Source organism: Perca flavescens, chromosome 4 (genome assembly GCF_004354835.1).
Source record: "Perca flavescens isolate YP-PL-M2 chromosome 4, PFLA_1.0, whole genome shotgun sequence".
Taxonomy (NCBI): domain Eukaryota; kingdom Metazoa; phylum Chordata; class Actinopteri; order Perciformes; family Percidae; genus Perca; species Perca flavescens.
Window position 1 is genome coordinate 8,895,547 of NC_041334.1, and position 72,089 is coordinate 8,967,635.

The window sequence follows — 72,089 nt, forward strand, 5'->3', positions numbered from 1 at the left end:
CATGGAGCTTCTCAACTCCGAAAACTTTGAAGCAAATTGTCAATTTGGCATCAATTTACACAATACTGCCTATATTCGAAATCTAAACAGTTCATTTCTCACCTAAAACATTGTCAGAAGTGAATTTAGTGATGAATAAGATGGCGAAAAGTTTTAAAATTGTCCCGTTGTTGGTCTGTCTGTATCGGAAACACGACCCTCGTTGACCTAGGTCCCTATACTAAAAAAAGGGAAAAAGGAAAAGACCCTGCCCTGAAGTAGGAGCTGAAGTAGTTACAGGAACTGCAATCAGAGGAACTTAAAAATCCCCAAATTGGTCCAGTCGGAACACGAGAAAAAAAAGGGTTCTAGGAATGTTATGTTCTAGGAACTGCAAAAATCTCTCCGGTCGGAAAGCGGCTAAAGGAAGTCCCCCGGCAGTCTAAAACTATAACAGCATATTTAAGAGCTGGTCCAAGGCAAACTCACAGTGATGATGATCTCACTCTATAAGGGTAGGTAGATGAATCTGACCACTATAAGTAAGTGTCTGAAATCTTAATTTATTAGTAAACTTTATAGTGTGTATCATAGGGAGTAGTGAATGAATGATTGAAAAAAGTGAACAAGGGAGTGTAAAGGTTCTTGGGGAAAGTTATACCTCCAGACATTAGGTACATTATTACAGTTGTTTTCTAACCTGGGGTTTGTTTCCAATCTTTGACCAGACCCTGATCTCAGAAACATTGTCACAAACAATAAAAGCAATGCAAAAATTAAAGTTGTAATACAACTGTAGGAGCTGGTACTCCTGAGCACAGGAACATTTCCCTTCATATTTTTTCATATTATTAAGTAAGAGAACATCATGGACAAATGCTTCCAGCTTCTCAAACGTGAGTTTGAAAACAAAGAATTGGAAGATAACACCTTGAATTTGTAGTGACTTTTTTAAACAAAAACAATCAATTATTATAAATTGCAGCCCTAACCCAAACTCAGAGTGCTTTAATATTCATAATGTCAGTCCCATGTAGAACCATGAGTGATTCCTTAACTAGAAAACAACCCTTCAGAGGATCAAGTGGTGCTTAAACCTTTTGCAGATCCACCTGTTTGCACTGAGCACACCAACCTCGACTCCTAATACTTGACATAACTTCAGATTATAACGTCTGAACTAAGCATGTTCTGTTTAGCTTTTGGGAGTCACATGAAGAGTTGTGCTAAAAGATAAGAATCAGGAGTCAGTAGCTCTGAATGCTCTTAATGTTTTCTCACAATTTCTTTGCTGTTCAAACTAAGTTTCCGCTTCTTGGGTTTCATCTGTTTTCATAATCTGTATCACTTAAGATGGAGTGCTTTTGCACGGCCGCTGCCGCGCTGTTTTTCCACCATTTAGCCAGAACAGAAATGCTGAAGACTATTCTAAATAAGAAGCAAAATATGGACAAGGACACATTCAGAATGGGTTATGGAGGGCTTTAATAAGAAAAAAAGTCTATTTTCACACAGTTGTCATAGAATGTCTGTAGTGAACAGACACGTGCACACACAGACATCAAAAGGGGCTTGAGCACCTGCCCTTTTTCTTCCTACAGAGAAAGTGCCTTTTTTTTAATAAATACAGCCTATATATATATATATATATATATATATAATACAACAAAATGTAACAAATGTATTTCTTTAATTAAAAAATCAAAACATCAGATCGGGAGATTAGACTTTGTCGATCCTTCTCTTTCTCTCTCTCTCTTTCTCTCTCTGTCTTTCTTTCTCTCTCTCACTCTATCTCTCACTCTTTCTCTCTCTGCGATGCGTGTCCTCGCGCCGCACACACACACACACACACACACACACACACACACACACACACACACACAGACAGACAGACAGACACACACACACACACACACACACACACACACACACACACACACACAGAGGCAGATAGACAGGCAGCAGTCCCTTCCAGCTCCTACCCCAGAATGTTTTTCTTGGCTTGTGTGGATGGAGTGGTGATGAACAAAAGACTAAGCAGCCAGTGTCTTGAGTTTACAGCTAATTAGCCAAAAGACAAAACAAATATGGTTAACTTGTGTCTGTTGCTCACATGCATGAGCTAGCTAATGTAATACTGTAAGTTAGCTAAGGTTTAGCTGAGGCATCATGGCCCTACAGACTAATGTAGCTACTTTAGTTAATGGAGAGACTCCAGGTGAACAGCTGCAGTCAAATCTGTGTCTCATAACGTCATCACAATCGCCACATTGATATGCAAATTATTAACTAATTAAAATGCGCTAATTTGCACACATTTGACAAGTCACTGCAGGTGAACAGGATAAAGAAAATAACTGAAACATATCAGCACTAAACTTTCCCAGTTAAATGGCAGGTTTAAATATGTAGATTAATTTAGAAGAAATCTACAGATGCAGCCTAAAGGGAATTACTGTAATTGTTGGAATTGTTGGGGCTTTGTAAATTATAGAGTGTGGTCTAGACCTACTCTATCTGTAAAGTGTCTCGAGATAACTCTTGTTATGATTTGATACTATAAATAAAATTGAATTGAATTAAAACAAATACCATATACATTTTTATTTTGGACGTTTGATTTAAATTTGAGTAAAAGAAGACATGGAAGCAAAATAGACCAAAATCTCTAAATTGACGACAATGTGTAAAAAGTGTCCCGCAGTATACAGTGAACTTTATCATTTGGATCCTAGGCTCCTCATCTAATAATAACAGTGTTTTTATTATTGGTGCAGGGTTTTTTCCTGTAAAATTAATACAACAGCAGCAACAGCCTTTTTCAGTTTAGTGTGAAGTTTATTGTTGAGATTTTTCAAAAGGATTTTTTGAAGTCCTATTTGTTCCAATAACACCAGACGAATTAAAATGATTTAATTGCCATTTACAAAATAAACAACACTATGTCCCTCTCCTTGGTGCAGTCACTTATTCTAAATATATACTTGAAACTAGTAGCATAGAGAACGTTGTGTCAGAGTTTCCTTTTGCTGTTTGTGATTAACCTGGTGAATACTAAAATGTCTCTGTGTGAACTGATTATTTATTAAATCTGTTAAACTATTGCTTAAAGGAAATAAGAGTTGTGTTAATATATGTCATGTTTTGTATAAATTTCAAATAAATAATTATGCATGAACTAGTAATGTCTGTGCACATCCCCAATAGTGAAGGATCTGTCCAAACAGCTCTTGGGAAGCGATGAAGAGGAAGAGAGCATGACGACAAACCGCCATGACTTTGTATTTTGTTGAAAGTGTTGGGAAGAAATCCCCAGCGTTTTAGGAAATATGTGTAAGAGGTACAAGATTTGGTCGTGTTCTGAAGGGGAATCTTTCACAAAAACAAATGAATCCTTCAGCTATGCACCATGGGTAACATACTGTAAGTCTTGAAGTTGTTACCAAAGATAGATGGCTGCCTTTGTCATGTCTTACTTTTAAAAAAGCTCTACCAAGTGGGATTGACTTTCAAGTTGGATTTTGAAAGGGAAGGGGTTTTGTGCTGTAATTGCTATATAATGAGGGTTTCACTGACCTCCTGCCTCCTGACTGGCCATGTTTTTTTATTTACTTGTCTAGCAAAAGGCAACGACTCCTTTAAACAGATGGAAAAAATATGTCTCTCCAGCTCCTGCAGGAATTTGATTTCTCCCAACAGCTGTCTTGCTTTATACAAGCATGAAGTCAGGGAATCGCCCATCTCAAATCAATCACGGCCTGCTGACGTTTCCAACTGGAGGGGCGGTGGGCTGAGAGGGGAGCATCATGATGGGCTGATGTGCTCTTGTTTATGTCCTCTAATGCCTTCTCCCATTAGCTGCACGACTAAGAGCTGTGATCTGAGCCACAGGAAATCACCTGACACCTGCAGGAAGAAACAACTCCATTAGTTCTAAAAATGGCTCTGAGTGCATTGTGATGACGATGGTCCGGTTTGCTAATTCACATGTCTTTATATTGACTTAATTTTCATGTAAAAAAAAATATCTCTTTTAAAAACATATTTTTCTTAAAGGTCTGAGCCACTGTCTGTTTCTAATAGCACCACCTGTGGGGCTCTCTAGTGGGGCCCCCCCGATGCAAATTGTGGTGTTTTTATTTGTCCAGGTCTTGAAATATCCTCATTAAAAAGCTGCATAAAAAATGAACAGCAATGAAACAGAGTCCATGTTATTCTGGACAACCCATAGAAGAGACTGTGAGCAGTTTTCATTGGAACTACTTTTGACTGAAAAAATTGTTCCCCTAAGACAAGTCAGAAAAAAAATTGTTGTTGCCAGATAGCATGAGCGTGAGTTATCGTGTAAAAGTGCCACCTGTAAGCTTAGAGCGTTTTACAATGCTGTGAGCAGCACAAAACTACTGTACCACAAATACTATTCTATTTACCTCCGTTGTATTGGGGTGGATATCCCAGAATCTGAACATATTAAACCAAACTATCTATGGTATATAGCTACTGGGGGTACTTTCTTTGCCCCTGTAATTACCAAATCTTGTGGTGACCTCAGAATAACAACAACTTCCCTGTAATGACATACTGGCACTCTCATTTTGTTGAGAAGTTGCCTCTTTAGTTTGTTTAATGGGCTCAGCTATACTAAATGTAAGAGCACATGTATTTTCTGTCATGGAGTACGTCATTAGAAATGAAAAAAAGAAGAAGTGCAGAGACTGTTGAACACCAAATGTATACAAACATTTGAAAAGCATTAATCTTGTGGATCATAATGGTCACCATGATAATCATAAGAATGACAGTCTGGATCAACGGAAGTACATTCCCAGGATAAGCTAGATGTCTGGCGTTGCCCATTCACAGCAAGAGCAACCTCCCAACTAGCAAGTCAAATGTTCTGAAGAAAACGTGGATGGTGCAACATGGCCTGCTTGGTTCTTTCAGGTGAATGATTGTAAAAATGTATAAAGAATATGTTTAGGGCATTGCTGTAGACGAAATACACACAGAGATACACAGGTAGGAGCCAATGAGGTTTAACCATGTATCCAGCTAATTTAAATAGCTCACGTTACTGTATTGTGTCAACAGTTATTAACTTAATTTAATATTGTATGGGACGTTTTCTTTTGCAAGGTACATCCGGAGCTTAGCGCCACCCAAGACCATTGTGATTGGCTGGTTTTTTTCTCCTATCCCAGAACGCATCTGTGGTGTAGCCAGAGCTTACTGCACAGCGCTGTGGAGATAGAGCTGACCATGCAAGGCTACAACAATGACAGTATTAACAGTGCTATCACTTTTACCTCTCAGCCAAACTTTGCATATGTGATTGAGCAGGTCTAATACCCAGAGGTGTATTATTTGGAGAAAAACAAAAAACATAAATAAATGATATATATGATATATATGGCAGCTAGAATGTTCATTATGGTCAATGTGAATTATAAACGGTGACTCTGAAGTCTGAGTACACATAGACCATCGTATTTATTTAAAGAGCAGCCTTGGGTGAGTGCCCACTCACTGGCACAAGTTGTTGTAGAGAGTGAAACAGGGAGGACTTTATTCTCTCTGCGGTTCACTTCATGTCCCCCTCAGAGTGCTGAGAGTTCAGCCTCATAGTATATGCTATTTAGAAAGCTGCTAATGTGACTGCATGTCATTGCCAGGATAATTGATTATCATGCAAAATGGAGAATTAGAGTGGAAATAAATCATCAGATAATTTTTTATTTACACCATGACTGGTGAATTGGTCATGTTGAAAAGAGAAGCATTGGTGGAATCTAATTGGTTGGCAGCTTGATACTTTCAGGTTGCTCTAGTCTTAAATATTTAAAGTTCAGCTCTCACCCACATTACAAACAAATATACATTCTCACTTGTGGTATTTAGACATGCACATATTTCCTCTTTACATCCCAAAACAATTTCCACTGGAACTACTTCCTACTTAATATATAGTCCCTCTTGACACTGTTCACAGTGAGGTCTGGATAATCCAGAGCAATGAGGACAATGTTTTCTTACAAGAGATGATGTTGTCATGTCATTTTGTATAGTGTTTTTGTGTTTTGCCAGAGTACCCCCAGTGCAAAACACCCCATCCCTCATACATATATATATATATATATACTTATTATCATACAAGGCAAAATAAGATCTTAAGTTCAAGTAATAACGCAAGACCTTATAGCTGCCATCATTTTTTGTCCATCTGGGAGAAGCAGAACAAGCAAAACACACAAAACTGAACTACTATCACCTAATAATTTTGATGTGGGTGAACATGTGAGAAAGCAGTTGCTCGTTTAAACACAGAACAGCATTGGCATTTATTTTGGAATTGTGGTTGTGTCCCTGTTGAATATAAGTCCAATATTCTCTCACTTTCAGCTCTGTTTTGGTCTCCACCTACTCCTGAGGGAACTATCTGGCTCTTTAGCTCTAAATGCTACACTTTCTTCATCAGCTATAGTCTTTATCTGTGTCTGTTTGCTGTTTGCTGCTGGCAGGTAGTGTACGGTATCAGAGCTTTGTCAATTAAACAACTGCCAGCTGATAGTGAACCACAACAGTAAGGGTTTTTTGGCGTTTTTTTCCAATGCCTATTTATTCAAAGTTTGTGTCGCCTTTTTTAAAAAAACTTCATAGTCAATAACCCTAATCTATATGACATCATACCTAATTTTTGAGTTTAAAAAAAGAGCAGGAATTTTGAGTTAAGATCAGAGGATGTGGATCACAGTTTATGTGAAAGTTTAGTCAGGATACTGTTTTAAAACCATTGACATTATTTTTCAAATGCTATACAATTGAATAAAACACCCAAAATTCAATGTAGGTAAACATTAATTTTACCTGCGAAGAAAGTTACATGCATGCATCCAAGTTATTTTTGGACAATTTGGTTGTAAGAAACCCATATTTCTGAAAATTGGTCAAATTTGACCCGAGGACAACACCAGGGTTATTTCCATTCACCTCATCTTAAAATCTGAATATATTAAACCAAAACTATCTACATGGCTCAATACAATGAAAGGAAAGTGATATAATTTGGACATATTTTGGGACTTACTTATAATCAACTTATCATCATGTTGTTTCATATTAGCACATCATGCCCTGATGCCACACAGTAGTATCTGTAATACTGGTAGGCTTGTAATCACACACTCATTTTGTTGAGCAGCTGTCTCTTCGTGTCATGTTGGCTGTTCCTGACTAGATATATCTCCTCATTTGTTTACCATTAAAGCCCCCTGCCTGTATTTCCATCAGAAGCACACCGGACAATATTAACATACAATATCAATATCATTCAGTCGGAATGATAAAAAAAAAAAAAGCATGTTGTCAAGGAACGTCCAGTGAAAACAAAGAGAAGAATGGCAGAGCTAATGTGGAGCTGGGCCTGCACAGAGTTGGGTTTCAGTCTAATTGGGATCATACGCCGCATGTGCAGTTTTGGCACATATGTTAGATTAATCAGGGGCTCTTTAATCGTAGAGAAATTCTCCTGTGTGCAGCTTGGCGGACGCCCCCGCCCCCACCGCCCACCCCCAGACCCCCAGCCTGGGCTCTGTCTAAGCACAGACCTTTTGACTCCATAAACACCCGTTCTCCAAAATTGGGGTCAACCTCTCGTTGCTCGCACCAGAGCGCTATCATGCCGCCACAAAGGGTCCCCTTAATGATTAAATTGTGTAGAGTATGGATGTTCAGAATCTGCAGATTCCTGTCGGCTGACGCTTCCTCCTGATTGTAATTTATGTCGGAAGTCATTGCTGTCCAACACTCGGCCCGCTCAAAGCCCAGGAGAGAGGATGTGCACGTGGATAAAAGCCTGCATCAACAGCCTGCTGCAGCTTTAATTTGCACTGTGAAGCAAAGGCCACATCACGCATACGTACTTACAAACTGACAATAGTAATAGTAATAAAAAATGAAAAAAAAAATGAAAAAAAAATGCGATCATGTTTTTCTTTCTTGTTGCCGGGACTCCTTTGCCAACCAATGCTGTGTTGTTTAGGTTAACCCGTCATTAATCTGCATATGGTTAAGCCTAGACATACATTTGACATTTTCTTTGGAGGATGATGATGGTGGTGCTGGTGGTGTGTGTGTGGGATGGGGGGGGGGGGAGACTTGCAGACGTCCATGTGGATCTTTAGGTGAAACTGAGAACTGTTATACAAGACCACTACGTAAAAAAGAGGTGCACTTTGTTAAAATGCCTGCTAATCATCCGAAATACCTTCCTTTTTTCTCTCAATCTGGATTCCATCACTGGTAAAGAGCAGCCAGTTAAAATCAATATAGAGTTTAAGCATCATTGCACTTCTAATATAAATATTATTAACTCCAATTTTTTTTCAATCTATGCAATAATTCAAAATATGCCGCTTTTTTTTATTATAATGACAATTTCACACTTTATATACATTATAACCAAGAAAAATGGTTTTGTCTTCATATAATAATGACTTACTAAAATATGTGCTTAATCTTAACTTAAAGTAATGTTATATTACTGGAGAAAACCAAGACAATTAGTCTTTATGATGGATATGAGACAAAATACAAACTTGCCGACTAAAACTATGGAAGTTTGTTTGAAACCTGATTCAGTCTGAAATTCAGACCTTAACATTCTGTATTTCAGACACGTTTGCTTTGAAGTCAATGATCTGAGCGCTCTTGCTCTGTTCTTGTGTTTACAGCACTTTCATGTGGATGACATGAGCTGATGTTTGCCACATTATGACCCAGCTGATTGTCGATCCCCACAACCTAGAAGCATTCAAGGACGACACCTTCACCTCAAGCTCATCAGCTGGTGGAAAACAGACAGGACCGAGTGCAGAAAAAAAGACACAGTCTTTTTTTGTGTTTTCACACAGCAGAGACAATCAAGATTGAACCAACTCTACAAAATGAAGTTGAATTGTTTTGGGATATTTTTAAATTTTTCAAATATGACACCTTTTATTTTTTAGAGGTGTCATATTTGGTGATTAAGGCATGCATTTAATGCCTTTTAAAAGAACATTCTCTGCCACCAAAACTGATGTTTTTTTTGTTTGTTTTTTAAATCACGTCAGCTATAAGTGTCTTTTGATTTGGCATTATCGTTTTGGTTTACAAAGTGAAACATTTGCATTACTGCTATATTTACATTGATAGGTTTCAAAGCAGCGCAGTTGGGTGGACAAATATTGGTCATCTGAGAGTCATCATTATTGGCTGATGAGATCATGGTTATTTTAATTTGAATATTTTTGTCATTATATATATATATATATATATATATATATATATATATATATATATATATATATATACACACTATCTCACAAAAGTGAGTACACCCCTCACATTTTAGTAAATATTTCATTATATCTTTTAATGGGACAACACTGAAGAAATTCCACTTTGCTACAATGTAAAGTATTAAGTGTACAGCTTGCATAACCGCTGGCAACAAAATTGAGTACACCCCTATGTTAAATTCCCATAGAGGCAGGCAGATTTTTAGTTTTAAAGGCCAGTTATTTAGTGGATCCAGGATACTATGCATCCTGATAAAGTTCCCTTAGCCTTTGAAATTAAAATAACCCCCCATCATCACATACCCTTCACCATACCTAGAGATTGGCATGGGGTACTTTCCATAAAATCATCTCTCCATGCAAATCAAACCAGCTATTAGGCTAACCGACATAAAACCATGCCAATCTCTAGGTATGGTGAAGGTTATGTGATGATGTGGGGCTATTTTAGTTCTATAGGCCAAGGGAACTTTATCAGGATGCATAGTATCCTGGATCCACTAAATAACTGGCCTTTAAAAATAAAAATCTGCCTGCCTCTATGGGAATTTAACATAGAGGTGTACTCACTTTTGTTGCCAGCGGTTTAGACATTAATGGCTGTATGTTGAGTTATTTTGAGGGGACAGCACATTTACACTGTTATACAAGCTGTACACTTAATACTTTACATTGTAGCAAAGTGGAATTTCTTCAGTGTTGTCCCATTTAAAGATATAATGAAATATTTACTAAATTGTGAGGGGTGTACTCACTTTTGTGAGATACTGTATATATATATATATATATATATATATATATATATATATATATATATATATATATATATATATTTGTATATGCTATATAATATATATATTTCTATAAGATATATTTTTTTTGTATATGATGTATATATATATATATATATACAGTACAGGCCAAAGGTTTGGACACACCTCATTCAAATGCGTTTCCTTTTATTTTCATGACTATTTACATTGTAGATTCTCACTGAAGGCATCAAAACTATGAATGAACACATATGGAATTATGTACTTAACAAAAAAGTGTGAAATAACTGAAAACATATTTTAGATTCTTCAAAGTAGCCCCCCTTTGCTTTTTTATTAATAAGGGAAAAAATTCCACTAATTAACCCTGACAAAGCACACCTGTGAAGTGAAAACCATTTCAGGTGACTACCTCATGAAGCTCATTGAGAGAACACCAAGGGTTTGCAGAGTTATCAAAAATGCAAAGGGTGGCTACTTTGAAGAATCTAAAATATAAGACATGTTTTCAGTTATTTCACACTTTTTTGTTAAGTACATAATTCCATATGTGTTCATTCATAGTTTTGATGCCTTCAGTGAGAATCTACAATGTAAATAGTCATGAAAATAAAGAAACACATTGAATGAGAAGGTGTGTCCAAACTTTTGGCCTGTACTGTATATATATATATATATATATATATATATATATATATATATATATATATATATATATATATATATATATATATATATATATATATATATATGTGTGTGTATATATATATTTATATTTATATGTATATTTTTTAAGATATACAATAAATATATATATTTGTATATGATGTATAATATATAATGCTAGGAGCTCCTGCCATTGCCCAGTACGTAGGTACTGGCATTACGATTGGAGTTGGTGTCGGACTAATTTAGTTAATGCAGAGGATAAGTTCCTTATATGTGTACTGTAAAACGTACATGGCAAATAAAGGATATATTAATATGAAACATGTGCGATGTGTCGTCCACAGCTGTATCTGCTGTGTTCATTTACACAATCAATATGGGGAGTTTAAGAGCTGAATGGAATGAGCTTAAGCTGCTGAGCTGCTGAGCCGTACCAACAACACATAGAGACTCCTATGCACAAAATCAATATTAACCTCATCAATAAGCACCGAGTTATAGAATTATATTCGCATGAAATGAAAAGCTGCACACTTTAGTGGTCTTATCTAAATGACGTGTGTTGTTTAAACAGTATTTTTTTTTAAGTATAAAGCCTATAGTGGGCTATATGCTTTTAATATATTTCAGAAAGTGTATTTTAGAAGAGTTACCATAACTTACGTAAAATTACAATTCAGCATTTAGCAGTCATTCTAAAACCACCTTCCCGTAGGTCTCATCGACTTTAAGGAATTATTAAAATCATGTGAAAGACATGCCCGACATGAATTAAACTAAATATCTCGACATTCTTTGGAGACGGGTTGAATCCAGATGTTAATAGGCCTAAATAGCGCGTGCACACAACGTTGAGGCGGAGCGCAGCTGTTTGTGTAGTCCTAATCGGTATCTCCGTAAACTTAAGGTAAGCTTGAATAACTCGTAAAAAATAACTAAATGAAGTCCAATAAAAATCAGATCTTTGTCTGAAGCCCCATGTGATTCCGGCACTCGCTTTAAAACCTGCATCGAAGCCTAAAACAATAAACAATAAAAAAAAAACGAAGTATGCCTACAACCACAGCCTATCTGACTAATTATATTTTATATTCAGGTAAGACTATTTCTTTCTTCTTCAGGTAAGACTATTTCTTTCTTCTTTTTTTGTTATGTGCTGATATATCAAATCAAATGCCAAATCCAATTTCGTTGGTCAGGCTATATCTTTTAAGAAAATATAGCGACTGGTAAAAAAAAAATATAAATGAGCTATAAAAAAAATTAAAAGAAAACGGAGGTTTCATGGTTCTGCTGAAGCACAAACACAGCACCATAAATATACTGTAACACTGTTAATATAATAACAATATGACATGAATGAATATTACATGCAGGATAATGGGCCTTTGGTACGAATTAGAAATCAAATCAAAGCAACGCTGTGGACATTATGCCTAAAGCCATACAGTACCATGTCTTTAAATCAAACTTTAAGCCCAGTATGGCCACACTCACATTTAAATGATTCAAAAAAGAATTTAGGGGAAACAAAATAAGTTTCTTTGCTCTGTTTTTAGTTAGTTCCTGTGAAGAGTCAGCTTCACTTTCTTCCTTTCTTTCTTTCTTTCATAAAACAACATAATGAGCAGTCGTAAGAATCAACTATCTAAATATATTATACTCACATTCCACTTCTATAGTGTTGGTTGATTGCTGCCCTGAGAAGGCAACATTGTCATTTTTAATGTGTGGGCATGCAGCAAACAATGAAGCATGTTCCTGTTGTCAAGGTAGCCTGTGTAACCATATTAGGCCCTGTGAACCTGACTGTGTGTGACTGATGAGCCTGTAAGCCGTCATCATCATCATCATCATCATCATCATCATCATCGTCATCATCATCATCGTCATGTTCACTTGTACTGTACACAGTGGCTTAAAAGCTTATCACGAGCCTGTGCCCTTTTATAATAAGCAGAGAACAGCATTAGTGAAAATATATTTAATAATTAAACATAGCATAGTTACACAAAGGGAATGCAAAACAGATGAGTGAGAGTGGATCCTTAGAATATAAAGAGTAGACCTACTGCAAAGGTTTGAGCTCCCTCCTCAACAGCAGAAAGTTCTTCAAGAGGGAATGCACGTTGGGCTACGATAAAAAAACAACAACACATTGGCTGTTGGAGCATGTCGGCGTGTACAGTTTAGACTGCTTGCGGGACCTGCGAGTCTTTGGAGCCTGCACAAGGCGGCCCAGCTTCAGGGAGCATTAGCACATCCTCTTCATGCCGTTTTTGGAATCTGGCTCCATCCAAAAGATACACACTGAGCGTCCCAGAGGCTCTGCGTAATAGAGCCAGAGTATCTGCGAGCAGTGGCCGGGTCATTCCTCCTGAGCGTTTTCATGGGAGCTCGAGCCTTCGGACTGGCGGTCAGTGTCAGCGGCAGATCGTTCCTGTTCAGAGAGCTGCTCGCTGGTGGGGATGGAGTTCTTCTTTGGGCGGCCTTTTGGTTTGGTGGGTGACTCCAGGCCTCCACCCTGCAACACCTGCAGGTTGAACATAAGCAGAAAAAAAATCTGTTCAGCTACAGACTGTAATGCAAGTTATCCTAAACAGAAGCGTGACATATGACCTCTAGGCATCGCATCAACACAGACAACAAATATAGTTTCAGATGGATTGTTTCTATTTGTTTTTGAATTCTCCATAGTTCACCAAATCTAAATTTTTTGTTATTAAGTGCCACATAATCTGCTAAAAAGGTGTGCTATTCCTGCAAATAACAATAGTGAAGTGAGTAACACAGGCCTTTCCTCTCCACTGTGTGAGAGTCCATTCTAGAGAACTACGTTTCCCATCAACGTCTGTTGAAATAATACAAAGCAAAACTATTTCCCAATATTTGTTTTTGTTGTTTGTATTGTTGTTGTCGGCCTAACCTCATATACAATGACCATCATCATCTTCATCATCCTGGCAATCATCATCATCATCATCATCATCCACATCACCATAATGAAGAATAACTTACAATTTTCTTCCACTTCATCCTTCTGTTCTGGTACCATGTTTTCACTTGCAGCTGACTGAGGCCCAAAGACTCGGCCAGATCTATTCTGTGAGGAAGAAATAAATGTACAGTCAATGATCCACATCAGTTCGAGGTTTTCACAATAATTTTATTTATTTTTGTATGTATGGGCATCAGTTGCTTCTAATAACACAGCATATTAAATTGTCATATCCAAGTCATTAAAAGTGTTAGCAACATGGGGAGTTAAACATTTAGAAATGGCGGGTCATTTCACAGTTGTTCCCAGTATTTTTAGACTCCCCTTTTTTATATTTTTGGACCAACACAATGGAAATAACACAAGCAAAGAAGACGTTTAAACATTATTAGGGAAATAATATTTACAGAAATAGTTAAAGGCAAAAAAAAATAATATATAATATAATAATAAAATCCTCTAAAGCAGACTGTTGTCAGACTATACACCCACCTATCAGGCGTAGAGAGATACTTCTGCTTCTCGAAGCGTTTCTCCAGCCCCATGAGCTGCAGCTCGGTGAACACGGTGCGGCTTCGCCGGCCCTTCTTGGTCTTGCTGCCCCCGTCGGCGCCGTGCTCCAGCTTACCGCGGAGGTGCAGGTCCAGCGGCAGGTGGTGAGACGCCGTGCCGAGCTGCAGGCCCGACGCCGCGGACAGCAGCGGGGAGCCGAGCGGGGAGCCCAGCGAGCAGGAGAGCGGAGACATGGGGAACTTGAGGAGGCTCGTCTGGTCGGCTTTTAGCACTTAAGAAGGGCCGAGAAGGATCAGAGGCAAACAAACAAACACACACACACACACACACACACACACACACACACACACACACACACACACACACACACACACACACACACACACACACACACACACACACACAGTTTTACTTTCCAATGTATTCCTTATTTCACAAACACAGTAGTCTGATCCGACTGATGTGATTAATAGTCTACTACATTCCCTGAACAAATATCAAACAATAGACTACACAGACTTCATCCATAATCTTACAACTGCAGCTGATGAAACATGTTAACGCGTTTATGATAACAATTAAATCAGATTCTATCTACACTGATATCCAACAACTTGAATGGCCTGAGGCCGCTAGAGTAAGACCTCTGTTGTCATGTCATATGCATTATGTATTGTCGTGTTCTCTTAAAAAAACAGATTCGGATTTATGATTGAGTCTTTATTTCAAAAATAAGGCCGCGGGTTGGTAATGCCACCTAATTTCATCATTAAACAAATGAAAGCATGTGATGTAGGCTACCAATTGCACACAAACTTGAATCTACATGTAAGCCTAAATAACTGAAATTATAGTTTATAATCTTAGCTATATAGGCCTCTCTCATTGCATTATTTAAAGTTTGTTTTTAGATAATAGAGTAGAAGAGCGCTAGGGCAGCTAACCCGACAGAGAATCCAAATAGTATAGGCTACGCATGCAACTTCAAAACAAATATTACATTCGCATATGTAAGCTGGTTTATGTATATTTCTGAATAGGCCTACTAAAATACGGAAGCCCTGAGAGCCAAGGAATTAAAAAAAAAGTTTTGCGGGTAAATTAGACATTTCCTACAATTAAATGTATCCCAGTTATATCCTTTCCTTCATTTCCTTTCCTAATAAGACATGCACTCGATAATGTCGGTTATGTCTGACTTTTGCTTAATTATTGCAAATCATTAGCTGTCATTCTAAATTCTGTAATTCTACAAGAAAAAGTTACAAACGTGACGAAAAGTTAAATCATCTTCCCTCGAAAGATGCACTTTTTTTTAAATCAGGACCAAAATACGCACTCGTTTTAATATTTGTAATTAAATATAGGCCTAATCCTTATTTTAAATGTAGGCCTATGTCATTATAAACACTAATAATTATAATAATAATAGAAATATATTAAATATTATCTTCAGTTCCGGAAATGTTTCCAGCGTGAAACCACTCGCATCGACTCGTTCTGTTACACATTCATGCTTTCACAGCCGTATCTCTTACCCAGCTGGTTATGGAAAGGCCGGGCGGACAGGAGAGCGTGTACCCCAAATTTAAGGAGCTCCCCGGCCGGAGTCGACGCTTTGTGCTCGGGGTGGTCAGTCAGGATCTCCTCTATCATGAAACTCCTGTAGCGATGAGTTCTGTGGTCATGTACCTCCGGAGGATAGTAATGCGCCCCCATTTCCAAAGGATGCTGCATAATGTGGCTGTGCGGTCACCGATTATCACTCCTTCAGTGGCCTAAGCCGGCTGTCATATTCGCTCTGTAATGCCTCTTTAGCCCGTATATCAAGTGGAACAAAGTTATCCTCAGGTAAAGGAAAATATCAAGTACAGGCAGCCGACTTCCTTCGCGTTTGTGCGTCCTGTGCCGGGTTTTTACGCGTTACTTCTGGCCAGATGAGTTCTTTTTGGAGAGGAAATTTGGAACCGAGAGCAGACCTTTGACCAAAAACTCCCGAACCCGGCCGTGTTCATGCCCACCACTCGCTGTGTGTGATCCGCGGAGGTCGGAGGTACTCGCCAGCCGCTGAGCGCGTCACCTTGGCAGTGAGTTGAGGAATAAGCTTTGGGTTTTATGAGTCTCGTCATAGCTCCACCTCTTCTCAGGGACCAGGGTCTGTCTGCTCGGTGCCTTCACTGTGCCGAAGTTACATGCACTTGTCCTGCGTGGATTAATATGTAAAAGGGAAGAAAATAAGGACGGACATTTTAAATGCCATGCAGGGGACTTTGTGAGTTATAAGGCATTAGTTTGGTGAAGATGATGATGGCGACGATGATGACCAAGATGAAGCCCAAGATTAGAAGGTTAAGGTAAAATGAAAACAAAAATGGTACTTTTCCAAAATAGGTCTGTGCCAAGTCATCAATACCTTTTATTATTAGTAGTATTAGTATTATTATTAATAATATGTGGAGATTGCATGCTTCATACTGAATATGCATTAGCTTGTTGCATGTAGGTTGCATTTCAGCATTTCCATACATAGTTTCACACGAGTTTGCAGGTTTTACAATAAATAGCCTGTATGTTTTGACAAGAGAAGAGGATCATTCATATTGTCTCTTTGCTTCTATTGTTGTGTCTGATTACCCAAAATATTGGCACGATGTAATATGTAATTGTTGCCAAAATGATGTGTAAATGAGGCAAAGTTATTACAGATGCACCATACCTCAGATGATGGTGTCTGCAGACTGTCGGCAGTGAAGCATGCAGCTCAAGGGAAAATATTTCATTAGAGGTCAAAAAACCCACCCCAGAGCACCATGGGATTTTCTTTTTTCCTATTTGGCTACAAAATTGTGAAATATCTCCCACAGACTATTTTTAGCATGTCTCAGGGCTGAGAAAAGCTCTGGCCTAAAATCCTCTCTTGAGCTGAAAACCTTAAAGAAACGTTGAATGCTTTTGAGTTGGTGGCCTGTTTAGACTTTTGAAATTTCATTTTGTTGAAGCTTTTTATTAAAAAATGACACAGTATACACCAGACTGCATACCCATGAACTGCTGGGAGCAAATACCTCTTCCACACACACATCAGACACACAACTGAACATGTTGGAAACAAAATAGCTTAATAATCATGGTACCCAATATGAGCATAAGATGGCATGTTGAAAGGAAAGGAATCTCAATATATGTGCAACTGAGAAGCGTATTACGGTTTCACGAGTGTAGAAAAGTGCTGTTTAAAGTAGTAGACCCATTTAGGGACATGAGTGAAAGTCTGGAGAAAAAAAATAGAAAAAGAAACAATGCTCTAGGTTTATTGGTCATACCTTATACAATAAAGGTGAGAGCAATGTGAAATAGCAATGCTATCTCACACTAACAATACTTAACACAGTCACAAACTTCAAATACCAACAAACAGGGGAATAAGGGCATTTTTTTGACATTGATCAATTTAAGTTTCAAATGGTTGTCTTAGCCCTTGATACGATAGGCTTAATCACGAATCCTCCAAAACAATGTGTATTGGGTAAGACTGCTGCACCCTCAGTGCAGGAAGGAGCGCTACCGCAGATCATTCATTCCAGCAGCAGTCAGACTCTTTAATGCAACATCATAATGTCGCACGGCTAGCTGTTTCTTCAACATGAGCCATCACTGGACAAGTTTGTGCACTATGCATATTCATTTGTTTATAACTCTATGTCACCTCCTACTGTGCAATATGCCATTTCTATTCATCCGTACCTTATTCATCTGCATATCTGTGTGTATATACAGTCTTGTATTATTACTATTATTATAACTAATTCTATTTTTTCTATTTCTTATACTTTTTTTCTCCTATGTCTACTTAATGTGTATTTGTGTTATTCTGATGTGTGTACATTTTTTTCTTTTGAGCTGCTGTAGCACAGGAATTTCCCGAATGTGGGATTAATAAAGTCTGTTTTTATCTCATCTGATCACGTCCTAGTTATATTCTTTCTAATAGATGATCTGTCTCTTCTATTGCAACCTGAAATATGCTCTTTCCATCTTACAGACCACAACACAGTCTGCCAAGTCAATCAAATATGTGGACTTCAAGTGTGAAAAACTCAACTTGTCCTTAGAAACAAGTAGTAATATGGATTTGCTCAAGGTGTTCATAGGTACATGTTGCCACAAGTGTGTTTTCATCTCCGGCTGAGTGACCTGGCTTTGTTTGAACATATCTTCCTCTGGTGGTCACTTCAAAGATTGCAAGTCCAAGAGTTTCCAGAGGAAAGACAAAAGAATAATGAATGACTACAACAGAAGTATGATTCAAATTAAATCTGGGTTTACAATGATCATGTGCAGCGTATACAAATGTGTGGTGTAGAAACTTTTAAAATTAACAATATTTGCACTTTCATAGATTCTGGATTTTTTTTAATGAGAGAGGAGTATGTGTAAATCAAAAATATGTTAACGTTAATCGAATATTTTTGTCGTAAGAATATACAAGATGCAAATTATTATTCAAACTGGTGTCTTAAAACATGTCTGGAGGTAATATTTAAGTTACCTAATGTATCTTGCTTGTCTTGTCACCTATAGGTTATTGTACTGACACCTGCAACAAACGTATAATTATAGTAATAATGTAACTTCCCCTAAAAAAAATTGGAAAAAGCTATTTTACTTGTACTGTATTATATCCCTAAAGGTATCCTCTTTGACATACAAAAAGTCTTAATGAATAATCCGAAGGGAAAATCCTGAAATCCAGGAAACTGACATTTGCCCTAGTGACAATAATAATTTCATATTAAAAAGCGTTAGAGTCAGAGTTGGGCAGTATTTTTGTTACTTATATTGGAAATACAATTCAAGATTCAAAATCCTTTATTAATCCCACAATGGGGAAATTCACACTGTCGCAGCAGCAAGGGATGAGAGGAAAAGTAGAAGACACATGTTAACACACAATAATAAATATAATTAAAGAGAATAAATATTAAAATAGTCAAATGTATTTACAGTATTATACAGTCACATGTTTTATCAGCCCTGGTGTGTGTGTGTTTTGTCCATGTGGTCTACTGGGAGCAGTGCTGATTGTAGAGTCTGACAGCAGCAGGCAGGAAAGATCTGCGTTATCTCTGTATGACGCAGTGTGGGTCCAGCAGCTTGTCACTGAAGGAGCTGTTCAGTGCTGACAGGGTGTCCTGCATGGGGTGGGAGGAGTCGTCCATCATGGAGGATAATTTAGCCACACAGCCCTGCGTCCTTACAACTGAGGTCGGTTGGTGAGGTAGTCCAGTGAGGTGAGGTGGAGGTCCGCCCCCGTCCGCTCCAACTTTTCCCTCAGAAGCATTGGCTGGATGGTGTTGAAAGCACTGGAGAAATCATAGAACATGATTCTCACAGTGATTCTAGCCTTTTCCAGCTGGGAGAGAGATTTGTGGATAAGGTTTACGATGGCATCATCCACCCCAGTGCCAGGTTGATAGGCAAACTGAAGTGGGTCCATGGATGGGCTCACCAGGTGGCGGAGATGGACCAGGACTAGCCTTTGCATAGTCTTCATCAGGAGTGATGCCAGTGCCACGGGCCTGTTGCTGTTGAGATCAATCGATTACTTTTGTCATACTTCTGTCATTAAAGGGTAACTAGCATTTTTTTTTTCAACCTGGACCCTATTTTCCTATGTTTTTTGTCCAAGTGACTGGAACAACAATCTTTGACATCGGTCCAGTATTAAGCGAGATCGCTGCAGTTGGCAGCGGAGAAACAAGCTACAATGTAGGACAATTGTCCAGCTTGTATTTACCTTCACAAAAGTGCTTGTTTTGCTGCTGACAGGCTCTGTATAATATTCTAAGTGTCTGACAACATTATGAACCTCTGACCTTCTGATAAGTGGACAACCTCCTTAACCATAGCCACCCCAGAGCAAAGTTGACAAGGATGTATGAGGTTCCAGAATAGGTGGAACGTGCACAGCGAGCATAGTTGTCAACTTTCTCACATGGCAGCTTAGCCATAAGATTCTGCACATGGAAAGCACAGGCCAGCTTGTCCTGCTGTGCTACCCAAAGATTGCAGCATGCCTAACAATACTCTTGGCAAAGTCACTGAAGCCTTTAGAGTCAACAGCACGGAGAGATAGAAGTGCTTGGATGGCACTGACTTCGTACCAAGTGATGGCACAGGAGCCAAAATGTATATTTAGCCTGGTGTTTATTTTTGTACCAAAGTTACAAACCATGCATACACCTGGACATGGGCCAAATCTTCCGAAAGCACAGTGAGTGCGTTTACATGCACACCAATATTCCACGGTCCATCAAGTCCTTCACCGCTGGTAAACTTTGAAAAAAAATCTTATTTTGCACGGTTACATGTAAACGGGAATATTAGTGGAATATTCACTTTCATAAGACAAACAGCTTAGTCGGAATATAGTCTTTTTCGGAATAAGGGCAAAAATGGAATATTGAGTGCATTTAAATGTTTTCAGTGTTCTACAAACACCGATAATGACAACCTCAGACAGAGCTGTAACTCCAATCCAATCTCTCATCACAGCTCCCTTGACACTCCAGTCAAGCATCAGAAACCCAGGTGAACATGCACATGCAACATTTTCTGATAGACTACCTGCTTCGAGCTATGGTGAACAGCACAATATGTTCTCAGTCATGGAAAAGCAAAATGAAATCACTGCATTATTAATCTAGCAACAGTGTCTCTCTTCCATGCCCAAGAAGAAGATTCAAGTTTTTAATGATGACCCACTTCAGGAGGGGGGCATGCTTTCGAGATGTGTCCACACCTACAGTCTATGATCCGCACACACAGAAAAGAGGACACATAATGAGAAAATTGTATGTATGTTTTGTCTGTCTCTGTAAAGGAAACATCAGCAAAAACTGCAGGAAGCAACTCAGCTGCAACATAAGCCATTTAAAGCATCCCAAAATGCTGAATATCCACCTAAGGAAGAATTTCAATTCAATTCAAATTTATTTATAGTATCAAATCATAACAGAGTTATCTCGAGACACTTTACAGATAGAGTAGGTCTAGACCATACTCTATAATTTCCAAAGCCCCAACAATTACAGTAATTCCCTCAAGAGCAAGCATTAGCAGTGGCTGTTGCGACAGTGGTGAGGAGAAACTCCCTTTTAGGAAGAAACCTCGGCAGACCCAGACTCTTGGTAGGCGGTGTCTGACGGGGCCGGTTGGGGGTGTGATGAACAGTGGCAATAATAGTCACATTAAAAATAATGGAACAGTGACTTCGAAGGTAGTCGTGGAAGTTCATGTCATAGCAGGGCACATCATGTCATACTGAGTAGTGCAGTCTCCTATACTGACTACTCTGTGCATATGAACATCACAGCAGGGCGTTGCGGGATGTAACGTGGCGCTGCAGAGCATGGGTGGATGCAGCGGATGCAGCAAGACGCAGCAGGACGCGGTCGGGCATTGCAGGGAATCGCAGCGCATAGCTCTGCGAAGAAGAAACATAAGGACTCCGGGGAGTAAACTCCCCAGAGCTAGGTTAGTAACAAGCAGTTCTGGGACAGGATGCATACAAAAGGAAACAAATGAAAACAGAGATGAGAGAGCAGATCAGTGTGTCATAGGAAGGAAGGAACTTCCCCGGTAGTCTAGAATTATAATAGCATAACTAAGAGAGGCAGGTTAGTTTAGAGAGAGGTACCGGATCGGGCTTGAACTCTCCCCTGACGGATCGGGCTGTACTGGCCTGCCTCTCTCTACTCTCACTATATTATTGATTATCTGATAAATTAATCTGATGACTACGAAGAGAAGCAGGTGTGCCGGGTTAGGATATTCCTAATTTTGGCAATGTTACGAAGATGAAAAAGGCTGTTCTTGAGGTTTGTTTTAGATGGGCATTAAAGGATATATCCTGATAAAAAATAACTCCTAGATTCTGACAGTAGTGCTTGAGGCCAGGGCAATACCATCCAGAGTAGCATCTTTCGATAATGAAGTTCGGAGGTGTTTAGGGCCCAGCACAATAACTTCAGTTTTGTTAGAGTTTAACATTAGAAAATTGTAGGTCATCCAGGATTTTATATCTTTAATGCATGCTTGAAGTTTAGCTAACTGACTGGTTTCGTCTGGTTTGATTGACAAATGCAGCACTAAGATCTAGTAAAACAAGTATGGAGACAAGTCCTTTGTCTGCAGCAGTTAAAACATCGTTAGTAATTTTCACCTTTCACCTGATGCTTTCTAAATCCTGATTGAAAGTCTTCAAATAAACTGTTGCTATGGAGAAAATCACATAACTGATTAGCAACCACCTTCTCAAGGATCTTGGAGAGAAAGGGAAGGTTAGATATAGGTCTATAGTTTGCTTAGACCTCAGGATCGAGGGCTGTTTTTTTCAGATTAGGTTTTATTTCAGCTACTTTAAATGACTGCGGTACATAACCTGTTAATAGAGACATATTGATCAAGTAGTCATAATAATCAATCTAGTAGTGAAGTGTTAACCACGGGTAATGCTTCTTTGAGTAGCCTCGTTGGGATGGGGTCTAAGAGACACGTAGATGGCTTAGCTGAAGATACCTTTACCATTAATTGTTGAAGGTCTATAGGATAAAAGCAGTCGAAGTATATGTCAGGTCTAGTTGTTATTTCTAGCAGTCCTGCGTTGAAAGGTGAACCGTTAGAAGTTGAGGGCAAAATTTTATCTCTAATTGTTATAATTTTATCATTAAAGAAGCTCATGAAGTCGTCACTACTCAGAGCTTTAGGAATAGATAGCTCACTATAGCTGTGACTCTCTGTCAGCCTGGCTACAGTGCTGAAAAGAAACTTTGGGTTGTTCTTGTTTTCTTCTATTAATGCTGAGTAATAGTCTGATCTGGCATGTCTGAGGGCCTTCCTATAGGTTTTCACACTGTCTTGCCAATCCACACAAGATTCTTCCAGTTTGGTGGAACGCCATTTACTTTCAAGTTTTTGCGAAATTTGCTGAAAGGTCCTCTGTTGTATTAAAGCACGGTAATGAGTTTAGTGCTGTTGGAATATCTTCCTTAAATTTAGCTATAGCACTGTCATAGGCATCTAGTGTAGAAGCTTTTATCTAATTTCGTATAATCGGATATTAAGAATTCGAAAGTTATTAAGAAGTGGTCTGATAATAAAGTATTTTGCGGGAATACTAATACATCTTCAATTTTGATGCCATATGTCAGCACAAGGTCGAGGGTGTGGGTAAAACAGTGCGTGGCCTCATGAACACCTTGACTGAAGCCAATAGAATCTAGTAGTGAGTTGAAAGCAGTACTAAGGCTGTCATTGTCAACATGGATATTAAAATCACCTACAAGAAGTACTTTGTCTGATTTAAGGACTACAGATGGTAAAAACTCTGAGAATTCAGAATATGGACCTAGTGCTCGGTAGACAACAACAAATATAATTGGCTATACTGATTTCCATGTTGGATGTTGAAGATTAAGAACAAGGCTTTCAAAAGAGTTATAATTTAGTTTAGGTTTAGGATTAATTAACAGGCTTGAATCAAATATGGCTGCAACTCCCCCTCCTCGGCCTGAGCCTCTAGGAATTTGAGTATTAATATGACTAGGAGGAGTTGCTTCATTTAGACTAATATATTCTTCATGGCCTAGCCAGGTTTCAGTAAGACAGAATAGATAAATTTGATTATCGGATATCAATTTGTTCACTAGTAATGCTTTAGAAGACAGATATCTGATATTTAATAGTCCACATTTAATTTTCCTATCCTGTTCTATCATTGCAGTGGTAGATTTAATTCCAATTAGGTTGTTCAGTATTGCCCCTCTCTTGGTTACCTTTGATTTAACTGATCTTAGTCGAGGAACAGACACCGTCTCATTTTTTGGGACAGGCTGTGGCTGACGTGAACTGGATGCTAAATTGACTATGTTTGCAGTCAACTTCTTATTACTTAGGGGCTTCACCACTTTGTATGGTCTGTTGTTGATTATAACTGGACTAGTACTAGTAGTACATGTTACCCTGCAGAAAACATTTTCAGATTCATCCACTTGTATAGTGCTATCAGGACCAATACCTGGGGGGCATGAATCTGTGATACTTTCAACAGAATATCAATACTTGCCTTTCAGTGTGGTTTTTATGTTGTCAGATAGCAGCCTGGCTCCATGTCGGTTTGGGTGGAGACGGTTTGGGTGGAGACGAAGAAGGAAATGGACAAAGAGCAAGCAAAAAAGGAAGGAACTAAAGACAGCGCTGTAGCCTCTGTTCAGACAAGTGGTCATCAATATAATTTAATGACCACCTGTATTCATTTAAGCCAAAGTATACGGACAAATCTCCTACAAATTGAACAGCAGGCGAGAAGAGAGAGAGCGAGAGAGATTGGCAGCAGCTGCGGAGTGTTTCCTGCGGTCAATAGGTTATAATGCATCCATGGTTTCATGTTATCTAAAAGATTTTCAATAAAAACAATGGTTGGAAAATCTTCTGACGTGGTGACACAGCGCTGTGTAGTGTCCGAGGTTTCATCCCTGAACACACCAGGACCGCCGATATCTGGCAGCAACAGGTCCCACTCCTGACAACATATTATTCTGGCATAGAGGGGGCACAGCACCCACGGGAACACTACCATATCCCGAGTGTGCAGCCTTGCAGCAGCTGCTTCTTCTTATTCACCCATCTCCGCCTGCTGCCTCTCTCTCTCTCTCTCTCTCTCTCTCTCTCTCTCTCTCTCTCTCTCTTCGTCCAGTATACTCTGGCTCAAATCATCGAATTATAACGACCTCATCCACATTGCACCTATAGGCCTAAAATTTCTGTAGCCTACTCCAAGAAAACAACTTTCTCCGACTCGTGTTCCACTCTCCACACCGCTGTCTTCTGACAAGAAGTTAACTCATGAGAGCGATAATGTTCTCAGAAACTTTAAATAATCTGAGCCTGTTAGTGGCAAAAACAATCACTTTTAGTGGACAAAAATCAAGGGTGCTCCATTGGATTACATTGCAGCCCGGTTCGCGGTGGCCGATCACTGCATTATAGCTAATTATTACATGGTTTGGTTGAATTCTAAGGCATTCTGCGGTCTGTTATTTCTTGATAATATTATAATATTATTTCGTTGCCAAGTATAACACACCGTTGCCATGCATAGCAGAGCGTTGCCATGGACGCAGTTCTGTTCACTCTGGAGGACAGCTATATCAATCTGCTGAAAGAAGTCCGGATAATTTATCAGCTGTGGCAAAAGGTGGGGAAATGTGGATCAACTTCTGTCCACCCAATTCAAGCAATGACAGCAGATCTGGTGAGCGCCTATCGCTACATCTTTATATACGGTCTATGATCACTACATCTTTAGACCAAATTCAAAGATTTTTGTTCACATCAGTCAATTAGACCCAAATGCATGGGGAAATCCATCCAACAGGATCATGGAAACAACGATCTCCCACGGCCGCTGGCGGGAGGTCCATTCTCTTAGGGTTAAACGACTGGAGTAGGAGAGATCACAGCTCTGTCGACATCTGCTGCTCACTCTTCCTCCGAAGAGTGAACAGTCAAGGCATAGCAATATGGTGAGGAAAAGGGAACAGCGGCACAGGGCACCCATGGCCCCTGCTGACCCCCCCCACTCCCCCACCCCTTCCCAGGCTGCATCAACAGAGACACCCCATTACAGCGCTGTGTCCATTAATGAACAATATACTCTGCATTATGTTGTTAGAAGGAGCATCTTTGACTAACATATCTAACCCCTGTTGTGGCCACCGTTCCCTTTTTGCTGCGGATCGGCGTGCACAACTAACCCTCCAGGTTAGTGGTGAGATGTCTGGTTGCATTACCTCTCCAACTGGCAGTGACCTAAGCTAAGAGGGTGTGTGAACTGACCGCCCTGTCGGTGCACCCCAATTGCTTGCTGCTCCATCGTGACCGCGGCACAAACTTAAGGAGTTTGTTCAGGTCAAGTGTTATTCAGCTGGATGCTTTTTTGTCATCCACCCGATGCGGGGGACAGGGAGGAAAAATTATCTAAGAAACGTCCTTGCACGATGGCTCTGTGAGTGCATCTCCGCAGTATATAGGCAGGTCAGAAGAGACCCTCCCACTGTGGTCCGAACACACTCTACATGCAGCGTGGCAGTCAAGAACTTCACTCTTATCTCTGTCTTGTAGTAGAACATTACAGTGAACATGTGTTTTACAGTACAGTGTGACAGTACAGTATGAATACAGTACACTATGCTTGTTACACACACAGGGAAGCTGCCTATGCGCTGTTAAAATAACAATGAAATGCTGCGCTACTGACTTGAGACCAGGTTTTTGTTGGTCAATGGCGCGATCACCTTCCGCTGCCACAAGATAGCAATACGCCAAGAATTCACCTGAACACACCTCCCTGTAAGACCAGCACGCCCATGGGCGCAGGTGCATTTCTTATTTAAACAACGTGGGCACTGGACGGGAAATCAACAACTGCATCGTTCTTAACCTAGCAAAGACACTTGCGTCAGGCATTGCGCTGCGCCGGGTACAAGATAGGGCCCCTTGACTCTGTGTGGAGATGTGTGGTAGATCAGTTGGGGATGTCACATGATTAAAGACAATATATTTAATACAAAGGGAGCAAATATCTGGCTACCATATAACTGATAAGAATTAACACAGGGTACTATAAATCTTAACATCAATAACTCAAGCATCAAGTTTACCGCGAACATAACTGTAGGAGCAAAAAAAAAAGACGGAATGGACCCTGGAGCTGGTGCTACGGACAGCCTCGGTTACAGGTACCCTTCAGTAGAGTAGTACTTCCTGCCTGAATTACTTAAATATCCGTTATTACACTATACAAGTGAGCTTGAAGGTTTTTCCATGTTGACTCACTACAATTGATAAATTGGTACCAATTTAGCCTAATTTTACGTATTCATCCTGGTTTGTGATTCTGCTCTACAAAAAAACGTAAAGTGGACATTAGCCCACAATTTAAATGTATTAATGTTGATGATACAACATGTGTGTTTGTGTAGTTGTTTTCATTTTGATATAAGCACACCTTGTCTGAAATCCAAAGAGGAGGATGAGGGGTCTGCTGCTATTCCACTCACTGGTGAGACAGTTTCTGAAACTGAGGGCCATGTGTTTCACAATGTTAAGATCTGCTTCTACTACTATATCTAACATAACTATAATGTTGATATGCATCTACCGATGAGCTACCGAGCTACCTATGACACTGATTAGCCTATTATTGCTAATTATAGACATTATAGCCTATTCATTTTAAATTAAACCCGTTTCAAATTAGGCTATTATAATAGCCTAAGTGTGTTGTATGCAAACATGATTGTTAGTGTAGTTTATCTATTTAGCCTTTACCTCAGATTACATGTATAACCAAATTATCAATTTGAAAGTGTATGTTCTGCTCTTTCAATGGGTTGTCTCAGTCCGGTTGCGAAGATATTCAAGCAGTTTAGCACCATGGATTTCGTTTTCTAGTTTGTGCTCACCTTTCTATGAAAAGAAGTCAGTTACCAATTGTTTCCCCCCATTGTGTCTTCTCTCCTTCCTTTTTTGGTAGCATGATTTGGCTTTCTTTGAGAAAGACATTTCTACAGCACAAGTTTGTGCTCCACCAGATGCTCAACTGAACTAACTAACTAAACCATTTGAGACCTTAGATAGTCTTTTTTTGTATACAAAATGTAGTCAGTCAATCAACACAGTTATTCAGCCAATACACTAACTTTTTATAGATTTGTATGGAATTAAATACAGTTAAATAATAGTATGACTATCAAATGGCTGAAGATAAATATCAATGTTACTGATACTAGGGCAACAGATTTGATACATTACAAATGTGGTGCAAAATGAATGATTTATGGTATTCAACTGAACTTGTTGAGATATGTAGAGCATGTTGTTTTGCTATGGCTCTTAAAATGAATGTGAAACAGCTTATTTGGGCATACATATATATATATATATATATATATATAATTAGACTACAGCCCTGGCTGGAGATCTCAACACCCCCAATGTTGAACCCAAAGTTACGCCCAAACATTGCAGAAATATAGTCATCAAATATTGTGTTATACAAGATAATAATGAATTATAATATATTAATAAAGTGTCCTTGAGCAAGATACAGAACCCAGAGTTGCTCCCCCAGAGTTGCTTTATTTGAGCAGCTATGTCCACTGCTCAAATATTGAAAGTCTTCTTTTTTCTTAATAAACAGCCACTAGGCTGCACCAGAGGATTTCAGAAGATATACTCTCAATAATGTTAGTAGTCGCAGACTGAGCACTGGTTATTTTAAAGATAAGGAAAAGTGGTTTTCTTTGAAAATAATTTACCTCAGCGTGGATTTCAATCATACCAATGAACACAAAAAAAACTATGTCAAGTAAACTACATACAGTATATTCCTAATGTGAATACCATTGGACAATTCTACATGATGGCCAAGAACCAAATAAAATGTAATTTAGCACAACAAGATAAGGTCATTATAAACTTTAATTATGAATTACTGGGATTTTAAAATGAATTAACACATTTGTTTTTTTTACAAAAGAACAGAAAAACAAGTAAAAAGAAATACAGATAGAGTTGTTACAGGACTGTAAATACAGGCTTTCGGCACTTTGTTGTGGAAGAAAAGTATAACTATCAGTCTGTGGCGAAATCAGAAGAATTTTAGAGGTGTCTGTAGTGTCATGACGTCATAGTCCCATGACGTCGGGGGACCATTCTACATGACAACACGTCGTCAGGTTGCTAAGTTAGCTTGTGAGCTAGCTGCACTTAGCGGACCAAATGATGTGGCTAGAGAAAAACCCGGGTTTGCTACGTGTCAGCCATAAAACAACAATGGACTCAGAGAGATGAATCGACAATGTCAGATATTGTAAAGACAGCTCCGGACTCAGACTACAGGAGAACGGTAAGCTAGGCCTTCTCTAGCCACCATGCTAGCTTCGGTTAACGTAGCTAAATGCTCGCTGTACGTTACATTAAGCTAATTAGCTAACGTGAGCTTGCAGCATCAGCACCAGACACATTAACGTTACGGTACGGTCAACGTTACACCTGCACAACACTCAAGAAGTTAACTTAATGTTAGTCTGCCTGTGCCACAATACTAACGTTACTAACGCAGTGTCAGTGAGCTTAACGTTAGGCTCATTAACATTAATAAGAGCGCCGACGTTAACAGACGAGACAGATAGATGCTTGTTCGCTGACTGTAGTGGCCTGTACATGGCTGCATGCTCATCACCAGCCTGTGCTGAAGACACCGCCAGATTCTTGGAACTTGCTGTCAGATTTACAGGTTAATCACATGAGGTGTTAAAAATCAGAATCAGCTTTAATGTCCAAGACAGCGTGGACATATACAGGGATTTTGACTCCGGCTTTTTGTTGCTCTCAAAGTAACGTTACACAGAAATGGACATGGCTAAAAACAAGGACAACAAAGCAAACATAAACATCTGACTTTAGTGTATACATTATGGGAGAAAGGGGGAGGGGAGAAATGGACTTTTCAGCATGAGCCTGTCTCTCAGCCCCTACCAATATATCACTTTTTATTTGCTGTACACAATCTAGACTGTGGTCATAACATCTACATCTTATAACTTATTCCCTGTTATGTATGGTTCTTAAAGTATATCATTTATTTTCCTGTTTGTCAAGCAATTCTATTATGTTTACATTATTGTCTTTTCATAGTTAGTATTTAATAATAATAATAATAATAACAATAATAATAATAATAATAATAATAAGCTATTGCACTGGTCAATCCCTGCACTGTTCACTTTTGCACTACCACCATTGCACACACTACCTTAGCACCTTATCATGGTCATTGCATCACATGGCCAGTCCATGCCAGACCTTTGTAATCACTTCACAAATTGTTAACTCTTTAAATTTCTGTGAGTGATTTGAGATAAATGTGTGTATGTCTGTATGTTGTGTTTTGTTGTCTAATTTATTGGATGCCTAAAATTTCATTGCAATGGCGCAATTGGGGAAAGTTGCTGAATTTCAACTCTTCTGAAGAGAATCATCCAGTGGAGATTTAGCGGCGGGTAAACAGACCTCTGGGTACTGGTGCAATTCATCTGCATGTACAGCAGTACAGAAAATTGGCAAACTGTGCCTTAAGTTACAACAACGGCAAAATGCGATTATCCTGGAAATGAACGTCATTGATCCAGATTAGGCTAAACATACGTTGGCCATGTTTCTTTATTAGCATACTCAGTGGAAATGACTCTCACATCCCACTCTCATGAGCAGCATCCCTGAACGATATGTCATAGCCTTCACGACATCTCATTTCCATCAACAACACATTCCCAGTGGACATGAGAGTTTTGGTTCCTTTTTTCCTGATTAGTGGTTGAGTGAAGAGATTTTTATGTAGTCACTTTATTAGCTCAGTTTCATATAATTGTTAATATTTGATGCACGTACGTCACATCTGTCATGAAGAACACCTGATCGTCACCAGCTTGTTATCAAGAGCTTCCTATAAACAATGCCAAGTGGTGTCAGGCTCCAGCAGGACAGACTGCTGAACGGATTGGATAGGCTTCTTTCCGGCTGTCATGTTGGAAGCACTTCAACCAGTGTCATACCAGGTTTTGGTGCCATGTTAGTTTGTAACAAGAAGTGTGGATTACAGTGTAAAAGAAGTCCCAAAACAGTTGTAGATGGAAAAAGAAAGGTTTTAACTGTACACCATCAATTATTCAAAGACTACAGAAGCCTGAAGCCTCAGGACTATACTAACAGGCATAGTGACATAAATGTGACCTTTTTATTTATTTATTACCCGAGTACCAGTGGGCTAGAAGATCAACAATAGCCACTGGTGACCGACTTTGACATTTCCCAGTGTACAAAGCACAGCAACTATAACATCTAAAAAAAGTGGCAGAATGAGGTTAAATACCTACAATAAAGTGCAAAGTGACCAGACATGTTTGAATACATGACCATCATCGCTTCCATCGTAGCACAAATTGTCCCCATCAGCAGCATAGACATCATCATCATCATCATCATCACCATCACCATCATCACCGTCAACACAAACCACATCATATCGCTAACTAAACTCCACACTTTGCCAAGTGAAGTGAGGTGTTACTACCTCCTCCCCCAGACCAAGTTTACAAATGAAATGGCTCTGGGGATGAAGGAGGGCTTGTACCTGTTACTCTTAAGGCAGTTACACACCAACCAGATGGCCAACCGTCGCCAGAAAAGCCAGTCGGACTGATCAGTCTCCCTGAGTTGGTCCAAAAAGTGCCTCAGAACACACCGAAGAGACGAGACGTAGGCTAATACGTCTCCATAACCGCAGGCGGCGCTAATCTGTATTGTTGCCCAAAAAATGAAAACCGGCAGCTGATTGGACGAACGTGTCACGTGGGTTTGTTTTCTCCGGAAATTCAAAGACAGACTGTCACGGCGGCTTGTTCAGAATACAATCTCCTATTGTACTAAAATAATTCACTGAAACATGTTTCTGAAAACATTTTAAGCGAGAAATAGGCCATGCAGTTGCTGAATCTGTCTTCATTTCAGATCAACAAAGGTCAGTTTAAAAGTTTTTCCTCAGATTTTGAGAGACTCTAGTCACGCTCTTTCCGCTTGCCATTTCCGGGTGAGTCCCGACTGCCCTGTCTCCGATTGAACATGTCAGGTCGGCCAAAATGACAGCCCCTCAGACGGACGACGGCACGGAACACACCAAACAGACTCGAGTCACCGACCTCGCCAGACTGTCCAACGGCCGATTATCAGCCCGGTGTGTAGCTGCCTTTAGAGCCAGAAGGCAAAATCTGAAATTCCAAGTAAAGGGGGTGATCGCTGTCGGACATTATGGCTTCAGCCTTCCTCCCTACTTGTCTGTTGAACAAATCAGTCAGTTAGCATACTCTGCTGTATCCCCAAGATCTTGCTCTGGATAGTGTGTTTTAGGCCTTGATGCTGAGGTTGCTGTACAAACAGATTAAAGAAAAGGTTCAAACGGACTCGATATAAGCTCTGTAAAATAGGATCATGAGGGTCTAGTGGTGCACGATATATCGGCCGCCGATATAATATCGGCCGATATGGTCATTTTTTTACACATCGGTATCGTTCCGATGTCAAAATAGGGCCGATGAATAGAGCCAATGTGAATCATTCCTGTGTATTTGACGTGTGTAGGCTTAGATGTGAGTGTGTGAGAATTTAGATTTAAATCTGACCTGTGGAGGACAGTAATACGCTTAACAGCGTCTATACTGCTGAAATCAGAAGAAGAAAAAATGTGGGCGGGGATGTTGGTTTTTGCAGACGGAATCTGCGGCGAAATGGGACACTGGAAACTTTAGTAGACCACCGGCTCTCGGTGGGCGAGGGAGAAATGAATGTGGCCGGAGTGGGCAGCAGCGGCGGCCGAAGTGGGCAGCAGCGGCGGCGATCATGGGGGGACATTCTCAGCGGTGAAACGCAAACGGGGGCTGGACCTAGCTAGGTGGAAAGCTAACGCTAGCCAGCCACCTGTTCCATCAATCCTGTTTGCAAGTGTCTGCTCATTAGACAACAAACTGGAGTACATCCAACTTAAACAAAACTCCAATCGCGAGTTCAGAGACTACTGTGTTTTTCTTGTTGTGGAAACATGTCGCCGGGTAAGAGTGGAGATTTTGTTAGCACGGACTTGTGCAGAAATTAGCTGCTTGTATCCAACTAAATGCTAACTGCTGGGGAAGTTTGTGACTAGTAAATGCCGACCGTTCTACATTTCACGCAAATTTACAACTGTGTTTATAATCTGCTACATGTAGCTATTGCACACACACGTAAAGTTCAGCTAATGCATACTAGCATTAGCGCTTGGCTGACTGTAAACACCTGTTTCGTATGTCGTTTTTATAAGTTTTAAATGTGTAACCATTACAGCCACGGTGAAATGTTGTTTCGTGTATATGGTTGAAATAACAATAAAACACATTTGGGTTGAGTTGAATGCTGCCTCACTGTCGGTCTGTAGGTGGATGTGGCTTGGGAGTAGAGTCTAAGCAGCGAAGCAAGTGCATTCTGGGATTTGGTGTCTTTCATCCATATGAGCAAAAACGCATTTTCTGTCTTATCTCGGCCTAGAAGGCACCAATTTCTATAATTTCAAGGGTTAGGCCTAACCTTTAAGTACTTGGCAGTTACTGTCCTTCCAGTTCAGACTGCAAAAGCCAGTGTCTGTTCAGTCCAGTTTTTTCTGGCTCCATTTTCACATTTTACCTCTTTCAATACTTTTGGCTTTGGCCATTTAAGGCCTACTACTGTACTTTAAATTTTTGAACTGTTGTACAATGTTCACAGAATACAGTGACTTGGTCTCAAGTGAGTTAGATGTTTATTGTGAATACTCAGGGTTGGCTTATTCATAGTGTGAATTCAGGACACACTTGTATCCTTTTAAAAATGTATTTTTATATAAATATTTAGATTTTCTTCTGAAAATCTGATGACAGTCATATTTTGCACACAGGTAAAGGTGCCCAATATCAGTGATTTCTGAAAATAAATCACAAAAGTAAAAAAAATGCCTTTTGGAAAATAGTTCCTTATTTGATTATCATAAAAAATGTGTTCTATACAGAGATATCGACATCGGTCTCAACTTGAAACTGAGATAACAAACGTTGCTGGCCCTTTATACATAGCATCTCAGTGTTATAATTCAAATTCAGCTTGTCATCAACAAAAAATCCCCAGGTAGTTATCTAGAATGTCTACCTTTGATGAGACTACTTTCAGGGGTTGATAGCTTGTTCCTAAAATCAATACTCATGTCCTTAGTTTTTATTAAAAAATCCAGCACCAGCCCGCAATATTAAAATCTTACTGAGTTTATCGATTACAATATGTCGTTGGATTGTATTAAAAGCAGACGAGAAATCCACGAATAGCAGCCTGGCGTGCGCTTTGCTGCCTTCCAAATGCTTAAAGAAAAGGTTTAGCAGAGTGCTGGTAGCATCTTCTGGGTCTGCGCTCTCTTAGTTCCCTTCTAGTTCATGTATAGGCCCTTAAATAATTGAAACCACTTGCATAACATTCCTACTTTATGTACAAAAAAACTTTAGGTGGTTTGATCGATCAGTTAATGTCCACGTATTGACCTCAAAGAATATATTGCAGATTAAAAGCCCTTGTAGCTGATACTACAGTATGTGACCTACATTGTTAATACATTGATTTGAATGATGTGCTTAACTGCTGATTCATTTTCAGAGTATTGATCAATGTTGAGTATACCTAAATGTCTACTAAATTTAAAATTGAGAGGATAAATTAACTTTTGAAGTTGACTTTGAAGTAAACTTTAATCACTGGTTTGCACATTGTTATCAGTCAGAAACGTTGAGGAATTTAGTACCCCTCTTAAAGTTCTTCAAAAGTGTATTTTGTTCAACAAAACAATAGGCCGGGACCTTTTTGAAATGTCACAGTAGGAAAAGCACAGAAGTACATAAAATGAAATGACTGATGGCTAGGCCTGTCACAATAACAAATTTTGCTGGACGATAAATGGTCCCAGAAAGGATTGCGATAAACGAAAACATTTTAAATATCCACAATAAATGAACAAAACAACCAAAAACAATAAATAAAATGGACTCTGTCTCTGTTAACAAAAATGTACTTAAATACAAACCAAACACAACCAAAAACAATAAATAAAACGGACTCTGTTAACAAAAAATGCACTGGAATAAAAACCAAACGCAATCAAAACGTTAAAGTTACCTGACAACAGCTTGTAGTTTCTTTTTAGCATCTCCCATCACTTTTTCAGTCACTATGACCACTACTACGGTCAGAAAAATTGTGCCAAAATATGAACAATAACGTCGCTGTCAACAGGCTTATCTGGTAATGTTAGCTACCGACCGTTAGCTTGAAACCATCCAGCAAATAGACGGTACCGCGGGGTGCCGTTACCTGAAACCGGTGATTTAACGTCACTGCTCATTTTACACACAGTTTAACAACAAAAGAAAACACTGAGTGAACATTAGGCTACTACGTTTTTTATGTTGGTTTTGAGTGGTATGCACCCCCACTAACCTGGAAACAGCACAGCTTTCGCTAACATTAGCTTCTTGTCTCATCTGGGGTCTGATAAACAGTAAATTAATCAACTTCAGTGTCCACAATGCTAATTTCCAATAAACTGTAGCTGTCCTATTTCACGTTGCCCGCGTGAGTGCGGATTTCATGTCGCGGCTTTCACCGCCGTTTGTCACTTTGCCTAAGATTGAGTGACAAGTGTACTCGCCCTGTTGTTTATATGGTTGCCATGACTTGGCGAGTGATGACGTCCTGTCACTGTTCCAGTTGCTCACCCTAAAAGGGGAGAGAAAGTGGATGACAGTTCGCTTGAGTTTAGTAGAGCAGACGGCTCTGTAGAGTTGTGTAATTACGACTTTATGTCTGTTCATAAACAGCTGAAGGAGCGGCGGCGTACATAGCGGAAACCCTGTTGTGCGTCTGCCTTATTTCTGATACCGTGGCGGCAGAGGAAAACAAACAAGCAAATGGGAATTATCGCGGCCGGAAAGATTATCGAGCTCATTTTTATTCATCATGCGATTTATTGATTTATTGGCTATCGCGACAGGCCTACTGATGGCCAGTTCCATTTAGTTACTTTGGTTTCAGGGTCCTACTATAATGTGAGTGCTGACTCACTGTTACACTGTCATTGCTCACTAGGACACTTGACTAGAGCAGAGCCATTGTTTTTAGTAACACCTGTGCTTTTCCTACCATGACTGTAAGTCCAAATGGTCTATTTAACATGACGTTTTTATCATTCAGGCAAGGCGTTATGGGTGGGCCTGACGGGCCTAGGCCCACCCACTTTTCAACAGGCCCACCCAAAACATTTCCTCAAAAAACATTAATCAATTAATATATTATAATTTGGTGAAGAATTATTAAAAATCGGCAAATAATCTCATAATTTGTGCTAAAATTGTCTAAATGTTTAGTTTTCAACAACAATTTAAAAAAAACGGGTCATGTCTATTTTTATGTTTCTGCGCAAGTTCAGCAGACAGTGAGGTTCGGATCGGATGTAGCTTGTAGGTATGCTAGGCTAGCTCCCAGTGATCTGAGAGTGTGAAAATCATTTCCAGTAAAGGACAAGGTTGCAACAGTCGTTGTTTAGGTACCTTAAACGTGCACGAACGGTCTGAGAGTCATCGCTGCAACCAGGAGATGAAGGAGAGCTGAGATCCACAACGCCTAGCACATCTTTGTCTCGGACACCGCAGGATGCTGACGCGGCTAGGGCTAGCGCGGCCAGCGCGGTTAGCGCGACCAGCGCCGGTGCTATAGCCTTTGTCTCTGCCTCGCGAGTGGATGATGTAGCCCCTATGGATATAGCCCTGTGGATCGGTCTTCCGTGGATGAGCCCGCAATTCAACCAGTGCTAAAGTATCCGATCACTTCTTCTGCTGAGTTTAATTGTGTAAGACCGCCACAGGATAACAGTAAGGTATGTGGCTACTCTGCCTGTATTGTATTATGTCGTTATATGAGATATATGGATTAAAATAATCAATTCATAACCCGCAGGTGCAGTTCTATTTCTATAACAGCTTGTTACTGTTGTCAAGTTGTTGTTCCCTCATGGTTTTCTGTTATGGCCAATAATGCTTTAGGGCTATTAATGCGATTTATTTATTTTTGTTAAACATCACACTAATGTAAGGAAATAACGTTGACGTTGTCAATGAACACGTTCTGTGGTCGAGTATTGATTGAAACTGTCGGGCAGTGTTGTTGATCTGTATTGTTGAAAACTTAAAACAGTTGAAAAGAATTGTGAAATATTCGGCCTCATGTTATACAATTCAATTAAATTTTATTTATAGTATCAAATCATAACATAGGTTATCTCGAGACACTCTACAGATAGAGTAGGTCTAGACCACACTCTATAATTTACAAAGCCCCAACAATTACAATAAGTCCCTCAAGAACAAGCAGTGCGACAGTGGCGAGGAAAAACTCCCTCTTGGGAAGAAACCTCGGACAGACCCAGGCTCTTGGTAGGCGGTGTCTGACGAGCCGGTTGGGGGTGTGATGAACAGTGGCAATAGTAGTCACATTAATAATGGAACAGTGACTTCAATGGTATACGAGCAGAACTAAACTATGTTTTGGGGAAATATTAGATTCCTGACCACTTTTACAGTCTATAGGCCTGAGGTTAGGAGAGATGTGCTATAGCACAGCCAGGTATGGTGGTAATGGAGATTCCAAAGCGCTCTTCTTTTGGGCAGAACCAAGGAGAGCGATCGCGGATAGGTCCGTCCTTTGCACCGAAACTTTTTACAATGCAACAACATATTTAAAGAGCATCAAGCTATTACAATCTTTATTATGTAAGCACATATAATATATATAATATAACAGTATATTAGCCAGTCATTTGTATTAGGTTAAACAGGGATTTGATAACGTTTTTAATTTAAGGCCCACCCACAATTGGTCTGGCCCATCCAAAACTGGAATCCTGGCGCCGTGCCTGTTTTAGGCTACTTGTTTCTGAGTTGCTACACATTATAGTCTGTGTCACTTTAATGCAATTATTTATTGTTGAGGTTAAGGTTTCTGGAGGGCTGTGGTTGTGGGGGTCTTCCCCTAAGAAAATGTTAAAAATGTTATTTGACTAAAATCGATGTCACATAATTTGAGACTTTAAGATCATGTGACACACACACACACACACACACACACACACACACACACACACACACACAGACACAAACACACAGGTTGTAGCTTTGTACATTACACTCAGACATTAGTAGTGAACTCAACCTCATACACTCTTCACTCTTTGATTAAGCCATCCTAATTGACTTTATGCAAGAGGACGGAAAAAGAAAAGGTCCAGGAATCATTTGCCCATCAAAAAGTTAGCATGTGAAGTACAGTGACCCTGCTCAATTGTTAATGGACCACTGTGAGGAGCTGTAAAGGTGCAGAATTTCACTACAGTGATGAAGCCCTTTAGATCTTTGGGTGTAACGTGAGAAACGGTTGGTCATGGAGTTAAATTGACACTCTGTGTGACACAACTGTGATATCAGGCTACATAAATCAGATGTGCAAGTCAAGAAGCATTGCCCTGATGCTGCACAATTGCAGGTGGATGTGGAAGTGTGGCATCAGCCCAATAAAATAGGAGGAATTTGCTTAATATACAGTTTGAAGTATTCCAACTGGTTACTCAAAACCTATTGAAATGGTGTTGTAGCTGAGTTTGATCATGCTCATTTGCCGGGTGCTGCTGAGCACAGTGTGGTTTGTAACTAAGCACCTGGATCTTGGATGTGCTCCTAGCTCCCACTGTTGTCCCCAAGCCCTGCCCACCTGCTCCCAGAGGTGCAGTGGTCAGACTGACACATGAGCTGCCGACATTTGCGGCACACTTTGCACGTTTCCCTTTCTCCCCTGGGTTATCCTGCCAGGCAACGCTGCTCACGCTCCTCATATCTCATTTGTGTGTGCACCTTGTTACTGTTTGCGTTATCAGCACAACCAAAGCTTCTGCTTGTAAGCTGTTTTTCTTGTCTATTTTTTCTATCTGCCCTTTGTCACACAATGTTTATTCACACATTTCAGCTCCTGTCATGGCAGCTGGTGTCAGCATACTGAGTGACCTGCCTTACCCCACCAGTGGAGCTTGCAGTGGAAAGATCAGCACAGAGATGGAGACAGGTAGGAGAGCGCTGCAACACACATACAACACGAGAAGCTGCTTAATTTTTATATTGTATTACTTGCAAAGCAACGGCACACGACTGTGTAGACTTGAAATGGATTGATTCAGTGAAGATAATTGCTTTGTTAAAAGTGTTAAAGACAAAATGTATTACAAGGGTGACTGGATGGCATTCTGTAATCTTTCATATGAAACAAACAAAAGTGATTTATTTGTTATGAGAAGATTTATTATATATTATATAATATTTTATAGTATACTTCAGATTTGACAGCAAATATATTATCTTACAAGAATTGTTGCTTAAGTATGTATTAATAGCGTTACAGGTTAAGAAACACCCATCCACTCCATTTCCATCAATAAAAGAAAATACCAGTATTGATCCTGGTGTATCGATTAGTGTTTTGGTAATAAGACATCTGTCATCATGGATGTGACGGACCGCGTCTCTTAAAAAAGACATAACCCTGATAGTTATTTATGAGGCAAGTGCATGTTTTGCATTTTTTCATATCTTTTTTTTAACAATTATATTAATTATATTATTATATAAATAATTTCTTCACAATGCATTCTGAGATTAAGTTGTTTATATAAACAATTCACCCATATATTTCCCATCAGGAAAAGATTCAAATAGGTGTGGTGTGGACCTCTGACAATGTGTCTCCATGTTTCCATTAAAATTGATGCTTGATGTTTGGCCATAGTTGACTCGTGATTAATCGCACATTACTAGCAATTTTTTTTATCTCTTCTAAATGTACTTTAAAGGCGCCCTGCCACACAAAACTGTTTTTACTTGTATTTTTTGAAATATGTTAGGTCCATATGTGTTTGTGTTATGTGGTGAATGTGAAAATGAACTGCTACCTCCTCTGTCAGCTCTAGCCACTGAAAAGAAATAAGCAGAGAAATCAGGCCAATTACAAAAGCTGGTCAGTCTGACGTGGTGTTGCCTCAGCTCATTACTATTCATGAGCTCGCCCAATTGCGCTGGGTAAAGGATGCTGATAGCCAGGCTCTCATTGGCTAGCTGTTAGCCAATCAGAGTCAAGCAGCTTAGCTCGTTGAATATTAATGAGAACTGGCACAAATCGAGCTGAGGCTTCCTGCAGGCTTTCTACTCTTCACCACGCTAGAATGGCTTGAAACAAGGTAACCAAGGCATTTTTGTTACAAAATGTTACAAAGTCCGGGTTTCTCCCGGTTTTTAGCCCTATCTCCTGGACCCCTCCTGGTTTGTTATTTCTCCCAGGAAACTCCTGTAATTTGCAGGGCCCAAACTTTATAAATCATCGGATCCAATATGTTTGTCTAATGTTGACCAGTTGCCAGATCTTGAATGAAACGCATCCTATTCACACAATCCACACAATATATACAATTCTCAACCCGTTTGTCACCTCAACCTGGCAACCTATAACCCAGTTGTGCAGTTGATCTCTGCGCAAGCTTCACGGAAAGTTCAGACCCGAAAGCGAGCCGATAAAAATGGCAGGTGAAGGCGGTGTTCCCGCAAAGAAATCTAAATAGCTGCTAGCTAACGGTAGGCTAACGTTACCTGCTGCCAAGCGTAGTTTGAACTAGCATGAAATATGCAATAGTCCACACGGGACCTTCTTCCTGTATTTACTTTTTTGCACCCGCCCCAGACAGATCCGACCAATAAGAGGGGTGAACATTCTCGCGTGATTTACGTATGACGCATTTTAGTACGCTTGGATTTTTCCAGGTGTGAAACCAAACCAAACTAAGGGGAAATCACTCCCAAGTTTACCAACTCATCAACTGATGAAAGCAAACAAACTATAGGTGTGAAAACAGCCTTAGTCTACTTCTTCAGGAAAAGTGGCATGTTGTTCTTCATGAAAAGTAGCTTCTTTGCTTTCTAACATGAAAGTTGGTTCCTCCTTACGAGAGTAGTGTAAGTTAGAGAGTGAATGTTGAGGATGTGAGGTCAGTGAGTATGTGGAGCGGGAAGTGGAAGTAACTTAGCGTACGAGTGCTGCTGTGTATAAAATAAAACGACATGCTTCTCAAGACATGGTAGCTTCATCTGTTGTTAAAGGGAAGATGGCGGTGAGACGGCAGTAAAACGAGAGTCTACAAACTACAACACAGAAAAAAGATACAACAAAAATATTTATTAATTTAATGATTAAATAAGGTAGTGTCTCCAAACGTACCTCAATTATAACTTGTCTCCTGCTAGTTGTGCTACAGCACTTGCTTTTAAACAATAAGTTAAATTAATAAATATTTTTGTTGTATCTCTTTTTGGTGTTGTAGTTTGTAGACGATCCCTAAGCACTCGTGTTACTGCCGTCTCACCGCCAGCTGCTCGTAGAGACCAAAGCCATCAGGCAAGTGTTATTTAAATAAACTACTGGTGTACTTACAAATTTTCCAATGCCTCGTTTTATTAGTACATAACCTATTTGTACTACTGTAGAAGTTTAGTACCATTCTGGGCATTATTAGTGGGGTAATTAACGAGCTACACCTTTGGTTCCGTTAGCGCCTGCACTAAGCTATTTGGCTGATAGCGCTAACTTGCCCAATGTTAGACCAAGGGAAAAAAGCTTCTGGGGGCGGGGGGGTGTTTGGCTTGAGGTCATGGTACAAAGGACCCTAGGGTGAAATTACTCCGAACCATCCCTTTTAATACTGGGTGATGACATGCGATGCAGCGCTAAACCATCTCTCGCTGTCGGTGCTTGTGTATTGAGCAGACAAGTACCAAGGATTGGAATCGTTATAAATATATAATATTTTGACAGCGCTTCCACACAACTGACATGTTTGCTGCATTTAAAAAGCGTGCGCGCCTCTCACTCTACGCTGGTTGCGATTCAATTGACGTAATTGTTAGGTAAAATAGCTCCCAAATCCAGCCAAACACCTAAAGTGCTTGTTTTTGCTAATAATTTTGGTTGCCAAACATTCGGTGCATCCCTAATGAACAGGTATTTTATTATTAAGCATGATAAAGGTGCTTGTTTGTTTTCATACACATGCTGAAGGTTCACATTTTCCGGGGGGCTTCGGGTGCAAAATTGAGACTGGGATTTAGCAGTTTTTCTTCTTCAGCAGCACACTTATGTGATGTTCTGTAAGTAGAAATGAATTTGTCAGCTATTACAAATTAATTATTTCCCTTCTGAAATATTAAGTTCTGAATATCCTCCTGTTACATGTAGTTTTCTAAAATGTACCAATCTTAATTTTAAGAGGAACATAGTGTTCCTCTGGTCCTGATTGTAAGAACAGATAATAGGCCAGTTCTTTTTTTTTATTATTATTATTTTTTTTATGTGGCATTTTAGACCTTTATTTATATAGGACAGCTGAAGACATGAACGGGGAGAGAGAGGGGGATTGACTTTCAGCAAAGGGCCGCTGCGTCGAGGAGTAAACCTCTATATATGGGCGCCTGCTCTACCAGGTGAGCTACCCAGGCGCCCGATAATAGGCCAGTTCAAGAAGAGAAGTAGAAACCGATAGAAAAGAAGAGAACTGGTGAATATGGCTGATTTTCAGTGGGCATTATTTTGTGGCCATAACTTGTGCAGACAGCCATCTCATGCTTCCTGTTGCTGCAGCCCTTTCTCATCTCTGCTGCTGCCACATATAGCCAGCAGTATAATTCCACCTCTTGGCTTCAGTTTGATGGTGACTGGCTGCTGAATGGTTGAGCAGGCTTCAAGCACAATGTCTGTATTACAACAAGATAGTCTTGTCTCCCATTGTTACAGCTCTTTTGTTTCTTATATTCAAGTATACACAAATGATGAATCATTAATTAATCAATAACATAACCTAAATCACTGTTCACACAGCATTTTCCTCTTTCATTTACAAGCTGCCTGTGTGTGTGTGTGTGTGTGTGCGTGCGTGTGTGTGTATGTGTGAATTAAATAATTAAATTAAGGGTACAATTCTAGTGAAATGTCCTCCTATCATCATAAAGCAGAATGTGGCCGTCAGAAGGACACACGGAAAAAGGTTATTTGTGTGTGTGTATGTACAACATTTGCCCACATCTACCTCACACTGACAGTTTTGGAGGTGGTTGTCATGGGGACATCACCAATGCTGCTGATGAACTGATTTTTGAGGTTTGCCAACTGTGATTGTTGTGTGATAATTTACCATGGGCACAGAGCTGTTGAGCTTTTGTTAGTTTAGAGATGCGGCAGTAAAGTCAGCAGCACAGTGCGATGCAGCTGCACCAAGGACGACCCTCTTTAGCTTGGGAGATGACGGGCAGCACGAGGAAGCACAACCGCAGGCACTCGGCCTTGGACATCATGCTGAAGGTCCTGCAACGCAGACGCAGCTCTGCCCTGGAACTCCTCCTTCCACAGAGTCATGGTAGCCGTCAGCATGAACCAGCCTCACCCTTCCACTGAATGCAAGATCAGGCTTTGAAGATGCAGCTGCAAGGAAAGCATGCACTATTGTCAAATTGTTCTTATGTTTCTTTTTTGTTTCTTTTTTTACTAGCCAATACTAGGGTCCCTACAGCAAAGTACACCAAGATGGGGGAGACCCTGAGACATGTCATCCCCGGTCACATGCAGTGCTCCATGGCCTGTGGAGGGAAAGCCTGTAAATATGAGAACCCCTCTCGCTGGAGTGATGAGGAACAAGCTGTCAAAGGCCTCTACTCGTCCTGGTATGTCCTACAGCTACATTACCTTTTTATACAGTCCTCAGTGTTCACTTACTTTTCCTCTTAGCGCTGTGCTTGGTCAGTGTGGGTCAGTGAAGTCCACATCAGTAGAATGAAAAGCCAATACATTTGTTCCTTTTTTTTTCTTTTGCACTATGATCCGTTTTAAAAAAAGGAATCATTGAATCATTGAAGTGAGAGCTTAAGTGTCAGTGCATCAGGGTCTTTGGTATCTTGAGCTCTTCAAAATTGTGCAAAAAGTTGCTAATTCACCATTATTATTTATGGTTTTGCTATATATAACACAACTCCCCCTAATTTGTCACATTCTCCACTTACAGGATTACTGACAACTTGCTAGCTATGGCAAGGCCTTCAACTGAAATCATAGATAAATATAATATAATTGAACAGTTTCAAAGGTACAGTAGTCTCTTTTCACACCTCATTTGAATCTAATATTTTTATTTGATTCTGTTTTAACATATAGGTTAACAGTAAAATGAAAGTTTGATGGGTTGTAATGTATGTGTTGACTTGTCTGTTGGCTTGTGGGTTGCTCTGTACACTGACATGGACCTGTTGCTGTGCCCAGCTGTGGTTTGAAGACGGTCATTAACCTGCAGAGGCCCGGAGAACATGCCAGCTGTGGCAACCCGCTGGAGCAGGAGAGCGGTTTCACTTATCGACCTGAAATCTTCATGGAGGCAAACAGTGAGTCTCTATCCATCCATCATAAAGAAGAATGTGGTGGTGTGGGAGGTGCTCAAATCAGCATGATAGCACACCCAGAGCCATTAGAGCACAGCAAGCTCATCACTAAAAATATTACTTTTCCATCATTCCAAAGTTGAATCAAAAACAATTTTTTTTTCTTTTTTTATCCATGAATCTAAATCACGAACCACTGTGAACACACAGAAGCTCTCCAACATATTTATATTCATTCATTGGATGAGTTGGTGTTATTATACAATGCCCTAAAGTTATTTGAAATGTTTGGATCACATCAGCTGTGCTGGTAAGTCAGCGAAACGGCGCTCTGTTAAAAATAATGTGAAGTTCGCAGACAATGTAGCTAATGATCTGTCCATTCACCGGATCGTAGTTACAGCGCAACACAACAATGGATATAATAAACATTAAATATGGTCTGAAAATGAATGTGATGTGAATGATTTGATATAATCATAGGACCATGCTCACATTATTTTCTATTTTACAGAAGAAACCTATGCAGAGTATGATGGACTTTATAAAAAATATGGAGACAAAATGCACGCGGCATGTAATTAAAGCGGCTGCACCACACATAGTATTCAAAGAGTAAGTAAAATGTATTTATACAGCGCTTTTCACAGACATAAGGCGCTATAATTAAAACCTCTGTCTTATCTGGGTTTAGCTGCAAGAAGCTTTCAGCCATCCTGTTGTTTATGGCGTCTATGCAATCTAGGAGCCTTGTAAGTTTGGATGGCTCATTTTGCCTGAAGGTAAAATGAAGCTGAATGTCATCTTCATGAAAGTGATAAGAGATATTGAAATTGCGAATTATCTGACCCAGAGGCAACATGTATAGAGTAAACAATATGGGGCCCAACACTGAACCCTGTGGAACACCACAAGACAGGGGCGATGATGCAGAGTTGGAGTCCCCAATAGAGACATCAAAACTTCTATCTAAGAGATAGGATGTAAATCAATCTAGGTCCACTCCTGATAAGCCCACCCATTCATGTAATCTCTTAATCATGATATGGTGGTCAACTGTATCGAAGGCAGAACTTAGGTATAGAAGTACTAGCAATTAGCATAGAACTATGTCTGAGGCCATCTGAAGGTCGTTATGGACTCACCAAGGCGGTCTCAGTTGAGTGTCTCTTCCTAAAACCTGACTGAAATTTGTCATACAGCTCCAAATTCTCTAAAAAATAGTTCTTTAAAACTGTTGGGTCCAAGTTAGGCTTCTTTATTATAGGTTGGATAGTGGGATGTTTAAAGTAGGACAGGACACAGCCTGTGGCCAATGAAGAGTTGACAATAGCCACTATACTAGGGCCAATGGCAGGAAGTGATTTTGAGAATATTGAGGATGGTATTATATCTTGTGGACAAGAGGACATTTTCATTTTCTTGGTCCGGTTTATCAGATCATGGAGGCTGATTGGTTGGAAAGACTCAATGGTGATAGGCCTAGGTGAAGGAACGCAGTCTACATGAAGGTGTGGCCCGGGCTGAGTATTTGATCTAATAGACTCTACCTTATCAATAAAAAAATCACAGCAGCCTATTACAGTCATTTTAAGAGCATATTGTTGTCACAATGGCAGGAGAGACAATAGATTTATATTTATGGTATCAAATAAAACCTTGGGGTTTCTCTTGGAGGAAGAGATTAAATTAGAAAAATAGACAGACCTGGATTTCTTGACTAAATTATTAAGTAGGCTAAGAAATATTTAGACATACCACTTGCTGGATGTAACTGTTGCTTATGAGTCAAAAACTCTAGAAGAATAACTGTTAGCAAAAACAGCTAGCTAGCTGACAGCTAAACTAACACAAACGCAAATAATGATCTAAGAGCAAGACAAACGGTTCAGCATCTTCACAGGCTGCTCCCTGACCAATACACATCAGTGGTTGGACTGATCAGAGATCAGAAAACTGATACAGCAGCTTTGTGTGATCGAATGCGTTGAAATTGATGTGTAAGGTGACAATGAGAAGAATGGTTAATCCCAGTATAACTTCAATTCAAGTAGTATCAAATTATAACAAGTTATCTCAAGACACTTTACAGATAGAGTAGGTCTAGACCACTCACTATAATTTACAAAGACCAAAAAATTTCCCACGAGCAAGCATTTGGTACAACAATGGTGAGGAAAAACTTCCTTTAGGCAGCACCTTGGACAGAGCCAGGCTCTTTGTAGTCACCATCTGCTGCTGCCAGTTTGGACACAGACACTAATACAGATTTACAGATATAGAGACAAATGATTCATAATAATTATAGCAGGTGACTGGATGTGATAGTGATGAACAGTGGCAGTTATAGTAACAATAAAGATAGTGGAACTATGACTCTAAATGATAGTTGTAGCAGTTCAGGGCGTTGCAGGGCATACTTCAACCTCAGTTTCCATTGTCGCACAAGACAGACCCTTCCTTAGTGGTAGTAGTTACTAAGAATATATTTAAAAAATGTTCAGTTCACTTAACATGTAAACTAAATCATGGATTTATTTATAAATAATTGTTGCAATACATCCCTGATTTGTACACAATGAAGATGAGACTGCATGACAAGAGAATAGTGGTGGAACACATTTTATTTGTATATTTTCATTCTACGTGCAAATGAATAGCAGTAGCAGGTATTATATTAGGTAGATTTAAGATTTTCCTCAGACCATCCATGTTTTGTGTTTTGACTGTGTCCGTGTGATCGCTAGTAACCAAGTAATTACGGAGGGATTCCACATGTTATGACTTTGGAGGTTGGCAATCTGTATTCCTCTTCCTAACAAGCTCTCCTGAGATATTTACCCAGGTCACCTTACCAAAGCATCAGCTGCACTTTGAATAGTGCTGTCTTTCATTTAACACAAAAAAGATGTCGGTTAGATAGTGAATAAACAAACTAGAGCCCGACCGACATATTGGCGGACCGATATTAGGCATTTTCCAAACTTTCGGTAGATGCATTTATAATGGCCGATAAATGAATATTTCATACCAGTCTATTGAAATAATTTGCCCGTGCGTGGTGAGCAGTGTGATGTATTATCACTGAAAAATTCTGAGGTAGATATTGATCAGCTCTGAATTATTATGGCTTTGTGTATTTCAGTTTATTACTACAACTTTGGGTGGAAGGATTATGGTGTGGCATCTCTGACTACAATCCTTGACATGGTGAAAGTCATGTCATTTGCTGTCCAAGAGGGGAAAATGGCTGTCCACTGCCATGCTGGTCTTGGAAGAACAGGTTTGTAACACGGGCAATTTGGCATTGTACAAATCCTCATGTATGCTTGTAAGATATCCGATTCATATTTTTCATCGTGTAGGTGTGTTGTTGGCTTGTTACTTGGTTTTCACGTCCCGCATGAGCGCTGACCAAGCCATCCTGTTTGTTCGAGCCAAGAGACCCAACTCCATCCAGACCAGAGGCCAGCTGCTGTGTGTCCGGGAGTTCGCCCAGTTCCTGGTTCCTCTCCGAAGCGTCTTCTCCTGTGCAGAACCCAAAGCAAGTGCTGTCACCTTGTCCCAGTACCTTACACGGCAGCGCCACCTGCTGCATGGCTACGAGGCTCGACAGATGAAGAATGTGCCAAAGATCGTCCAGCTGGTTTGCAGGCTCCTCGTCGACATCGCAGCCAACCGACAGGTGGTGATCGAGGAGGAGCGGCTGGAGATCCCCGACCTCACAGCCGAGGTGGAGAAGACCGTGTCCCAGCAAGCCCTTCAGCAGCTCGGGAAGGAGATGAGAGGAAAGGGGATTCCTGTTCCACCTTTTTCGTCTCATCCTCTCAGCCCACCTGCTCTACAGTCCAGACCTCCTCATGATCAACCTCTCGCCAGTGACAATGAGCTTGACCCTCTGTGGAGGCAGCAGAATGTAGAAAGCCCTCTGAAGTCCTCCCTGTCCACAAACAGGAGCCTCAGTTACAGCGATTCTGTCCTTGACCAAGTTGGACCACAGCAGCACAATTTAGGAAATCTGAAGAGCAACAAACCAATCCGGTGCCTGATCAAACATTCCTTATCTCACAGTAGCCTTCCAGCCTGTATCCCTCCCAGATTCTATGACCTCTCTCTTCAGGACATCATTAGAAGCATTCGGGGCCACAATACAGAAGCAAAGCAAGACACGGGATTCCCCTTATTAAAAAAGCCACTACATCAGGGTCTTCAGAGTTTGTCTTTAGATCTGTCCGAGCAGGGAATCAAATCTCACTGTGATGCCACACTGCCAGCCTTATCAAACAAGAGCAAACTGCTTACCAGTGAGGAGCCGCCAGATGTGGAAGTGTCAGCAGGTGGAGCAGACGGAGGGGTTCCCTTCATCACCCTCCAGTCTGAGCTCTCCCCAGAGAGCAGATGCCTACTGGTGGCCAAAGCTCTGGCCATGAACCTGACTGACAAGGATTTCACCTCCAAGGTCTCAGTGTGGCAGGTAGTGTACCCCATAAAATACTCTCAAATATACCATGTAGTCACATAAATACTCCTGTGCTGTTATTCTGGACTCTAGTCTGGAGTCTCTGCACTAGTATTCTCTAGAGTTGGGTTGATTTCCTGGTTTCACTGGTCCAGTCCGTTGTACGAGTCTAAACCGGTTTGATTTTATGCTAACCAGTTGAACCGGCATTTGCCACTATGTCACCTTCTGGCAAATTAAAAAGTAGCTGACATTAGCAACCTTTGCCGACGCCGTCACAGTGCTAAATCCAACTTGTATTGCAACAGCGTTGGGCAATAGCGTAACTAGTTTAAATACTTCTCAATAGCATTGCTGTTTACTAAATCTACTAAAAAAGCTTTTTAGTAGCTTAGCTCTTGTATTAGTTGTGTGGTAGCGTCCACACAAGCTACATTTCAAAAGCTCAAGCGCAGCAATCGGAAATAAAACTGCTGAGGATCACTGACGCCACCGGCGTAAACTACTTTTGTCATGCTGCTGTAGCTTAGCTTGCTATGTTTATTTGGGGCCAACATTAGCTTCAGTGTAGCGAAGCTTCATTTAATGTTGAATAACTGATAGCTTAGCTTACTAAACGTTCTAAGTAGCAGCCTAACAATGGTAAATAAATGAACAGAACAGAATTTGAAATGAACAGATTCATGTCATATCTCGCGAGCGCGATAAACATGATCACGAGCAAATTACATTATCTCACACGTGCCGGTATTATTTTTTGCGCACAAATTCAACAACCGAGAGTTGTACAGGCCATGTGTTTGAAACAAAACGTAGGGAGAGGGAAAGAATGGCACCTGCATGTATAAAACTAAGCACCACACGCACGGAGCAGCCACCACACGCCAGAGAGCGTCTGCATGGCGAGCGCTGGAGGGCATACACGCTGTCACAGGTCACTCTGCTCTCAAAGTTGATTTCTGCTTGCACGAATGGACCTGACTTTTGACAATTTGGGGGTGATACATTAGAGCTAGCCTTAGCTAACATGGCTGTAGGTAGCCTAGCTACCGTAGCTGGACTAATCCATAACATAAATATAGAGCCAACTAACTAAATAATTATTATATTATTTTTGCCGTGTTTAACTTAATATTACATCATACTCCACGTCACAGAACTTTAAGCAGGCAAACTTATTGCATATTTATTGCTCACCATAAATACTTTGAAATGATAATAGTCAAACAATGTATGTAGCCCTTTGTATTGATTACACCTATAATGTTACTGTAAATTCCAACATTGGTGTGAATCTACAGAGGCAGGTTCCTATATGATATGATATGATTTGATTAGATTTTTATTATTCTGTCATGGATAAATATGTTCAGCCCCAGCAGGCTAACAAGACCCCAGTATTAAGAAAAAGAGACTTAAACCAGAGTAGCATCATATATTACAAATAATACTAAACTAATTAACCAACCTGATGTTCTTTCCAAGCATTAGAAACTGCTAAAATTAAACTACTATTATAATCACTGTCAGTGCAACAAAACATTTCTACATTTTAACAGACAGTATCATGTGCAGTCTTAAGACATGACCATTGTAATGGGGTCATATACCTGGAGTCTCTAATTGGTTGCCTGTCAAGTCTCCAGGAAGTCAGTCCAAAACATGATCTCCTGTAAAACCACCATGTGTTGTGTATACACTTCAATATTAAACACACGTGATGTCATGTGTGCAGTAGGGAGCTTTAGAGGTGCTGGTAGGTGGATTATTTTACCTTTGGACAGAGCCAGGCTAGCTGTTTTCCCTCTGTTACCATTCTTCATGCTAAGTTAAGATAACCGGCTGCTGGTTCAGGCTTCATATTATATAACGGACATACATAAGAGTGGTGTTGATCTTCTCATCTAACTCTCAGAAGGAAAATAAATGAGCGTATGTCCCTAAAATGTTGAACTATTCCATTAATAATTAATAAGTCCTGGTAAATTGATGAGACTGCCAGCTTCTGCATGTTGTGTCACCTGGTGTCACACCATGTCAGATTTAATCCGGTATCTGCTACATCACTTAAAAAGGACACTTGCACAGACCAACACAGTCACTACTGGCTTTCTGCACATTTCCTGTGTCATAAACGAGAAACACGGTTTCCATTATCTGGTTAGATGAAAAAAGAAACCCATTTTTTCCCAGCTAGATTTTTGAGCCAATGTTTTGGCCATGCATACAGTACACATGACTGGGTTTCTATCGGCATTGTACATATGCATCATGTGCAAGACAAAGACTTCAGACACAGAAAGTATTACTGTGACAACAGTGTTGCAAGATTGTTACACAATTCATCCATGTATTCAAAATAGTTTCATCTTAGGTTTAGATCAAACAACACTAGTTGTTTCTCCAACTACAGGGTCCGTTTTCTTGAAGCAGCATTATGATATCATTAATAATAATTAATAATATCATAATTAACTCACAGCTGTTCTCCTGCAATGATACCGCTTTTTGTTGCGCACCAGGTGCCTAATATCATGATATTAGGCAAGTATGTTGCCCAGAAGTGTTACATATTCCAGTAAGTTTTGCTTCTGGCCTACTGCATCTACATGCATATTTTAGGGCAACAAGGTTACGTAGGTTTGCTGTATAACCAGATTTTCACCTGGTTTCTTTTTGTGACCAAAAGATTCTTCAATGTCAGATGGTAGAAGGATGCAAATAGGTAGCCAGTTGACAATGCAACCAATGTTTATCCACTTTACTGAAGCCCAAAAAGTAAGTAGACAGTAGAACAGTAGAACTCTAATCATCATCTCCTCAATACTTTTCATTTGTACAAATAATGGGTGAAATGTAACATCCAGTTCTGCACATGCCTTCCTTTTTGAAGCCAAGCTGTAATTCTGGGAAATGCTGGGTGAAACCCTTGATCATAGGAGACTCTAATTCCCCCAGTGTGACACACAGGATGTCGCTTCCTCCAATACTCTTTTCAGTATGAGCGATGTGGCACTTGCTCAGCTCTGTAGCTAATGTTTAAAAAAAAAAAAAAAAGGTTATCCACAGTTCACTTTGTGTATGACAAATACGCTATGCAACACACATTCAGAGCTCCTATGCATTCGTTTTCAACCCTAAAAACACACCCTTCTAGACTGTGCTCATTGTTCATCATTGAGCTGTGTTTTAATAGACAAAACCATAACTTTAGCACATTGTTATTCCTGATTTACACCTGCATTTCTTGCCTCACAAGACGCTTCATTTTCAGTATGCTCTATGTTGTGATGCAGACAGAGCTGAACTCCAGAGAGGGAGCGTGGGAGAGGCTGTGTATGGAGAGAGATCCTCTGGTCCTGTCAGGTCTGATGTGGTCGTGGCTGGAGCAGCTCAAGGACCCAGTCATCAGCAGAGAGGAAGTAAAAGCTCTTTGCGAGAAGAATGTAAACCCACAGAATGCCCTTGGTTCACTAAGAAAGGTAGCTGGGTTGAATATCTGTGTGAAGCTAACAGCGATAACGCCTTTCTTTTAGACACCTTTTAACACAGTGTCCAGTAACACTGTAAAACTAATTATAATGTTATTGAGTGTGTTTTCAGTGTTTAGGTTTAAATATAGAGCACCTTTCTACTTTACTGGACAAAGTGCTTCACAACTTGCCTCTCATTCACGCACACATTCATACACCAATGCAAGACCCTGTTCTGCCCATCGGGAGCAACCTGGATTTCAGTGTCTAGCTCTAGAGGACAGGAGGAGCCGGGGATCGAACCACCAATCTTGTGACCAAAGGACGACCCGCTCTACCTCCTGAGCCTAAAACAAAGGGTTTGTCAGAATTGGGGCTGCTTCCGAATATTCAAATATTGGTATGATGGGTACTCGATTTTCAATTTTGGGATTGTTTTTTTTTTAAACATGCGTGCAGGCTGACATTTTTTGGATTAAAGGTGCAGTAGGTAAGACTTATATAACTAACTTTCTGTCATATTTGCTGAAACTGACCCTATGTTCCAGTAGAACTACATGAAGCAGGTACATTTTTTTTTAAATGTGGCTCCTCTGGCCCCACCTACAGCCTGTAGTGCGATTTGCAAAAATCCACAGCACCCTGTCCAGATGCACCAATCAGGGCATCTAACTGTGTGTCAGTCACTGCTCATGCACACGCATTCATTCTCCCTTGTGGGGGGAGGGGCTTAGGAGACCATTTTGGGCTTTAGCGGAAAGGGGGGAGGGACTGAGAAGTTGTCGATGTTCAAATATTTTGGCTTTGCAATCCTACCTACAGCACCTTTAAGCTACTTGCTAAATGTCTGCTATCCGCTGGCTAATTTATGCAGCGCTATGTCGTCTATCTCAGCCAAGAACAGGCATGTTGAGTACGAGCGAGCAGTCTGATGTTTGTAGAGGTCTGTATGGTTAGACTGTAGCAGCCTGGTGTCGTTTTCAGGTGATTTGATGAAGATAAAGATAGTAACACGTTAGTTACTGCCGTGCAGAATGCCAGTACAGTGAGAAACTGGCTGAGCATTCATTCACACACGGAGAGTTTGTGTCCTGGAGCAATCAGGTGGAGAGTTTGTGTCCTGGACCAATCAAGTGGAGAGTTTGTGTCCTTGGTCGTCACTCGTCAGACAGTCCGGTAAAAACTCTTTCTGGTAAAAACTCGTTCCGTTTGCTTTGAATGCCTGCAGCAAAAAGTTAAGTCCGAATCAACTTTTGGAGAAAAGCAACCCGATGTCAACCTGCTGTGGATAATCATGTATGGTTTATTAGACTCGTAATGTTACTGTGAAAACGTTTTAAACACTATAAAGGTAAAAAAAAAAAAAGCAGCAGTTGCTTCATCTCGCGCTTCCTCGCCTTTTATTTTCTCTCTTTTTCCAAAGCTGCCTTAAAGTGTGGTCGGAAATGTTGGTTTCCCCTGCCGCTGCCGAAGCTTTGAATATTCACTGTTGAAAAGCACTGAAGCTTCGAAGCTCAAAAAATTGTACAGTATGGTTCAGTACAGCCCTACTCACAATCAATGAGGCTGCCAGATCGGAACACAACTGAGACATATAAACGAGACCATGTGTCAAAAATTGATGGATGGTGATGGTGATCCGTGGGCCATACGGATCAACACTGATGATTCGGAATGCATGTGAACCGCGGATTAATTGCAAAGTTTAAACTTACATTTTTACTGTCGCTGTAATTTAAAGTAGGCTGATAAATCTCTATGGAAGGTTGCCCTGAAAAGATAAAGGCAACGTAATTTTCTGTTGACGTGAAAAGGGCATGCTGAAATCAATTTTATGTTCATGTGAACGGAGCAGTTTAAGAGCAGTTGATGGAGATGTCATTGCTACTGGAGGAGCGGAAGAACTCGAAAAGCCGTGACGCCGGCTACAGAGCGCCGGTCGTATCAGCGGCAGATGGTAGTGAAGTTACCCGAGAATAAGGGGCTTTGAGCCGGGTAGAGGGCACCGCAAGCTGCCGGTCATTTGGGCGGACATTACGGTCAAGTCTAGGCGACAAAAAATGAGCGTTATGCACAGACGACAGTTAAGTTTAGGCGCCAAAATGACAAGTTAAGTTTAGGAAAAAGATTGTGGTTTGGATTAAAACACTCCCACGGGACACGCGTTTCCGGCGGAAAGTCCTTCGTTTTCCCCTGGAAATCGAATTCCGCTCCCCGGCTTGAATTTAACAGCCTCTTTTAAGAATGTTTAGTAAGGTAGTGGTTTGATACAGCAGCTGACAAAGATTAGACACAGCGATATTGTCATATTTACTCCTTCTTTGTAATATGTAAACGGTACTAATCCAGAGTATTTAATATGGGCTACATAACTCACCTATTTAACTGTTATCATTTGGCTTTGGACTGTGTTTTTATTTATATGATTTATAAAAAGAAATCTGAAAATGTTGCCATGTAATCTGACAGTATCATCCCTGTTCTTCCTGCTGCCAGGGCCACAGACTCACGTTGCTGTGTATCCTCGACTGTGCTGCTCATCTGCCAATGCCTGAAGAAGTGGAAAATAGTTTTCTCAACCAAACAATACAAGCCTTTACACAGGTGAGTATTAACTGACGGTGTAAATTAAATATATTAAGTGTTTTGCATTTAGTATTGTTTTTTTTTGTTTCTTCTTTTCTCTCCAGATTGACCCTGCCTCAGAGAAGAACAAGTCTTTATACACAACACTTAAAGCAATCCTGACTCCCATTCTTCATGAGCTGTGTGACAAAGCTGTGGAGGAGAACGAAGACTCCTGATCCAGCCGCAACAGACGACAAGAGGAAGACTCCCAACCAAGTTTCCACTCTCATTTTGGGGCATTATTGTATTTTCAGTCAGTTCCTTGCATCAGATATTTCTGAGATCTGCCAATCTTTAGTCTTTTTTTAATGTAATTTAACGGTTTAGCATTTCATTCTTGTAAGCTCTTAATAGACTCTAAGCACTGCCATTATTTCAGTTAACGTGCCACTGTGCTCCGTTTGAAAGTATTTGTTTGTCATCTGTTCTGTAATATTTGTGAGGGACTAGATGTGCTTTTATTGTCGAACTAGTTTCTAGGAAAATGACTGAGAACGTTCTCATGATGTTAATATAATGTTATTTAAATGTGTAACTCGGCTGTCAATGCTGTTGGTCTTATTTGTTATTTAAACCAAAATATGTTTTTATGTTTTTTACACTGTGTATATGCTAAAATGTGTCTTATTTATTCAGATCTTCTTATTTGGAATGCAGCAATTGGTTCAATAACTATAACCTGATAAGTTGAAAGGTTGCTTTGTTGTGTAGAATGTAAAGAGTTTTTTTTTTTAGAGTAAAACGCAAACTGTGGCTATTGTTATGGCAATGCAAATTCAACAGGCCACAGTCCATTTGCTTTTCCAATCAATTGATGTCCTTAATACTGCGTTCACCAAACATCTCTTACTGTTCTGTTCTGTTGTACATGCCTTTGTCAAACATCAATATCTGCCTCCAACTGCTGCGGTTGGCGAAATGCTCTCTGCCTCAACTCAAATGGCCTCTGTCTTGACTCTGTCATGCTGCTGCTGTGTGTGTGTGTGTGTGTGTGTGTGTGTGTGTGTGTGTGTGTGTGTGTGTGTGTGTGTGTGTGTGTGTGTGTGTGTGTGTGTGTGTGTGTGTGTGTGTGTGCGCGTGCGTGTGTGTGTGTGTGCGCGCGCGAGTCAGTGGCCGCCTCTCACCTCAAAATGTCTCTTATATGGAATGTAATCTAGATCTGCTGACACATACTGGATGTGGAACACCGATGATGGTAATAATAATATGAAGGACATCCGTGGGGAATTTTCAACAAGAACTATTTTTTCATTGTTAAACAGGCTACTTCTTACAGAATTAAACACAACTTACTGCAAGCCGTGTGAAGTGCGTGCAAATCTTTGTATGGACATTTACCATTTAGGCTTCTCAGCAGTTGGGCATACAAGGGGAAGGGAAAGCATGCCTCCTGATGTTGTCACAGTGGTCGAACATCCAAACCCATTTTACTCTGAAGAGGTGGTCACCATTGAATCTCAAAAGTGTGCGTTATTATACAAATGCCTCTTGGGATCAACGAATATCATCTTCAGACCTTTACTCACAAAACATTATGAATGATGAAAGCGATGCAATATATTCATACAGTCATGGATGTGAAGGGAATACTGTTTCACATGAAAAACTCTGTATTTCAATTCCAACATGATTTGGATCTTAGAAATGTGAGACTTCTCAGTGTCACTTTGATTCTGTGGTTATAACGCCATCCTATAAGTAGGCTAATAAGCAATCATAATCCATGATTATAATGATCAGTCTGTTGATTTCATACCACCTGTTATTTCTCAGTTATAACATCTCAGCTGAGTAGATCAATTAATTATTGACATTCCTTAAAAACAGCATGCAATGATTTTTAAGGACACGTTTTTCTTATTTGTGAGCCAATTAAAGTCCATCACAAGGCTTGACATATGGCATTATGATCATATTAATGATAATGTTTCAATACTGGACCAAACAACTGGTGGTTGGCCAGTTGAAATTGCAGGAATAAGCATATGTATTATATTTATAAATGTCCACAAACACTACACTCACTCTATCAGAGAGTTACTGGCTTTAGCCAACACATGTCCTGATAACGCCACTAATGATAAATAGGATTAAATGATTGTGATGATGAATGTTATTGCATTTCCAATGTGACAGAGTATTTCAAATCGGTTAACTGTCACAATATTTCAGTTATTTACAATACAGAACAGAAATATTGATTCATTCATTTATTCATACATTGTGATACGAGTTATTGCTGTAATGTACACTCCGAAACAGCAGGGGGAGAAATGTGTCGCCGTGAGCTGCGCCAATAAAACCTCCAAGAAGCAGCAGTCGGATCGTGGAGGAGCGACATGGCAGACAGGTGGGTGGGCTGTATTAATCATACATTTATAAATTAAATATACCTCAGTTCCCGCACGTGTGCTCTTTATAACGCGTTATAATAAACCGTGGTATTGTTTTCTAGCGGAAGAGCCGGCTGTTGTTACCTGACCTTTACTTTTGTGGACAACCATGCTGCTGCTGCTGCTGCTGCTGCTTCTAGCTAGCATTAGCTGTTAGCTCGATAGTGTTAGGCAGCAAGTTGTGAGGAGTGGTTAACTGCCGGAGCTGGCTGAGGGCGGTGCAACGTTACAGCACTTCAGACATGCTGTTAATTTAGTAAGACTTCTCTACCGGGGACCGCATCCAAAACATGTGTCGTTCTTAAATGACCAGTCACGGTGGCTAGGTAGCTAGCTAGCTAAGTATTACAACTAGCTAACCTTAGCTTCCATTACCTGTTGAAGGAGTAACGTTATCGGTCCTGGTATCAGTTCCTGGTCCCGGTCCAAGTATAAGGCAGTTAGACTCAAATCGAGCCCCCTTAATTAATAACATGTCAGATTAGCACAGAGGGTATGCAACATTAAGCTATCAAAAAGCCATTTTGGGCCCAAAAAAGAAAAATCTGTCTGGAGCTGCAAAACATATGTGAGCGTTATAATCAAGGTAACAGTCTAGTCTATTAGGTCTAAATTAGCCTATCAGCATTACTAATAAGTCTAAATGAGCATTCTGTAGTGATGTTTGTTGCCATTTTAAAGCCCTGTCTTTGAGGGTCTTTCCAGAGAGGGGCATATATTTTCTGAACTATCCAAGTTTTGTTTTATACATTTAAGAATAGATGCTTTGGTATTTTAATTACTTGACATCACGATTATTTTTCACGATTACTCATTAACCCGAGGGGGGGTTATTTGCAAACGTTTCTAATGCCCCTTTCATTAAAATAGTCAAAAATTGATGCTAGGGTAACCTACTCCCTTTTCCAGCTGCTGCAATAAATATGCAGAGGAGGAGAATAACTGCACAACATCACGTGAGAAGTGTTTGATAGTTATTTATTTGTGCTTTAGAACATAATCACTGCTAAACACCCATAGAATAAAACCTCAACTAAACAGTTCTGCCGGTATACTCATGGACTGGAGTATGTGAGGTTAGCTGTTCACTGAATACAATGTGATGTTTCTAGCACTTAAAGCGTAACTCTCGCCAAAATGCATCCTAGGGTATTTTTGTGAATGTACCTGAGTCACACTTTAGTTTAAAAGCATATTTAGGACCGAATCGCCACTTTTAAGATTGACCGTATTCTCGTTTTTGGGTCAAATGGCCTTTTGAATGGGAGTGCTAGGGGCACTCTCATGCTAGTCTCAAAATAGCTATTTTTGAAATACTAAGAAGGCTCGACACAACATGATACTTTGCTTCAAGTATCACCAGGAGCTCTACACCTTAACGCAAGCATTGACAACATTCTTTGTGTACAAAGATTTACTAAAAATTAAGTTTTTGAGCAACTTAGCGCAGATCAACTCACAATCAGTCAAAAACAATCGATTTCCGAATGCAACGTAACCGGGAGGAGAGTAAAGACAGAAAGCTCCTAAAGCTTAGTTCCATATAAATGCATGGATAAGTCCTTGTTTTGTCGTTTATTGAAAAACAATATTGACTTTGTAGTTGAAAAAGGAGCCTCGTATGGAGTCTGTTCAATCGCATTCGGATATCTACTCGTTTTGACTGCCGAGGTGGTAGTGGCCGGAAACAACAACAACAGCTGCGGTGAGTTGCTCTGGCAACAGACAGGCCCGCTCCTGGCTAATGGTGTCCCCAGCAGTAGAAAATGTATGCTATGATGGCATCTGAGGCTTGTACACAGAGGTACCTGGCTGCCAAGCTGGATAGTGTTGGCAGTGTGTCCTTCATACTCCACCACCAAGTCACTGGATTCACTGTGGAGAGTGTACATGGCAAAGCTCTGTAGAGCTGTATCTCTTCCTGAATCTTCTCTGAGGTGCTGGTCATGCTCTTGGCTCTTACTTCAATCGCCATGTCTTCCTCTGCAAAAATCTCTTCAAGGGCAGAAAGCTTTGCCCGCTTCTACAAAAAAAATAAGGCAACATTACTTAGGGCTGGGTATCGTTCAAAATCTTTCGATCCGGTGCCAATTTCGATACCTTAGTTTAGATGCCGGTTCCTAACGATACTTTTTTAAAATCCATCAACAAAAATACATTAAAAACAAAGCTTTTATATTCCACATTAATTGTGAATCAAAACAGTTATCAAAATTAAAACAATTCTGGTAAAACTGCTCACTCAGAGTAACATTAATAAAAGGCAAGCTCAGCCTGTCATCAGGGCAGAGAAACTACCATTGTGGCTGCTTGTCTAGTAACAGGAAGTGTAACGTCAACCGCACAGCGGCCGCTTTCGGCTCGCCATTAATATCCTATTGCAGCAAACTGTCCACGTGAAGTTATGAAAAACTGTAACCACACTTGAAACCGTGTGTGTGTGTTGCTCCGCGTCAATATGCAGAGAGGACAGATAAGCTGGCGCTCTCGCTTTTAGAACCAAAATTTGGCACAGAAAGAAATTATTTTTCGATACCATAAAAGTATCAACGTTCGGTACCCAGCCCTAACATTACTGGGTAGCCGGACTCAAACGTCCATATTAATTTTCTTCTGAAAATGAAGCAGGAAGAAACAGGATGTCTGTATATATTTACCTGTGTTGCTACTGGCGCTGCACAAGCTTCATCAGATAAGTCATCATCACGTACTGCCTCTTCATTGTCTTCTTCGGGCTGCTGTGCCTGGGTCCTTTCACCTTTATTCTATATTTGATGGAAACACAGGTATCATATACATTGATTTGATTTACTAAGGAAGAGGAGAAAGATTACCAGTAATAAGAATCTAGAAGTTAGGTTTCTGAGTATACCTTATGAAAACAATTGACAAATCAATAGGATTATGATACTCCCTTGGTATCTTTTTGAAAGATCACCCCAGATTTTTTTCTTTAATGCACGGAGTAAATGTGGAGTCCTCTGCACTTATGGTGAAGTGGTGCTCAAGTTTCCCCAAGATGGACACAATCTGACCCAATGTTGGAATCCTTTCAGCAGCCTTCAGGCTGAACAGGAAGTGACAGAAACACTGTGGTCCGATTTTAATAAAATGTTATCAGACCCATATTTCAGCTTGTAAACAGTCTCCAGTTGTTTTTTATAGAGCTTTTTCACGGCAGACATGTTGACATGTCATAGTAGGAAAAGCCCAGGTGTATTCAAAACCATTAATGATGGCTGCATTCCACTTAGGAGAGGTCCTGGTATTAAACCATTAATGATGGCTGCATTCCACTTAGGAGAGGTCCTGGTATTGGGCATGCTGACTCACTGAAATAGCTTACTGGGACACTTGATGGAGTTGAGCCATCGTTAAGGTTATCAATTTCAGCTGTGCTTTCCCTACTATGACAAGTCAAAATGTCTGCTGTGAAAAAAGGTCATTATGACAGAGTAGCTGTCAGAATGCTCTAGATGCGATCTGTTGCTGGTTTTAATTAACACGCACTTTAGACGATCCGTAATCTGAACGGATTTAGTCTCTCTGACTTCTAAACATAACTATCAGCCACACATGTGGTTTGTACAGAATAAGTCTTTAAATCAGACAAACCAGTTAAAATCCCTCCAAATCAATAAAAAGTCGATTCTGAACCAATCAGCTGAGAGGCCGGCGTTTCCCAGCATGCCCTGGGTCTTGCAGTTGGCGAGGAGCAACTGCGGCACCTGGCTCTAAAAAACTGCGGCCGCCTTGATCTCGTGAGGTTATCGTTGCCCACGTGTGCGTGACGTCAGAGCAAGTCGGGATCAAGTCGGACACAAATCTAACCCCGGCATGCATTGGGCGGCAATCGCAGGTGATCGATTCTGCGCAGACCTGGCTCCTCTCGAGCAAGCCTAGTATCAGTAACTCACTCCAGTCTGAAAGATGTCCACATAGTTTTATTAACAAGATTAAACTTCTGAACAAAAGATATTTAGCACGGATACTTAGGGCTGTAGCGATACACTAATCTCACGATACAATACACGATATTCAGCTCACGATACAATATATATATCACGATATTCAGCCTACGATACAATTCGATATATTTCGATACACTTACATAATTTTCTGAAAGATTTAAAGGGGACCGAGTGATTTTGGTGACATCTTGTGAGTGTTCCATTTACTTGGATTTAATTAATTGAACTGAAAACATCAATTACACAATATATGTCTCTGACTGGACAGAGAGTCTACAGCAGGGATCATCAACTACATTTTTTTCAGAATTTTTCTAAGCACTCTGGCAGTTGGACTTTCAAATAAAGAAAATAAAATGAATTTATACCTAATATGCCTATTCTTGTTCGAAATTTTCACTTTCTTACTGAATTAATGCTACTATTTTTTAACCTGTATTAGTGTGAGCAAATTCCTAAAAAACATGGAAACTCCCTAATGATAACTGGCTCTAACTAGAAAAATATCTCCGTCTAGGAGGCAGTTCACTGATGAGTGATGGTTAAAGTCTGTGATTATGGAAACATTATTGTAGTATGCAGCATCCTGATTGGTGGAAAATGCTTGCAGAAAGAGAGGCTGTTGTCAGGTAAACATGTCACTGTCAAAGAGGCTGAAGCGAAAAGTTGACGTGGAAAAGCCAAAAGCCCAGCTTTAATGATGAATGACTGATAAGCAGGCTATGCACTCGTCATGTATGCCTCATTTGCAATGAAACGATGTTGTTGCAAAATAATACAATCAGCATCATCATCATCACTGAACATAACGATCGCGTCATTCACGTGCATATTAAGTAGCTCCAGATTGTCCCCTCTAGCGGAGAGTTTGGTTTGTTCAGCCAGCAGTGAGGTTTACAAGAATTTGTCAAAATTTCCAGATTCCCGGCAACCTAAGATAAACAGTTGGACTACAAATGACAGCTTTTGTTTTAGCTTGTTTGTAAAAATTTGCTATTTGCAGAGTAGAGCTGTGGTTGCGTAAAACAGCGCAGTGGACTGAGCAGATTGAAATATCGCTTTCTACATGTTGATGCCGGCTTACACAGGCGAGTGCATTGATAAGTATTGACTTTCTACTCACGAAGGTTTAATTGTAGCCTATTTACAGAAAAGAGACTAGCATGAGTTCATCTGCCCCAGCGGCCGTTGGTAACTCTGTATCGTTCCCAGTCAGGTGCTGCGTGTTTTAACCTTTAACGCACACACATCTCGGCTCAGCTGTGTGTGTGGAGCTCAGGCATCGCTGTAGGCTACAGAATCCCGGCATGTGAATAGAGATGTAAATACAGGGGGCTGGGTTTTTGCTCTAAATGCTTGAAATGATAAATAAACGAACGCATTTTTTCCTCTTTACATTTTGTGAATTCATGATTACTCTGGGGGCCAGACTAAAAGCTTTGGCGGCGGGCCGCCAGTTGACGTTTGCTGCTCTACAGCGACACTAGCGGCTGGCTGACCAAATCGCTCTTCCTGCAACGTGAACGGGGGTAAACACGGGGGATTTGAATGGGACTTATGTATCGATACTCGCAGCATAAAAATCGATACTTTCTTGGGGGAAAAAATATCGCTTTATATCGCAGAATCGATAAAATTGCTCAGCCTTACTGATACTAGAACAATCCGATTCAAATACCTGTCCTTCTCTATTGCCCTCTTGAACCGAGAGTCCATGGCAGCTGCCTGGATGGCAGGGAACTCCTCGAAGAACCTCTCCACCATTAGAAAGAGGCTATTCCACCTGTTCCTAACATCCAAGACGACTACATGTTCTGGAAGGCCTACAGAGCGAGACAGATGGGTCAAAACTGGTTATCCATTTGGGGAAACGGTTTAATAAACAATTTAATCTAGACAAGTTTAAGTTTAGCGTATTTTACTTACCGAGAAGTTTCTGCTTTTCCTTTAAAGGAACACGCCGACTTATTGGGACTTTAGCTTATTCACCGTAACCCCCAGAGTTAGATAAGTCAATACATACCCTTCTCATCTCCGTGCGTGCTGTAATGCTGTCTGACGGCTCCAGCGGCATCAGGCCAGCACAGAACATGCAGGTGAATGGTTCCAGCAGTCCTACTGCTCCGAAGAAGTGACAAAATAAGTCCAACATGTTCCTATTTACATGTTGTGATTTGTAGAGTCACAAAGTGTACAAAAAACAACGTAACATGAGACACAGCCACCTTCTATCCCTAAACAAACCAGGAACTATATTCTTAGGCGGAAGAATATAGTACTTTGGCGGAGTGATAGAGCAAGCCTGTCTGAGAATATAGTTCCCGGCTTGTTCACGGTTAGAAGATGGCTGTGTCTCATGTTACGTTGTTTTATGTACACGCTGTGACTCTATAAATCACAACATGTAAATAGGAACATGTTGGCGTTATTTTGTCACAATTGGGAGCAGTAGGATTACTGGAACCAGTAGGATTACTGGAACCAGTTACCGGAGATGAGAAGGGATCTGGACTTGTCTTACTGGGGGCTGAAAGCCCTAAAGTGATACTTAGGGCACATTGTACAGGTATGAGCATTGCAATGATACTTAGGGCACATTTACAGGTATGAGCAGGAGCAAAGCAGCCAATCTTTATTATGCTCATCGTTTTTCACTGCCACATCCATGTTTGCTGCATTGTCTACAGTGATGGCTACAACTTTGTGCTTCATTTCAAATTCATCCAGAATGTCTCCTATTTCCTCTGCTATGACTTCCCCTGTCTGGGACATGTAGACTGCCCTTGTATGGAGTATGTTCTCCTTCATGGAACCTTCTTTCAAATAGTGGACTGTAACAAGTAATAGGCATGGTTTTATTTCAGTTGGCCTAATGGCTGGTTTGATTTGCACTGAGAGATGATATTGTGGAAAGTACCCCATGCCAATCTCTAGGTATGGTGAAGGATATGTGATGATGGGGGGGCTATTTTAATTCCAAAGGCCAAGGGAACTTTATCAGGATGCATAGTATCCTGGATCCATGAAAGAACTGGCCTTTAAAAATAAAAATCTGCCTTCTTCTATGGGAATTTAACATAGGGGTGTGTAGGGGTGGGAGATATTGACAAAAATGAATAATTCTAATTTTTTTTGATATCGATATTCAGACGATATTTTTGAAATCCTTCTAGAAGTTAAAAGAAGCCCTGTTCGGAGGCTATTTTGGTGGTTCTCTTGGGGAAAATGGACAAGCAAGATGAAATCCTAACAATAAACAAAGGGCTCTGTTCTGTAACATATTGCACACAACCATGTACTTATTGGAAACAGTCCTGGAGCTGGGACAGGGCCGGGTCAGACTAGGTTCTGATAGTCCTACTTGGCTATATAGTCCTTCTGACCGGGATTTATGCTCGGATCAGGAGTTGGATGTGATCTGACTGGCCCAGGTGAGGTAGAGGTGCAGTTCTGTATCTTTTTTGATGTTAGAGTAACATGGTCTAGTGTGTTCTTCCCTCTAGTAACACAATCTACATGCTGAGAGAAAGCTGGAGGGGAACAGACTTTAAGGACGCCTTGTAAAAGTCCCCTGTATCCCGTATCCAGGTGATCGCGCTGCAGTTTGTTCACTATGGTTAGCAGTGAACCAAACTTTTGCTAACGTTAGCATCGGGGGCTATGTAGACGGCAGTGTGCTGTTTTCGTAGTAAATAAAATGGTCAGTATATTACCGACAGGGCTCCAGGTCAGCTGAGCCGTGCTGGGCAACGATCCTGCAGTTGGTACTCCATTCATTGTGCACAAAAATGCAGTCCTCGTTACTAGTAACTAGTAACAGCTTACTCACGTGCGGGACGATCGTGATTTTGTACAAAAAAATACAGTCAAATAAACCCCTACAGTATTAAAATCGCTACATATAATTGTTTAGAAGGTTATAGTGTGCGTTATTTGTTTTCTCTTTAACTTCCTTCAGCTCTTTTCATGTTTGGGGGGTCGGATTGTACAAATTATGAAATATTCGATATCTCAATTTTACATATTGTCCAGACAACAATTTGGATATTATCGTCTAAACGATATATCGCCCACCTCTAGGGGTGTGTATACTTATGCCCCCTGTATTTTAAGGAAGAACGTTTATTGATTTACAATACATTATTCATTCACAAAAGAAATTGGTGTCGTTAAAAGGTCAGATTTTTCCTTTTTTTAATAAGGCATTAAGATCAATTTCCAAAAGATGATTTTCTTGTTCCTCTTTTTAGTCAACTTTAGCATGGGTATGTAAACTAATGAGCACCAATGTATATCACAGGGGGAAAAAATATCTCAATGTCAGTTTTTTCCAATACCGTGCAGCCCTATTATGTAGTCATGGTTTTCAATAATTAGTTTATAAACCTTTTTGACTTGTTTATTACTGAACCCAGCTGTCACATCCTGCGCCACCCACGAGTTGCCTAAATTTTCAACCTGTGGAAAACATAACATGCATAACATATTTTCCAATCTCAGATTACATCACCACTCGCCATGCCCACTACTACTGTCATTACTAAACATTGTGCCGAAACATGAACAGTAACGTTGCCTGAACCTGGCGATTTAACGTCGCTGCTCATTTTACATAGTTTAGCAACTAAACAATATGCCGAGGGAACATTCAAATGCTTTTTCATGTTGGTTTTGAGCAGTAGGCATCCCCGCTAACGTGAAAAAAAAACATTACAGCCTGTCGGGGGATATGTCTCCTTTCAGGGTTCTCTCACATTAGCTTCTTGTCTCATCTGGGGTCTGAACAGTCAATTCGTCAAATTCAGTGCCAATAAAGCGATTCTCCAAGCGACTGTAGCTGTCACATTTCACTGGGTTTTCACGGAAAATCAGCCGTTGAGTCTTCCGTTGCTGTTGTCGCTCCGCTCGAGGAGAAACTGCTGTACTTGCGCTGTTTATTTGGTTAGCGAGTGATGACGTCCTGGCACCGTTCCAGTTACGTCACAAAAACCACTGAGAGCGAATCATGCGTTTTGGCATACTGTCTGTGATGTTTCACTGTTTTTGTTCCAGTGTTTCCTGCTCTTCTATCCATAAATGTCTGTGTCTGAAATTCTTCTCAATAAAAGTCCCAGTTATTTTTGTTGTTTAAATCCTGTTATTATGAAGAGGCTATATCAGGACATGTTGGGTCTTCATCAGCAGTAACTTAACGAGACTCCTATAAGCAAACGTGAATCTTTAAAAAAAGAATAGCAGATGTACTGTAGAAACTTTCTGTTGTTACACGTTATTTTTACATTTAAAATAAACCATTTAAATGTAACCATAAGGCCTTAGCAATAAACAAGCATGTCATTAACCTTAATTAGGGGTCCAAGCCCGAGTCTGGAAGAAACGGCGTGTAGCAATAGCTACGCCGTTCGCACAGCAGGGCTGTGGAACCCTATTGTTTTTCTAAGGATTTTTCTTCTTCTTCTTCTTCTTCTTCTTACTTATTATTCTTCTCCGCCTAAAACTCCGACTGCAGCCTAAACCGTACATAGTGGGGAGTTGCCATTTTCAGGACTGGTCCCAAACCCCGCAAGGACCTCAGTTGCAAAAATTGACCCATTTCCACCACTAGGTGGCGCTATTTCAGACAAAAACGCGTTTGGCCCTATAACTTCCACACCGTACACCCGACATTCAAAAACAATACATCTACGCGTTCCCTGGATCCAACTGAATCACGTGATATAGGCCACGCCCATTTCCGCCTGGACTTTTATGCCTTTAAAATCGCGATTTATCAAAAACCTACTTTTTCGAACTCCTCCGAGACCGTGCGTCCGATCTGCACGAAACTTGGACCGTGGCATCTCCAGACTGGCCTGACTAAAAGTTATGGAAATCAATTTTATACGATAAAAATTGCGGATATAACGCACAAGCAAATTTGCGAAGCTAACTATGAAAACACCAACTTTGCCATATCTCAGCCAAAATGAAAGCTATCAACCCCAAACTTTAGATTATTCTTTGCCATGACCCTCTGGAGGGACCCCATGCGTTTTACGAAAATTGGTCGGTAGGGGGCGCTACAACTACAAAAAGTTTATATCTCATGAACGTCTCATCCGATTTATACGAAATTTGACGCGTACCATCTGTGGCCAATCCTGAGGCCATCCCTAGAATGGAGTACCGAGGGGTCAAAGTGGGCGTGGCCTATGGGACCCAATGTGACCCAACTCTAGATTCACCACTTACACTAATGTGAACAACTTTAAATTTACAGGGTAGATGGACAATGGGCCGTGGATCACACCTACCTAAAATTACACATGTGGACCACTAGGTGGCGATGTAATGGTTTTTTGTCATTACCTCCCACAATACACATCAAACATTAGAAATTCTTACATCCACGTGTTCCTTGAATCAAGGTAAATTGCCTGATATAGGCCCCGCCCATTTTTCGCGCAAACGTTTTTTTTCGCAGTATCGCGCAACGTGCAAAACCACCTTTCGCGAACTCGTCCTAGGCCGTTCGACCGATCTGCACGAAACCTGGTAGTTAGCATCTCCAGATGGACCTGACAAAAAGTTATGGAAATCGTTTTGCTACGTTGAAGTATGCCAATTTGACAACCAAACAAATTGTCCTAGTTAGCTACGACACACGTATCATATCATATCTCGGTTAAATTTAAAGTTATCACCAAATGACTTGAGATCCTTGTTCACCATTCCACTACGATACTGTGTACCAAATTTGGCGAAGATCGGCCTTTAAGGGGCGCTATAAGCAACGTTTATTTGTTTTCCCGCCAATTTTCTTAGTACATTTCTATGGGAAATTTGCTATTTCAATATCTCTGCCACAGTAAAAGCAATCAACACAAAATTTGTGGTGCTCTTTCGGGATTGCGTTCCGAGGCGCTGTACCAAATCTGGCTGAGATCGGCCTTTAGGGGGCGCTATAAGCAACGTTTATTTGTTTCGCCCACTGACTCAATGCATTTAAATGGGAAATTTGCAATTGCGATATCTCTGCCACAGTAAAAGCAATCAACACAAAATTTGTGGCGCTCGCTCGGCATGGCGTTCCGAGGCGCTGTACCAAATTTGGCGAATTTGGTCCATAACTTTTGGACCACCACCCTCTCAGTCACTCTCTCATTTCTCTCTGCTGTCCCCTGTGGTCAGGGGGGTTAAGAAGTTTGTTTATAGTAGAGAATTGTTAAAAGCAGTCTGTGCATGCATGGAGACGAACTGTTAAGCACTACATTTTCAAAAGCAGAGTACCGCAGACCTCGCGCATCAAACCTCTCGATATTCACCGACGTGTGCCCCCCCTACTCAATGCTTCGAGTCCCGCATCGGCGCAGCTTCACGCTTCTTCGGGTGCGACTGGCGCGGCTCCGGGGGCATCGCGGACGACGGGCATCGGAGGCGGACGGCGTCGGAGGCGGACGGCGTCGGAGGCGGACGGCGTCGGAGGCTGGCGGCGTCGGAGGCTGGCGGCGTCGGAGACGGGCGGCGTCGGAGGCTTGGGCCCCGTTCATAACTGCTTGCAGTTCTAGTTTTTTTTGTTATTCATGACAAAATATTTCAGTTGCACTTTTGCTAAGAGGACACATCTGCTGTTTTGCACAGTTTATATAATTAAAGGAATATATTTCAGTAATTTCATTCTGTTAAAAAAAAAAAAGTTGAGTGTATTGTTACATCCCTAACTCTTCACTTTACTTTTTCTCCACAGTCGGAGGTCTCTGCTGTCTGCCTGTGTCAGATGATCTCAATTCAGCTGGGGGGTTGTCCTTGGTCCGAGGGGTCTCTTCATCATTAAACCTGCCCTGGTCTTCACTTTTCACCGCAGAAAAAGCAGCTTTGTTTGCACCGTGGGATGAGGTAGTAGGTTGTATAGTTTTAGGGTCACACCTGCACTGGGAGATGACTATTCAACCTACTGTCTTTCTCAAAGTGCCAAACGTACGTCTCGGTCAACCCTCCATGTCTTCTGAAGGCCACTTTTCATTGTTTGCATGGATCAAGATCAAGATGTTTTAAAAAGTTTGAACTCTGTTGCTTACACAGTGTGAGGTAGTAGATTGTATAGTTGTAGGGTAGTGATTTTGCCCTGTTTGGGAGATAACTATACAATCTATAGCCTTCCCTGAGGGGTGGCATTTCTTCACTTTTATTTCTATTAAAGGGTAGTCATACATTAATCTTCAAAGAGCCTTTAACGCTGTTCAAGAGGTCCCAAAAAACTGACACTGTAAACTAGGGATGGAACGGTTCACGTAAAATATCCAAACTGTTAGGTCCCCTTTTCACTGTTGGGGTCACGTATGTATTGTCCTGTTCATTTTAGCCTCACAGATTTTAGTCAAAAAGGCTTGTGCAGAAATTCTTTTAAAATAAAGTTATTGTAGTGAAACCGCAGTAAGCATGGATAGGGTGCCGAGTGCAGCTGTCAGTCCGTCTCAGTCTTCATGTCTGTCTTCTTTAGTCTGTTGGCTATTTAGGTTTTTTCCTGGAACACGTCACTTACACACTTTGCACTTCCTGCGGTGTCTTGTGTAGACTGTTGACATATTTGTGGTCATCATATGTACTGGTGTTATTGTGTTAATACATGTTTCAAAATGTTATGATGTTTTTGTTTGTTACACAATACTTTTTCTGACCTTTTTGAATCTTGCCCCTGACAAATAACCCATATTGCAAAAAAGACTAAAACTAACCCTAAAACTAATATAAACTAAACAAACCCACTTTAAAAACTAAAACTAAACTGAATTTGAAAACAAAAAGTCTAAACAAAATAAAAGTTAAAAACTAATAAAAAAATGTTTTTTTATTATTATTATTGTTTTTTAAACAACCTTACAGTGTACAGGGTGCCCGGGTAGCTCACCTGGTAGAGCAGGTACCCATATATACAGTAGAGGGTTTACTCCTCAACGCAGCGGCCGTGGGTTTGACTCTGACCCGCGGCCCTTTACTGCATGTCATTCCCCCCTCTCTCTCCCTCTTACAAGTCTTCAGCTGTCCTATATCAGTAAAGGCCTAAAATGGCCAAAAAATTATCTTAAAACAGTGTATGTTTGGGTTATGTTGCACTAAATGTGTTCATTTTTAAATTCCACAGTGACACTTTCCCTTTGATTTAAAAAAGCCAGCCATATTCTATTCATTGCATTTTAAAATACTGCACTTTAATTTTAAGTAAAAAAAACAAAACATATTTCCATTAAGAACTGACATGCAGGGGTGATTCGAGGGTCAGAGCTTTAGTGGTGCCTGGCACCCTTTTTAACAGATTTTTTAATCGTTACTCTACTGTGCAGGACTCAAGCCTGTCCCGGGGTGGGGAAAAAAAAAGGATCCGGGACAATGCAAATTAATTTTGGGATGAATTTGGGACAATGGTTAAAAAGAAAAAAAACTTGCAAAAGTTACAATCGATGGCGATGAAAATGAAACTGACTGCACGCTATGTGTAGCACATAGTTCTGTGTTTTTGTCACCGTTTTGTTACTAAAGCCTTTCCCCGTGTTCTTTTCCTAAACCCAACCTTTTTTCTTTTTTTTTTTTTTTTTTTATAGGCAATAGTATGTTGCGTTCTCGCGATAACACGCAACATGGCGAGGCCACGTGGTGGGTATGTTTACATCGGCTGTATACAGCGTAGGCATACACGTGGATAGCTGAAAATGCGTACAATAACACGCCATTTTGCTTTATGAAAGTGGCGTGTATATTTATGCAAAGTCATGATGCCATGTTGAAATGCACCTGTGTGCTCGCAGGCCACCGCGAGTAATGACTGTCAATAGTGATGTACAATGGCAACGGCATCCCGTGGTGGGATACTGCCGCAATTCTTACCGTTAAATCAAGTAAACAAAGAAAAACGTAGAGCAGAGAACCGGAAACCCCATCTCTCCATTTGTGCATGTATAGGTCCTGGGCCTACAACAGAGTGAAAACAATTGTAATTTCCCTTGCCGAATTAATAAAGTATGTTTAAAAAAATTAAAAAAAAATAAAACTTGACTCATGACCAAAAATCATTTAATGCCACTAGTGAGTTGTCTACACTGTATACAGCTGCAACATCACATCATGACTTTGCATAAACATACACGCCACTTTTCTAAAGCCACGTGGCGTGTTATCTGTACGCATTTTGAGCGCCGTATACAGCGGACTGCTTGGGTTTAGGAAAAGAAGAGCCGGTTGGGTTTAGGAAAAGAACAAAGCGACATTTGTGTTTAGAAAACGTGACACACGGGACACGATCCCGGGGTCTCAAGGGTGAAAGTCCTGTGTTTGACCCATCCATGACCCCGACCAACCTCCCTACGTAGATATTCACCCTTTCATACTACTCGCTACAGCGTAAATTCACACGCAATCGCAAGGTAATGTAAGTCAATGGAGGCAAAGCGGCGGTGATAAACACGCTAAAAAGCGAGTAATGCGTCTTGATAACACGCCAAAATGGCATACAAATTGGCGTGTCATACATGTCATACACTTCATGAGATCAGTGTGACTATAAAGTCAAAAATGGCAGGTGACTTAATTCATTTGACTTGTGTAAATCCACTGGTGGACCTTGGCCGCACCTGCTCATGCACACCCCTCCTCCTTTTCAGGTTCAGTATCTTGCATGAGGCCATTACA

The 72,089-nt window shown here is 40.4% G+C and overlaps 2 protein-coding genes across 4 annotated transcripts; one reads left to right on the plus strand and one right to left on the minus strand.

Annotated features, from left to right (window-relative positions):
* Positions 1 to 12,731: 12,731 nt before the first annotated feature.
* Positions 12,732 to 16,359, minus strand: barx1 (BARX homeobox 1). Of its 2 annotated transcripts, none has more exons than XM_028574868.1 (4): positions 15,812 to 16,359; positions 14,253 to 14,544; positions 13,781 to 13,865; positions 12,732 to 13,295 (listed from the first exon to the last, which is right to left on the minus strand). In XM_028574868.1, exons 1-4 carry the CDS (start codon positions 16,008 to 16,010, stop codon positions 13,131 to 13,133), a joined length of 741 nt encoding a protein of 246 aa, XP_028430669.1. In that variant the 5' UTR covers positions 16,011 to 16,359; the 3' UTR covers positions 12,732 to 13,130. The 2 variants fall into 2 exon arrangements, with proteins under 2 accessions (XP_028430669.1, XP_028430670.1); XM_028574869.1 differs by having other exon boundaries at positions 13,132 to 13,295; positions 13,781 to 13,860.
* Positions 16,360 to 29,028: 12,669 nt separating this feature from the next.
* On the plus strand, positions 29,029 to 56,071 carry ptpdc1a (protein tyrosine phosphatase domain containing 1a). 2 transcript variants are annotated; one of them, XM_028574864.1, is made up of 10 exons: positions 29,029 to 29,244; positions 39,012 to 39,107; positions 43,624 to 43,795; positions 44,134 to 44,214; positions 44,388 to 44,506; positions 47,649 to 47,786; positions 47,869 to 48,977; positions 52,259 to 52,444; positions 54,932 to 55,039; positions 55,126 to 56,071. In XM_028574864.1, the coding sequence occupies exons 2-10, from the start codon at positions 39,020 to 39,022 to the stop codon at positions 55,237 to 55,239; spliced, it is 2,115 nt and encodes a 704-aa protein (XP_028430665.1). In that variant the 5' UTR covers positions 29,029 to 29,244; positions 39,012 to 39,019; the 3' UTR covers positions 55,240 to 56,071. The 2 variants fall into 2 exon arrangements, with proteins under 2 accessions (XP_028430665.1, XP_028430667.1); XM_028574866.1 differs by having other exon boundaries at positions 52,237 to 52,444; positions 55,126 to 55,215.
* Positions 56,072 to 72,089: the final 16,018 nt, after the last annotated feature.

Excerpts from the sequence above, each read along its gene's own strand:
- ptpdc1a (XM_028574864.1), top strand. The coding sequence starts at position 39,020 with ATGGCAGCTGGTGTCAGCATACTGAGTGACCTGCCTTACCCCACCAGT. Across the intron at positions 39,108-43,623 it reads CAGCACAGAGATGGAGACAG|CCAATACTAGGGTCCCTACA; the intron begins GTAGGAGAGCGC and ends TTTTTTTACTAG. Across the intron at positions 55,040-55,125 it reads CAATACAAGCCTTTACACAG|ATTGACCCTGCCTCAGAGAA; the intron begins GTGAGTATTAAC and ends TTTTCTCTCCAG.
- barx1 (XM_028574868.1), bottom strand. The coding sequence starts at position 16,010 with ATGCAGCATCCTTTGGAAATGGGGGCGCATTACTATCCTCCGGAGGTA. Across the intron at positions 14,545-15,811 it reads GCCTTTCCATAACCAGCTGG|TGCTAAAAGCCGACCAGACG; the intron begins GTAAGAGATACG and ends GCCCTTCTTAAG. Across the intron at positions 13,296-13,780 it reads GGATGAAGTGGAAGAAAATT|GTGTTGCAGGGTGGAGGCCT; the intron begins GTAAGTTATTCT and ends TTCAACCTGCAG.